Below are 63,636 nucleotides of genomic sequence, written 5' to 3'. Positions count from 1 at the left end.
ATGCTAGAGTTCACAGCATGTAAATTTTATTTTATTTTTTATTTTGAGAGAGAAGCGGGGGGGGGGGGGGACGTGAGTGGGGGGAGGGGCCAAGGGAAAGGGAGAAAGAGAATCCCAAGTATATTCCACGCCCAGCACAAAGCCAGAGGCCAGGCTTGATCCCACACCCCTGAGATCCTAACCTAAGCTGAAATCAAGAATCAAATGCTTACCTGACTGAGTCACCCAGCCTCCCCACAACATGCAGATTTTAGTCTTCGCTGTGTAGCAAGTCTCAGGACCAGGAGAATATTAATGGTTTCTTCTGACAAAACCATAGGAGAGTTCACTGGCACGATTGGGGGCATCTTGCAGAAACATGAAGGGCACCATCAGCTCTTCCCAGCTCCCTGGGTGGGTCTGACCCATCTTGGGCCATGCATGGGGGCCAGGCTCTGGGCCACACTCTTCACAAGCAGCCTGTCACTGAAGTGTCACATAACCCTGGGAGGACGGAGTGCCATGGGCCCCTAACAACAAACTTACACTTATTTTTGTGTCCTTAAGAGTGCAGGGGTCACGCCTGGGTGTTTGGCATTGTCATTATATTTATACTGAGTTTTTTTGTTCACCTTTGCTGTATGGGGCACACAGCCCACGCTGTACACTCACAGTGTTGTGCGACCATCCCCACTATCTAGATCTGAGACATTTACATCACCACAAAAGGAGACCCCCTCCCCATTAAGCATTTACTCCCCGTTCTCCACAACCCTGCACCTGGCAGGCACTGATCTGCTTTCTGTCTCTATGGATTTACCTATTCTGGAAGTTTTATATAAGTGGAATCACATGATAGGTGACATAATATAGTTGCTGCTAAACATCTGCTTTCCTTCTGGGAGTCTCTAATTTTGGTACATCCCAGGCCAAGGGCGTCTAGGGGATTAACCCCCAGTACAAACTCTGGGCGATGACTGGGTCTCTGCTGAGCATCCCTGGTAGAGAACATTCCACACGCATTGTCACACCTCACTGCTGGCTGAATTAATGTGGTTTGTGTGGCTCTGTGGGGAGAGGATTCTGGAAGCCGGCATGATCTCCCCCTGGACTTCACCCCATGGGCCTTATCCCTTTGCTGATTTTGCTCTGCATGATTTCGCTGTAATGAATCATGGCTGTGAGCATGGAGCATGACATGGGGCTTGATCTCAGGGCCCTGAGATCATGACCTGAGCCAAAATCAAGAGTCAGGCCCTTATCCACACCACCCAGGCACCCCTAAATCGATTTTTTTTAAGATTTTATTTATTTATTTGACCAGAGAGAAATCACAAGAGAGGCAAGCAGAGAGAGAGGAAGGGAAGCAGGCTCTCCGCCGAGCAGAGAGCCCAACGTGGGGCTCGATCCCAGGACCCTGAGATCATGACCTGAGCCGAAGGCAGCGGTTTAACCCACTGAGCCACCCAGGCGCCCCAAATCGATTTATTTTTGAGGAGGACTTTCTATATTGCCATGAGTGGGAAACTAGTATCTCTTATCAATAAAGGAAAAAGGGGGAGAAAGGAACTAAAATACTGAAGGGAAAATAATTGATTTGTAGCTGCAGTGATTGCCTGAGCCTGAGGCCTATGTCTTTGTAACTAGAGAGGAGTGAACGACATGTGGTCCATGTTTCCTCCTCAGTCAGGATTGCACTAGATGGAAGTGTGATCTGACGATGTATCGAGGACCAGTGGAAATTGAGTGTCCATGCCCCACCCACACTTGGGGAAACAGACATAACCATCCCCTCTCAAGAGGCAGTTTTCACCCTTAGAAGCCCTCCTCCTCCAGAACATAAGCACTTGGCCGGCATGGGGGCCCTTGCATTCCATGCACATCCCATGCACATCCCATGCCCCTTGCACATGGGATGTGCCCAGCACCCGGTAAGGTACATGGCACCAGGCTGAAAGAAGAAACCAACACTTTTTAGACAAAACTTTAATCAGAGAACCAACACGCACACATGAAGGGCACTTCCACACTGGCCCACAGCAATACAGGTCAGTAGTTACAGAGTCTGCCCCCCAGCATGGCTGCCAATTTTCCACAGGGCCTCTGGCCTCTCTCTTTGGTGTCAAAACTCTCGTTGAACACACTCATCAGTTCGAGTTTCTGCCTCTGCGCTGCCCCTTTGGTAGAAAACAGGCCCACTGCAGAGACTACACAGTGATCAGAGGGCGGGGACCACATGCAGCGAGCTCGCTGTTCTGGCCATTTGAAAATTAGTATGTTCCCCACTGTGGTGTGGGCCCAGTGGTCAGCCAGTCCGTTCCCAGTTTCAACAATAACAATCAACCAGCAGAACACAAGGTGCAAGGTTTAAAAAGCTCAAGAGCACAGAGCACATACTCCTAAGCTTTTTAGCACCAAAAACATGAAAGATGCCCAAGTGTCAGTGTCTTCATTAGATTCTATTTGTGCTTCAGGAAACCTGTCACTGGTCACTCAGTGGGTGGGACACAAAAACCCAGAGCTGAGAAGGTGTCATCAAGAGGGAGCCATGTGGTTTCACATGTTTCAACTGTAGAACAGGCCTGGCAAGCAGCTGACCTGAAGTTCCAACAGGAAGGATGGTGTCCTCTCTGGGGTCTCTAGCACTCCTCCATGGTCCCAGAACTTGCTGTGACATGAGGCAATGTGGCATTTTAAGATGTCACTTGTAAATGAATGGTACCTCTCTGTGGAAATGGAGCCATCCACTTCCCTTTGATTCCAGAAGTTTCAAGGTAAGAGCAAGGCTTACCACATTGGTATTCCCTATCCTGGAGCCTGACAAAGCACCTGGCTTGAACAAATGGTACATGAGGAACATTCTAGCAGTCATTTCCATATACCACAATTTCCACCATCAAGCACATCTTCTGTGAACCATGTGGCAATATACAATGCAGCTTTCCCAAATGAATCCTACTGCTTCCAGTACCACTAACGCCCACAGCAAACTGGGTCTCATACTATATAGCCAACTTTATTTTTTTTTAAGATTTTTTTATTTGACAGACAGAGATCACAAGTAGGCAGAGAGGCAGGCAGAGAGAAAGGAGGAAGCAGGCTCCCTGCGGAGCAGAGAGCCCAATGCGGGGCTCGATCCCAGGACCCTGGGATCATGACCTGAGCCGAAGGCAGAGGCTTTAACCCACTGAGCCACCCAGGCGCCCCTGTATAGCCAACTTTAAATGGAGGAAGGGAATTATGGGAAGAGGTGACATGTATATGTGGGAGGGTGTCCTTCTGAGGGGAGGTATGGGAGGTTAGAGGAGTGGAAAGTTCTAGCTATTTGGTGTTCGTTTACATGCTCTTCTTAGCTTCTGTGGTTTAGTTAAGAAAGTATGACAAAGCAAAAAGAAGGAAAAGCCTAGACTTTTTTAAAAGAAAAGAGCAAGGTGCTGGGTTTTGGGAACTAAATTTAGCCAGGGCCATTTTGGAGAAAACTTTAAAAAATGAAAGCCATATGGGGCACCTGGGTGGCTCACCTAGTTGACCATCCAACTCTTGGTTTTGGCTCAGGTTGTGATTTCAGGGTTGTGGGATCAAGCCCTGCGTCAGGCTCTGCAGTCAGTGTGGTGTCTGCTTCAGATTCTCTCTTCCTTGCCCTCCCACTCACTCTCTCTAAAATAAATAAAATCTTAAAAAAAAAACTATCTAAAAAAATGAGAGAGACACAAGGGCACCTAACTGGCTCAATCAGAAGAGCATATGGCTTTGTCTCAGGGTGGTGAGTTTGAGCCCCACATTGGGTATAGATACTACTTTAAAAAGTCTTTAAAAAAAAAAAATGAGGTGCACCTGTGTGGCTCAGTTATTTGGGCATCTACCTTTGGCTCAGGTCATGATCTCAGGGTCCTAGGATCGAGTTTCAGGTTGGGCTCCCTGCTCATGCTCTCTCACAAGTAAATAAATACCTTTTTTAAAAAATAAAAGCCACCACATAGTATTAGCAAGATCATTAACTGCACTAAGTAGAGGATTGCTAATTCTTCCCTTTTTAATATATTTGTTGTATCTCATAAGTATATGTAGCTCACATTTGGTGGGTACTTACTATGTGCTGGGCACTCAGTTCAAAGTGCTTATTTACATCTATTTATTTATCCTCACAACAGCCCTCTGAGGTAGGTCGTGTGCCCATTTTATAGATGAGGATGCTGAGGCCCTAGGAGGTCCCATGACTCTCCCAGGATCACTCAGGTAGCAGGTGTCAGAGCTGAAATTTCAATCAGCCAACTGGCTCTACCTCTGAATTCCCATGTTCTCAACTACTGTGTTTTCATGAAACTTGTGTACAAATTTTCTAATCACTCTTTATGGATAAAGAGATGTATTTATTTGGGAGCAGGGAGTTTACAATGTGATTTCAACTTTAGGACTCAGATGAACCATGTTCAGATGTCTGGGGGTTTGCTGCCACCCAATAGTAGGAAGTATTGCTACTTGTTACTTTCTACTTAACTCCTTGTTACCTGTAAGTGTGAACTTTCTGATGTCTGCTGAGACCTGCAGCAAAGGGCTGACAAGGTTGACACTGCTAGTTTCTCTTGGGTGTGAACTCTCTGGTGCTGCCTGAGATGGGCACTGAGGCCAAAGGCTTTCCCACATAACTTACAGGCATAAGGCTTCTCCCCAGTGTGAATTCTCTCATGCTGCATCAGATTTGCTTTCTGGGCAAAGGCTTTCCCACATGCAGCACACACATAAGGCTTCTCCCCAGTGTGAATTCTCTGGTGAGCAGAAAGGCATGAGCTCTGGCTGAAGGCTTTCCCGCATTCATGACAAACATAAGGCTTTTCTCCAGTGTGAATTCTATGGTGAACAGAAAGGCACGAGCGCTGGCTGAAGGCTTTCCCGCATTCCTGACAAACATAAGGCTTTTCTCCAGTGTGAACTCGCTGGTGAACAGAAAGGCATGAGCTCTGGCTGAAGGCTTTCCCGCATTCCTGACAAACATAAGGCTTTTCTCCGGTGTGAACTCTCTGGTGTTGAGTGAGGTGAGCACGCAGGTTGAAGGTTTTCCCACAGTCTGGGCATTTGTGGGGTTTCTCACCTGTGTGATCTCTCTGATGCTTAGAAAGGCATGAGCTCTGATGGAATGATTTTCCACATTCATTACACTCAAAGGACTTCTTTCTAGCATGACCTCTCTGATCCTCAGTAAGGTAGTTACCATGGGCAAAGGCTCTGTCACACTTGTTAAACTGAAAGAGTTTCTCTGAAGTGTGAATTAACCAATGTTCTGAAAGATGTGCACTCTCACTGAAGGTCTTTCCACATTCATTACATTTAAAAGGGTGCTCGCTCTTGTGGACAGACTGATGTTTGGTGAGGGAAGTGCTGTGGATGAAGGCCTTCCCACAGTTCCCACATTCATACCGCCTTGCCCCAGAGTGGATGCTCTGGTGGCGAATGAGCTGTGTACTTTGGCCAAAGGCTTTTCTACACTGGTTACATTCAAAGGGCTTCACCCTGGTGTGAACCCTCTCATGTTGAGTCAGGTATTTGCTGCAGCTAAAGGTTTTCTCGCATTTGTTACACTTAAAGTGCTTTGGTTGCTCTCTCTGCTCTGAGTCCTGATTCAAGATCCTCCTGCTCTCCCCAAGTCCTTGTTTTTCTCTGGTGTGAACAGTCTGGTGGCAAGTTAGGGTGGAGCTGCAGATGAAGTGCTCACCACACTCCTGACACTCATAAGGGGTCTCCATTCTGTGCATTTTCTGGTGTTGGACAAGGTGTTCATTGTGGTTGAAAGTTTCCTTGCATTTAGCACAGCTGTAGGGCTTTTCTGCGGCATGGATGGACTGATGTCGAATCAGGTGGGAGGGCCGGCTGAAACTCTTGATGCATTTGTGACATTTGTACGGCCGGTAACCAGTGTGAATCCTCTGATGTTCATTAAGGTGAGTGTTCCGGTAGAAGGCTTTCCCACACACACTGCATTTGTAAGGCTTCTCTCCACTGTGAACCCTCTGGTGGATCTTTAGGGTTGAAATATTCCTGAAGGGTTTCCCACACTGATCACACTTGTAAGGCTTTTCTCCGGTGTGAACAGACTGGTGTTTGGTGAGCAGCAAGCTCCGCCTGAAGACCTTCCCACACTCCTGACACTCAGAGGGAGTGTTTGTAGCATGGATTTTCTGGTGTCGGAGGAGGTATTTACGGAAGCTGAAGGTCGCCTTGCATTTGGCACATTCATAGCGTTTCCGGGTATGGGTCTTCTGATGCTGCGTAAGGTGAAAGGTTCGGCTGAAACTCTTGCCACACTCACTGCATCTGTAGGACTGACTCCCTGCGTAGGTTTTCTGATCCTCAGCAGGCTGTAAGCTGAGATCCAATGACTGGTCACCATCTTCATTCTTAGGTGGTTTTTCTCCAGTGTGACTTTTCTGATGCCACAGGTGGTGTGTATTCTGACCGGAAGTCTTCCCATACTTGGTACACACACGGGATCTGTAGCCTGTATGAGTCATCAGAGGCAAAAAGAGGCAAGAACTCTGGCTAAAACCTTCCTCATACTCTTGATGCACAGTGGGTTTCTCTCTAGTATGAATAATCCAGTGCTGGATAAGGTGGTAACTCTGGCTGAAGCTCTTCCCACATTCACTACATTTATACAGTTTCTCCCCTTCCTGGACAGTCTTCTGCCAGCTCTGGTCTAAGTCACAGCCAAAGTCATTCCCATGTTCCAGAGATGTAGCTGGTGCCGGGCTCTTTTCAGGAAGATCGTGTATCACAGAATCCTCTCCTGTGGAAAGGAGGGACTCAGGACCGAGGTCTCCCTTGAGATCATGACTCCTGCCTTCTATGGGACTTTCCTTGTTAGTAACAAAGTCAGACCTCAGAAAACTTTCCGGATCTCCTAGGAAACTATCTAACCAACTCTCACCTACACAGGCTTTCCCCCAACTGGAGTTCCAGAGGCCATCCTTGGAAAACGTCTCCACAATCTCCTGGGAGAGTCCTTCTTCCATGAAGTCTTGGCCCAGAAAATAGTTCTTGACCTCAGCTGGGACTGAAAGAGAGGTAAAATGCAAATGTCTCCCATTCCCTGGGGTAAAAAAATGTTAGGAGCTACAGGGTGAGAATACAGACAAGAGGGAGAATGGGTGATAGTTCCCCGGGTAAGCCTGTCCTCAAGGCAATGAAGGAGAAGGGGCCAAAGTGGTGACCTGGCTGGAACCGGCATCACAGGAAACAAAGAGCCCATTTGGCAGGGGAACTGGGCAGCCACGGGGTCTCCCGTGGGAAGGGGAGCCTCTCAGCAGATAGTCTCTGCCACCACCCCCATCAGCTATGGCCTGCTTCCTGGAGAAGGGCACTATTCAATGGGGCAGGAGATACAGATAATAACAACACAGTACAGTTATTATCACTGGAGGACAGATGTGGTTGGCAAAGGCACGGCTACACATGCTTGGAAACAGCGTATATTGTTAAGGTGGTGGGATTCTGTGCCTGCGCCAGTCACCTACGTACAAACACTGGATGCAGCCACCCACCGTGCCATGTGGGGCGGACCTGTACAAAGAGGGGTGAAACAGACTGGGGGTTCGCAGGGCTCAAGGGGTACACGGCAGGAAAGTGGACAGATTAACTTAGGGCCTAAAAGGACCAAAGAGGGAACGAAAGAAAGCCACCAGACCAGCCACATGCTGAACACTGATGGAGACGGAGACAAGACAGGTCCGCAGAGAGAGGGTCCCAACCCACCAGGACAAGCAGACAGAAGCCAGCACACAGCAGAGCGACACTCATCAGCCCTGGGTCAAGATGTCTGGATAAACGTCCTGGGTCTGCCGGAAGTTCCAAAGATGGGTGGCACACAAAGGGCCAGGTCCGACAGGCCCACCACCCTCCCATCCCTGCCCACTCACTGGGGCCCGCTGATTCTGGGCTTTCTCTCTCCAGCACCTTCTGCTCTTCGGCGCCATCTGGCTGGGAGGTCAGTTTGGGTTTGGAGGGGTCTGCAGGCAGAGAAGAGCACTGTCAGCGACCAGGACATGGAGGGCCAGCCAGTTGCATAGAGGGAACCTTCTGGCTGTCCTGCCCAGCCAGTGCTTTATTCAGCACACTGCTCCTGAGGGCCAGATGTGGCACTGAGTGACTCCAGGGACACCTGCCCTGCTGGGTTCCCAGGCCGGTGGAGGAGAGGGACCTAGTCACAATCCAGGGCGATCAGAGCTGTGACAGCCAGGGCTGGGGATACAGAGGACCTGCTGCAGCTCTTGAGGAATGAGCGATCTGCCAGGTGGAGAGAGGCTCGTACTTACGCCGCCGTCTGTGGCTCCCACATTCACCAGGGATTGCACCTCACCCGAGGCCTCCGTGGGCCGGGCCAGGATGGAGCATGCGGGGTTCCCACGGACCAGTCGGCCCCGTGCTCTGCCCTCTGCAGACTGTTCAAGGAAGGGAGCAGAGTCGTAATACCAGGGGGGACCGTGCTACAGTGGAGGGAAAGCCCCTCCTGGCTTGAAATGAAAGGGCCATGAGCCAAGTAATGCAGGCGCCTCTAGAAGCTGAAAAGGGGCAAAGAAACACTCTTCCCTAGAGCCTCCCAAAGGATCGAGCCCTGCCAACACCCTGGTCTTCGCCCCATCAGACCCGTTTTGTACTTCCAACCTCCAGAACTGTAAGAACTGTCTCACTGCGGTGTCCATGGCAGGAGGAAGAGCAGCCACAGGAAGCTAGTATGCCACTCAGACACGCACACAAGCACGCGGGGGAGTCAAGGGAAACATGCCTTTACTGGGGGCCCTAGTTTAAAAACAGAAAAGAGGGGCACCTGGGTGGCTCAGTGGGTTAAGCCTCTGCCTTCGGCTCAGGTCATGATCTCAGGGTCCTGGGATCAAGCCCCGCATCGGGCTCTCTGCTTAGTGGGGAGTCTGTTTCTCCCTCTCTCTCTGCCTGCCTCTCTGCCTACTTGTGACCTCTGTCAAATAAATAAATAAAATATAAAAAAAAAAAAACAGAAAAGACACGGAGGTCTGAGCCAAGCTGCTTGTGTCACACACATCGAGCAGAGCTGAGAGAAAATCTGCAAGCCTGGCCCGTGGCTGGTGTCTGGGAACCTGGACTGGAGGAGGGTGCCCAATCTCCTGAACCAAGATGAGCTGTGCCTCCATGGTTGTGCTGAACTCCTGCTCTCCTGCTGGGAGTCTAGAATCCTGTCATGTTCCAGGCAGAGGGAGCGTCTGTGACCAGCCCCCAAATAAAGACTATGGGCGCTGGGTCTCCTTAACACGCGTTTCCTGGTAGACACTTCACAGGTGCTGTTACCTTGGTAAGCATCCTGTGGGAGTCCACAGGGAGAGGGCTCTGGGAGCTGGCTCTGGTTTCCCCTGGGCCGCCTGTGCTGGGTCCTTTCTCTGTCCCATGTCGTGGCTAGGAGTACGACTACATGTTGAGTCCTCCCACCCTCGGGGAGCACCCGTCCCAGCTTCGGGAGACAGAGCATCAAGGGAGCAGTTAGCAAGTGCAGGGGAGGTGGGCGAGCAGAGCAGAAGACCGAGGAGGACTTGCTCACAGGCCGTCCTAGGGGCAGCGAGGGGATGAGTCTAGCAGAGGGGAAGGCGGATGCTAGGACCCTGCGTGTCAGCTCAACAAGGACAACGAGGCCAGAGGGGCAGGTGGAGGCCAATCAGGGTATCTCAACCTCCCGACATTTGGGGTTGGATAATCCTTGGCTGTCAGGGCTATCCTTGCATTCCAGAAAGTGTGGCAGTGAGCCTGGGCACACCCCCCACCAAGGGCTGACAATCAGCAAGGGTATTGCCAATGTCCCCAGAGTGGGGGTTGTGGCCAGAACCGCCCGGCTGAGCACTGCTGGGCCACGTCATGCTGGTTCCCTGGTGCTCAGGAGCCGGGAGTTTATCCTGGGGCACAGGAGCCACTGGACAGGGCAGTGACTGGGCCCCCAGAGCTAGAGGGGACACTCACTTAGAAGGAAAAGCTTCTGGTAGTTGTCCAGCGCTGTGTCCCAGAACAGGTCCCCCTGGTCCAGCTCTAGGTGCTCCCAGTCCAAGGTGAAGTCCATGGCTGTATCCCCAAGAGGTGCAAATTCCTGAAATGTGACATGCCGTCAGTGACACCAGGACTGGAGTCAGGGAGGGACCCAATGGCTCACTCCGTGCACCCCGCTCTCAACATACCAGGCCTTTAACAAAAATCATTCTTCTGAGAAGCCTGAGACTTCAGGGACTAAGGCATCCCCATATTTTATAGGCGAGATATGGAGTCTTGGAGAGGGGACGTGAGATCACCTCAAGGTCACACAGGCAGGACTTAAATCCACTTAAAGCTGCCTGTTGCCTAAATCTACTTACTGAGGCTCTTGCTTTTGAGTGTTCATTCAAGATTTTAAGTTCGCATGGAAATTTTCAAACAAATGCAGAAGTAGAGATTTGCAGGTAACAGACCTCCATGTGCCTATCACCCAACTTCAACCCCTGTTAAGATTGGTCTATTTTGTTCATTAAAGGTTTTGGGGGGAGGGGGAGCAAAATATTTCAAAATGAATCCCAGGCAGGATCTGATTTCCCCTGTGAATACTTAAATATTTACAATAGAACACCTTAATCACTGACTACCTAGACCATATTCAAAGTCTGAATGCAGATTTATCTAACATCTCAGTGGTGGTTTCTTCCTTTTTCAATTGGTAAAAAACAACAACAAGAACAACAACAAACAAACAAAAACAAAAAAACCCACAGCACCAAAGTGCCACTTCATCCAGGGGCATTAAACGCTCACATTATGCAGCCATCCCCAGAACTTTCTTAGTCTTGCAGAACTGGAAACTCTGTCCCCTTTATTTTTTTTAAGATTTAATCTTTTATTCATTTGTCAGAGAGCACAAGCAGGCAGAGAGAGAAGCAGGCTCCCCACTAAGCAAGGAGCCCGAAGCAGGACTGGATTCCAGGACCCAGGGATCATGACCTGAGCCAAAGGCAGCTGCTTAACCGACTGAGCCACCCAGGCATCCCAACTCTGTCCCCTTTAACCACCATCTCCCCAGCCCCACTCCACCCCCTGGCACCACCATTTGGCTTTTGGTCTCGATGATTTGACTGCTCTGGGTCCGACAGTATGTTTTTCTGGCTTGTTGGAATCAGAAGCCAAAGCGGCCCTTGCCCTGCACTGGGCTGCCATGGCCCTGAAGGTTTCTAGTCCACAGCCGTACCCCTCTGCCCTCTTCATTCCTCCACCATCCTGACTGAAGGTCCCACATTATAGACGTGTCAATTCCTCTTACTGTCATTTGGCTGATCCTCTCCCCACTGCATCTCTGGGAAACTGTGTGGCAAGCAGCCTGATTAGATTCAGATGACTTCTGAGGGGGAGCAAGAGCCCTCAGAGGTAGTGCTGGGTCCATTTTGAGGCACCCAAACGTCCAACTCTAAGTGACACCATCTTTCTTAATTTGAAAACTTCCTAGTGAATAGGGACTTAGAATAAACCCTCCAATATTCGAGAAGTATTGACAATAAAGTGCCAGCCTTGGGGCCCTGAGTGGCTCAGTGGATTAAGTGTCTGCCTTGAGCTCAGGTCATGATCTCAGGGTCCTGGGGTCGAGCCCTGCATCAGGCTCCCTGCTCAGCAGGAAATCTGCTTCTCCCCCTCTCAACCCTCTCTCACTGTCTCAAATAAATAAATAAAATCTTTAAAAAAAAAAAAAAAGTGCCAGCCTTCTCCCCAGCACCCCATCTCCAGGAAGACCCATGGCTCTGTGGTGTGCTCTCTCCGGACTGCTATCAATGCACACATAGGCATGTTTGTTTGGTTTTTTTTTTAAGATTTATTCATTTGAGAGAGAAAGCATGAGGGGGAGGAGCAAAAAGAAAGGAAGAGAGACTGTCAAGCAAACTCCACACTGAGACCAGAGCCCGACACAGAGCTCGGTCCCATGACCCTGAGATCATGAGCTGAGCCGAAACCAAGAGTTGGAAGCTTAACCGACTACACCACCCAGGTGCCCTTACAGGGATGTTTGACCTGAGAACGGAACCCGAATCTCTGGCTGGGCTTGGCACTTGGCCCCACTACCTTCCTCTGTGGATGACCACTGGCAAGTAAGTCACATGCCCCTTCTGAACCCTGATTCCTACCTCATTAGTAAAATGGGACTAATGAGCCCCACGGCATAGGGCTACTCCAAGAAGCAACCGAGTCTTCCTACCACATAGGAAGGACCCAACCAAAGGAACGAAAGGACAGTTCCACGCCTCTCCATCCCATCACATGTCTCATCCAGGAGTCCTCATTCACCACCTCCTTGAAAGCTGGATTATCCCGTTTACAAAAGACTGAGACCCAGAGAATCAGATTCACCTGCCCAAAGTCACACATTCTTTAAGTGGGGGCAAAGGAGCAAGATCCCCATTGGTGTGACCCTAGGATGCCAACCAGTTAGAGGCATGACTCTGTAGTCTGTCAGACTCCCGGATCCAATTCTGGTTCTGCTATTTATGAACCGTGGGATCTTGTTATTCCATATCTCTAAGGCCCTGTTTCCTCATGTCTAAAATACAGCTGCTGTGGGGATGAAGCGAGCCGAGGCCTGTCTGCACAGCACCACCCATCGGCCAGGCAGCACTGCACACCTGCTCCAAGCCTGCCTCATGCCAGGCTTCCAGCAGAGAAGGGTCTGGTCCTTACGGGATTTAGTCTGGGTGAGTCCTACTGATATTTGTGGAAAATACTTTGTAAAACTCTTAAGAACTAACAGTCAACACACACACGTGGGTATGTTAAAAAAAAAATGCTCATCTTCAGAGGATGACAGTAAGGAACTGATCTTATATTGAAAATTGGTAAATAAGAGGAATCAAGCATTTATCCCACCTCTGCTATATGAACTGTACCAGTGGGTAACCAAATAGAAGATGAAAGGAGGTATCTTTTTTTTTAAGAGAGAGTGTGTGCATGCAGCAGGGGAGGGGCCGAAGGAGAGGGAGAGAGAGAATCTCAAGCAGACTCCATGCTCAGGGCAGAGTCCAATGCAGGGCTCGATCTCACAACCCTGAGATCATGACCTGAGCTGGAACCCAGAGTCAGACGCCTAACCAACTCAGCCACCCAGGAGCCTCAGGGAGATATCTTTTTATGAGAGTATTCCAACTAATGAAAAGGAACGAGGGAATTAGAGCACCACCATCTCACAAGCCATGAGGAATGCAGAGATGAGAGCCGTAAGTGTCAGTGACTGCCAGGATCATAGAAAGAGAGAACCAGACATTGTAGGCCTCCCTGAGTGCTGCCAAAAGGATTAGCTGAGACTGATCAAGCCTCTGAATCCATCCACCAACTGAGAGCATGCTGAATGGCAGCAACAGTATGTAACCAGCAAAAAAAAAAACCAGACTAGGAGAAATTCTACAGGCCAAACAGCCCTGGTTCTTTTTTTTTTTTTTTTTTTTGACAGAGAGAAATCACAACTAGGCAGATAGGCAGGCAGAGAGAGAGGAGGAAGCAGGCTCCCTGCTAAGCAGAGAGCCCGATGCGGGGCTCGATCCCAGAACCCTGGGATCATGACCCGAGCTGAAGGCAGAGGCTTTAACCCACTGAGCCACCCAGGCGCCCCAGCCCTGGTTCTTCAATGGACAAACTACTAAGAACAGAACGGGACACAGGAGGAACCTGTATGTTAAGAAACACCCCCAAAAAAGCATTAAAAAAAGAGATGGGGCAACAGGGACATGCATTTGGGTGATGAAACTATTGTTCAAAAAACCAGAAGGAAGGAGCGCCTCGGTGGCTCAGTCGGTTGGGTGTCTGGCTCTTGATTTCCACTCAGGTCATGATCTCAGGGTGGTGGGATGGAGTCCAGCATTGGGCTTCGTGCTGGGCATGGGGTCTGCTTGAGATTCTCTTTCTCCCTCTGCCTCTCCCCACCTCCACCCCATCAACTTCTCTAAAGGAAATGATGACTACAAAAGTCAGGTTATTTAGGGGGACACAAGAGGGCTGCAATACAGCCCACTGAGGGCTTCCAGTATGGCCAAGATCTCACCCTTAACCTGGTTAGTGTTTGCCTTCACTAAGTCATTCATTTGATGTGCATGGGTTTCTGCATTTGTGCTTTATTTTACAACAAAAATTCTGGGATGCTTTGGTGGCTCAGTCAGTTGAGCATCTGACTCTTGATCTCAATTCAGGTCTTGATTTCAGGGTCATGAGTCCAGGCCCCATGTTGAGCTCCATGAAGGGCATAAAGCCTACTTAAAAAAATAAATAAAAATAAAATAAAATAAAAAATTAAATTAAATTTTAAAAATACAACAGAAAGATTTCTCAAAAATTAAGCATATTAATGAAGCATATTCTCAACAGGTTCCTCCTCCTGGAAAATGATCAAAGGTGGAAGGGCAGAGGCAGGGAGACGAGCAAAAGGACAAATTCCATGATCCAGGTGAGAAATGAGACAGGAATGGGGAGGGTGAGATGTAGACATTTTGATGACGGTGCTGACATTTCCCAAGAGACCAAATATAGCAAGTGAAAGAGAGGGACCCAGACGTCGCTAAGATTTTAGCCTGAGCAACTGGAAGGACAGAGCTGTAGCTTCTGGAGATGTGAAAGAAGCAGGTTTCAGGGCAGAGTCTGAGTTTGGTTTGGTACAAGTTAAGTTTGAGATACCCTTTTAGACCTTAGACATAATGATCCCCTAAAGACATCCATGTTCTAATCCCCAGAACTCACAGCTGTTACCTTGTATGGCAAAAAGGACTTTACAGGTGTGACAGGTTAAGGGTCCTAAGATGGGGAGGTTCTCCCAGATGATCAATGTGGGCCCTAAGTGTCAGGCCCAATATCCTTATGAGGGGCAGAAGGAGTCAAAGGAGGGAAAAGGCAAGGTGATGACGGAAGCAGAGGTCAGAGGGATGTGACTGCGAGTCAAGGAAACACAGGCCCCTCTAGAAGCTGCAAGAGGCATGGAGGGGATTCTCCCCCACAGCCTCCAAAACAAAGGAGCCCTGCTGACACCTTGACTTAGACTTCTAGCCTCACAGAACTAAGACAATAAATTTCTGTTGTTCAAAGCTGTTTATTACAGCAGCTCTCGCAAACAGACCTGCTCTCACCATCCCCCCCATAACATGTGAGCTACAGGACGGCAGGGACCACATCTGCCAGTTCCCTAGTGTGTAGATATAGCACCTGGAACAAAGCCCACCCATAGGAGGCACGTGGGAGCATGCAGTCCTGGCAGCTGTTTCAGGACAAGGACGGAGACGACAGATAGTGGGGTTCAGAGATGGCAACAATAAACTGGGTCCTGATCACACCGGGTGAGCTGGCGGATCAGGCCAGCACCTGCACTGGCCTTTTCAGTTATGTGCGCTAGAATCTGCTGGCTGTTTAAACTGGGTTGAGTCAAGTGTTCTCTTATTTGGAGCTGAAACTGTTGGTATCTCTACCCTGTTGGAAGGGATTAGCCAAAGAGATTTTCTCAGCAGGTGCCCAAGTAGAGAGTCCCAAGTGACTTCCTTTCCTGGACTCCTCGACCTCGAGGGACAGCAGCATCCCTGAAATGGTGATGGAGGATGTGGGAAGACCCTGGCCTTGATCCATGGGGCATAGGGAGCCACAAAGAGTTTTATACTGGACAGTGACAAGGTGAAAGCATGCATTCATTCCTTCAACAGTCATTTCTCTTGTGTGCCAGACCCCTCTGAGAAGGATGGAGGCACAAAGGTGTCAGACCCCGTCCCTGGCCTGGAGGGGACACTCAGGGATGCTGATAGTGAGCATAAGGAGATGACAGGGCTGTGACAGAGGGCAGTATCCAGGGCTGTGGCTGGGAAAGGGTATAAGAACACTGCCTTGCAGTCAGGGAAAGCTTCCTGATCGGGTGAGATATTCAAGTTGGGCCCTTAAGGATAAGCAGGTATTTACCAGGGAGAGGAAGGTTTTCATTCATCATTCAAGCAACACCTCAAGAACTCCCATGTACCAGGCCTGTGCTGGTCTCTGGGGGCCCAGAGGTGAGTCCCAAGGAGCACCATGTGTGGCGGGGCTGCCGGATGGGGCAGGGACAACCACATCCAGGTGGGCCTGTGTTGGGGGGAGGCATCAGGGGATGCTACGGGAGAGCAGAGCAGAGCTGGGGAGAGCTGACGCCCAGAGAAGGTTCAGGGATTGAGCTTTATCTTGAAGGCTGTGGAAGACTTACTAGCCAGAGACGGCGAGCAGGGTATTCTGGCAGAGGGTGGAGCCAGAGCAGAGGCTGGGAATCTGGAAAGTACAGTGGAACATTTTACCATCAGGCCGAGAAGGGAGTTTAGAAGGGAGTTTCGGTTACACAAGGAAGCAGAGAAGATGCTGTAAGGGGGTGGGACTCAGATCACGCAGGATCGTGCTGAGAAATGTGGATTTCATCCTATAAGCAGCAAGGATTCCTGGAAGGAATTCACAGGGGAGTGACAAGAGGATCCCTTGGGCGCCACCAGAGGAAAATGAGCCCAGAATAAAGACAGGCCAGCTGTGCAGGCTCTGGGGATGACCAGTTAGGATGGAGGGGCCCTCAACTCACCTCAGTCACAGCCAACTAGGGCCAGCAGCTGGAGGTCTCGTTCAAGCTCCCTCTCCTTTTCCTCCACGTTCCCCACTGGCAGGGCTGCAGGGGGGATAAGGGAGCTGGGGCAAAGTCTCCCTTCCTCTGAGGGCCGACTCCCTGGCCATGCTGGATGAGCCCCAAAATGTCCAGAAGTAGGAGGATCAGGCAGAACGTGAGTCTCCCTGCAGGAATCACAACAATAATTTTGTATTTATTGAAACTCCCCCAGCCCCCCATTTCCACTGTGCTTCAAAGCCCACAAAGTGACTTTGTGACCATTCTCCGTGCTTGTTAGAGTCCAGGTGCATGTTTGGGAGAGATGCCGATTATGGTGGTGGGACCTTTGATTAAGGTGATGGGACCAGCTGTCTCGCTCACTACAGTGTCTCAGGCCCAGCACAGTAAATACTTTTTACGTGTTTTTTGACAGAACACAAAGTCTAATTGAACCCCTGGGAAGACACTTCTGGGATTTCTAATAACGATCTCTATATAAGTCCAGATGAGTTGGCCTCCAAAACTACAATAGCAAGATTTCTCCAACTTTTTTTTTTTTAACCATGACCCACAGGAACAAAGGCAATACATACCGTTACTACTCATTCACACGCATAACTGAATAAAAGCTTCATAAAAATACTGAATCTTATAAAGTAAAATATACCAGGATCTTTTCTATTTTACTTCATTTAAAGTAAAATAGCATTTTACTATTGCCACTATTTACCACTGCCACTGCCCATTAAGCTATTTTCATGACCCATAATATACAAAATACTGTAGCACAGGGCTTTTTATACATCAGTAGCCACTGTGAATCCTAGTTGGCACATAACTGTGGAGTGATGAAAACACTCCCCAGTCACAAAACAGTAAGACTGACTTAATGACGGGCCCACAAGTCTTAAGCCTCTGGGGCCAGATGTGCTTCAAAGTTCAGAAATTTTCAGATTTTCTTAGAAGGTGATATACCATATATATAATATTTCATTAAATTTCACAGTGCAGTGTGGGATAGGCAGTATTTGGTAATTGAACACATTGATATTTCGTGTGAGAGGTATAAATATTCACTCTAGGTAGGATAGTTAAAGGTTGTAACTCTTAGCAGTTCCAATCAGCAGATACCAAATTTATGGAAAAAGTGATCTCCAGGGCTTTCCAGATTTTGATTGCAGATAAGGCAATGTAGCAGACGTGTAAGTGCTAACATTTTCTCATCAGTGCTTTTCCTCACATGACGGAGGTTAAGCCTCAACTTGTAAGTATAATTTGGTCCACAGATGTGGGTTTTTTGCCCACAGTGTTGGCAGATAGGTTTTGAAAGAAAATTAAGTAGTCTCAAACTTGAAAACTGGGAAATTTCGCTTAAAAATTCTATTTCCAGTTTCCGAAAATTCCTAGGATTTGGCCCACTGAGCTGTCTGTTTGTACCTATTTAAAGCTACCTCCCTTAGATGGGGCACATGCTCCCTGATGCCCCCCAGTCCTCCTCCAGTTGGATTCTCTCCTTTAACTTATCTGTCTGACTCTCAGAGACATCTGAGTTTGAGACCTGTCTACAGTTTTCACATCACGTTCTGTCCATATCTCATACACTCTGAGCCCTGGAACAGAAGAAACTGGAGCCCGACTGTGAAGCTCAAGGTCACCCAGCCTGTCAGAATAACTTGAGCCAAACAACTACAGGACTGAAAAATCTTGGGCCCTGGAGTTGGGAAGTCTTGCTTCTTCTTAATGTGGGGCCATGGCTAGATCTAGATCATTCATACTCTCTGCGTCTGACTACCACATGCACAAAATGGGACAAGTTACAAGAACCACAGTCCCCTATCTGTAATTCTAAAAACCAAAAAAAGTTCTGAAAACCAGAACTTTATTCATAAACTGACAGCAAAACGGAACCCGAGTCGCCACAGGCTGCCTACAGTGTGAAGATAACATGCCTTTCCCGGCAGAAATAATCAATTTCCAAGAATTGCCCCAGATCCCTCTGGGGTATTGTCTAACTATGAAATATGCACCCTATTAACTTTCTAAGCTCTGAAAAATTGTGATTCCCGAGACGCTGCCAAGGGAGCGAGGAGCTGCCCCTGGCGCTGCTCCAGAGGAAAATTTCCAATTTCCCAAGAGGAAATCCGAGAACAGCGCGGCGCCTGGCATACAGGAGGCGCGCTCAAGTGTGAAACAGTGCGACCTCCTGAAGAACTCCCATTCATTCGTCCCTCGAGATCTGCCCCGCTTCAACTTTGGGCAACTCAACGCCTCCTTCGTCCTCAGACTCCTCGCTCAAAAGTAAAATAAAAATTTAACCGCTCCTCTCAAGGGCTCCAGTGAGGGCTGGAAACCGTTTCAGCGAGAGCCCACCCAGAACAGGCTCTGAACCGACAGCCTTCAAGACCCTATCTAGACACCTTATCGTCCAAGACGGCGCACCCTTTGCCGAAATCGCCCCGTGAGCGTTCCGTCACCCCTCAGGAAGAACCGAACTCCCAAGCCTCAGGAGTACTCAGCGACACCAGCCTCGGCGTCTCCTCACCTCAAAAACTGCTCCGCCGGCTTAACAGACGCCACTCACGCCGGGAGGGCGACGCTGACCCAACTCCTCCCACTCGCGCCTCGTAACCACTTCCGGCGCCGCGTGAATTTCCTCAAACTACTCCGCTGAGAAGACTGCGCACCAGCTCGAAGACTCCGTTTCCCAGAAGACTGTGCGGGCTCCTTCCATGATCTTCCTATCCCCACCCGCTTCTTGGCCTTAGAGGTTCCGCTGAGCACTCTGGGAAATAGAATAGAAACAAAATCGGGGCTAGGTGGCCTGTGGGTATTGTAGTTCAGTTTTTACAGTGTTGAAGGACAACCTAATCAGCGCACTCGGGCCTGAAAGCGACCGAGGATTGCCATGGGAACGCGTTGAGAAGGCAGTTCCGGAAAAGGCGCTTGGACGTAAGGGGCGGAGTTGAGGCGGGGAAATGATAATATGGCCTTTCTCTGATAGGCGGAGAGATGCCTCAGACTTCATCCCTCCTTATGATTGGCTCCAGATTAGCACATGCGCAATAGAACAAGGAAACTTCCAAAAGAGGGTGGAATGGGGGTGAACGATGAGGAAATAATCTCTCACCGGCACAGCCCGAGGGCCATTTGGTTGTCAGCAGCGCCTGCGCGGGCGCTGTCCTCCCTCCGGGTGGAGGATGCGCGCGCAGAGCTTTCCGCCATCCGGAAGTTTGCGTAGGAGAGCTAAGGTGAGTCCTACTCTTTGGGAAGGGTAGGAGAATTTGGCCGCAGCCGTCTGGCTCCCTATCCCGGTCACGGAGTCCAGAGATGAGGGGAAGGTGAGGCGGAGCAGGAGGAGGTCTCCCGATCCACTGACCGCAGTCCAGTAGTGGTGCCTGTGACGTCTGCACGATCCTTTGTGGGAGACAGAGTCCCCGGGGGCAGGGGTCTGGATGAAAGAAACTGCTGGTGGCCGGAAGAACTGGCTGCCCTTGCGACCCCTGCAAGCCACTTGTTGGCTCTTGGTGGTCGTGACTACGACGGAGGTAGTGAGGAGCTAGTGAGGAGTTTGACAGGTGCCCCTCCTTGGCACTACGTCATCCCTGGTTTCTTTTGAGGGCGGGGCCTAGGCGAATCCGGGGTATCTAGACACCTGTCCCTCCTGCGGGGAGGTGGAATCCAGCCTTTAGCTCTTTTGCTGTGCTGTGGCTGAGAACATGCCAGGACGGAAGCAATTCTTTTTTTTTTTTTTTAAGATTTTATTTATTTGACACAGAGATGATTACAAGTAAGCAGAGAAGCAGGCAGAGAGAGGGGGAAGCAGGCTCCCTGCTGAGCAGAGAGCCTAATGCGGGGCTTGATCCCAGGACCCTGAGATCATGACCTGAGCGGAAGGCAGAGGCTTAACCCACTGAGCCACCCAGGTGCCCCGAGGGACGTAATTCTTAACACAGAGATGTTCAGTAAATATTTGTTGAATAAATAAAATAAATAGGTGAATGAATGATAAAGACCCCTGAGTGTTGGAGCCTTGGGTTTAAGTCGTAGCCATGTGATCTTCGACTGGTGACTTCACTTGGAGACTCCCTTCTTCCATTCATATTTCTTGAGCGTTTTCTGTAGCACTAAATTCATCTGACCTATTAAACTGTTGCTCATTTGTTTATTAATGTCCCTTTCTGCCACTAGAATGTGAGCTTTCTCCGGTCAGGAGCCTGTTTGTTGCCTTTGCTGCTGTATCACAGTGGTCAGCACATATCAGGAGTTCAGTGAATGATTACTGAACGAATGAATGAACTTAGCACATGGTGGCTATGTCGCCAATGATCAATAAACACTAACCGCTATCTTCCACTTATTTGTGAAGTGGGCCTGAGTCAACCTCTCCACTTTTATTCACTTACAGGATACTGTAAAGATGGAATTGCCAGCCCAGTGAATCTGAGGGCCAGACCGTGACCCCTTAAAGGTACCATCCCATCAGGGACATGCCCCTTAAGGCCTTTTCCCCATCAACACCTGCTCCTATTCCATCTCCTCCATGTTGCTGCTCTCAGACTTCACTCCCAGGAGGAAGGTTATCATGGGCATGGCAGGGTCACTGAGTTAGACTTTTGCCCCGCCCTAGAGGCCATCTTTAACCAAGGCACTTGGCACTGGGGAAAATTCCACATAAAGCAAAGCCACTTAAAAATGCCATGGATTTTTATATTTTTTTAAACTTTTACTTTTTAGAGAGAGCATGAGCAGGGGTGGGGGCAGAGGGGGCAGGAGAAGCAGACTCCATGCTGAGAGGGAGCCCATTCCGGGACTCAATCCCAGGACCCCGAGATCATGACCTGAGCCGAAGGCAGCCACTTCACCGACTGAGCCACCCAGGCATCCCTGGATTTTCATATTTCTGGTTTCATAAGTAACCTAGTAAAGTCCTAGTATGCTAGTCAGTTGAGGCTAGACTATGCTGCAGTAGCAGCAGCCCCCAAATCTCAGTGGCTTAACCCAAATCCAAGTTTCTCACTAAAAACAAAGTCTGGAACAGCTCTTCAGGGTAGCCACCCTCTGGGCAATCTTGATCTTGTGGCTCCGACGTCAGCACCAAGGCTTCAGGTTTGTTGTGACCTAGAGGGAGAAAGGGGAAGGGGAGGTGACTTCTCCAGCTTAACAAAAATACTCACCAGTATTTGTACCTTCGAGAAGGTAGAGATGTTCTTTTAAATGCCATGACAAGGACAAAAAATTATCAAGTGACACAACTGATCAGAATTACAGGTTTCGTTGAGGCTGAAGGATACTTGGCAACAGTCTTTGGTGTCTGGTGTCGTACACCACTTGTTTGTGTGAAATGAAGGAGGGGCAACTCTTTCCCACAGGAGAAAAATGGTTTCTGCTTTTTGCAGACCAACAGGAAGAGGAACCCTTGTCCCCTTTGGCTGAGATTTCTTTTGTTCACTGTCTGGATGGCATGGGGTTTTCAAGGGCAAGCACTAGAATTCCATAAGTCAGCACCAAGAGGAAATGGGGAGGCCTGCGAGGCCCAGGACTTATGGACAGAGAAGGGGAAAAATGGAAACATTAACAAATGAAATATAAGTTGGACACAGGGAGTGATACGGTAATAACATCCACTACCGTAAAAGGCTTTCCATAGGCCAGGCCTTGTTCTCAGGAGGGGTGTGGGACTCAATATTAAGACCTGAGATCATGACCTGAGTGGAAACCAAGAGTCAGACGTGTAACAGACCAAGCCTCCCAGGCACCCCATTCTCACACCTTGATCTTGGACTTCTAGCCTCAAAAATTCTGAGAAAATTAATTCCTGTGCTTAAAACCACACAGGCGGTGGTGTTTAGGGAGGGCAGTCCAAGCAAATGAATACTCCTGCCCTGTCCTCCTTTAAGTGAGCTCTATGTGTGATTTTGGGTTTGATTTTGACAAGTGTTAGGGAATATTCCAGAGACACACAAGGCCTAGAGGACAGTGCTGTGAACTCCTGTGTCTCACTAAGTACGGCAGGATGAGACCCACTGCATAGCCCTAACCAACTCTAAAGCCCTGATGGCTTCATCTGTCATAAATTTATTTGCTGATCCTGAGATTCCAGTGTGGACCAAGCCACCCTCCTCCATCTTGCAGCTATGCCCCCTGGAGCATGCCGCCCCCAGAGGTCTCCAAGCTGCAGGCTGGTGGACGGAGAAGGCACTCCAGCTTTTAACAGCCTCAGCTGGGAAGTGACTTCCACTCACACGCCATTGGCCAGAACTAGTCATGTGGCCCCAATCTGCGTGGGGCAGGGGTTTTGTGCCTGGGAAGTGTAGGGGAGCATGTGGCTGATTGGCCAGCTTTTACCATCTCTCCCATCCCTGTCATGGGTTCCAAGAATTGAACATCACAGATGATGGTGGAAAACCCTCCGTGCTCCCACGCCTGGAACAGAGCTCCTGCATGACGTCCGTGGACTCAGAGGCACGCCCATGTCTCCCATGAAACCTGCAGTTTCATGTTGCATTTTTCTGCTTTTCACCCCACCTGGGCCACAAGGGAGAGAGGCGTGGCTGGAGGCTGGAGGCTGGATCTAGGGGCCAGGAACTCATTTCCAAAGTGGCCACTTCCTAAGACAGTCTGCTCCAGTGGGATAACTTTCCTCCCTTTTCCAGTCTGGTAACCACAGGGAGCGCAGGTGACGGCTCACTGGCGGTGCATTTGGTTTTTGCCTTCAGCTTCCTGTTCCCTCCCTCCACTTCTTGTTTTCTAGCATGTTCACCTTCTGTCCAGACTGTGGCAAAAGTATCGAAGCCTCATTCAAATTCTGCCCCTACTGCGGAAAACCTTTGTCCTTAGCGGAGCATGAAGGGTCCCAGACCTCTGTCAGACCACGTATGTCATCCTTCCGAGGTAAGAACCAGGCCTCCAAGGGATGATGCGTGCATGCGTGCATTTAGGGAGGGAGGACAGTCACCTTCGCAGCCTGTCTGACGCTACATTGATCCTGGAGCTGCCTGGGGACTCAGGCTCAGTCTACACTTGGTTTCTTGGCATCTGATCAGCCCCGTTAAAGTTGACAACTCTCACATTCCTGTCTCCAGTCTGAACTCCTCCCCTGAAATCCAAATTCGTATGTGTATGTATTCGCCTGCTGCACCTGTTATATGTCCCATACGCATCTCCACACATGCCCAGGGCTGAGCTCCTGATGTGACTCTTGCCCACCCATCTGTCCCTTCCGTAGACTTTGCCTCACGGTATACGTGGCAACTGTGTAATCCAGTTTCCCAGACCAGACCCTGCAGTCATCATCCTTCAGTCCTCTTTCTCTCCCACCCCGCGACTTCAGGTCTCCGGCAAATCTTGGCCATTCTCCCTTCAAAATCGGTGCCCACTTCTGCCACCTCCTGGGCCACCACCCTGCCCCGTCCATCCCCCACCTCTCCTGCCATCTTGCTTGGCACCCAGGACCTAGCAGAGTTGGGTGCTGATAAATCTCACAGACTGATGGACTGAATGAATGAAATATCAGCAGTAGGTCCTGGCCAATGGCAAGCCCAAGCACAGATCCTGCCTTGAGAAATCAAAGCGAGCGAGCTTGTCTGAAGGCCACAGAAGGAAGTCGGCATACATGACATTCATTTTCTCATTTGAGATTGCATTTGGCTGCAAGTAACAGAAAAATGCTTCCTCAAGAGTTTCTTTTTTTTTAATGAATGGGTTTATTTTTCATACTAAAAAAGTCTGCAGGGGCCAGTCCAGTGGAGGAATGGGGCCCCCCGATGCCATAAGGGACCCAGGCTCCCCGTCTTTCTGTTCGGACATTCTGAACAGAAGGGTTTTTCCCCCCATGCTTACTGCCTTGAGTTTTCAAGATGGTTTTTCATCTCCAGTGTCGTGTCTGCATTCCAGACAGATGCCGACAGTATTTACCTTCACCTGAGTTCAGAGTCTGAGGGTTTGGTTTTGCTTTTGGTTTTTTGTTTTTTAAGATTTATTTATTTCAGAGAGTGTGAGAGAGAGAGGGAGAGGGAGTGCACAAGCATGAACAGGAGGGGCAGAGGGAGAGAGAATCTCAAGCAGACTCTGTTCTGAGCACAGAACCCGACTTGGGGCTCGATCTCACAGCTCTGAGATCATGACCTGAGCTGAAGCCAAGAGTCAGATGCTTAACCAGTGGCGCCCTCAGAGCCTGAGTTTTTTTTTTTTTCCTTCCATTTTATTTATTTTTTCAGCGTAACAGTATTCATTCTTTTTGCACAACACCCAGTGCTCCATGCAAAACGTGCCCTCCCCGTTACCCACCACCTGTTCCCCCAACCTCCCACCCCTGACCCTTCAAAACCCTCAGGTTGTTTTTCAGAGTCCATAGTCTCTTATGGTTCGCCTCCCCTTCCAAATTTTTTTTTTAATAAACATATAATGTATTTTTATCCCCAGGGGTACAGGTCTGTGAATCGCCAGGTTTACACACTTCACAGCACTCACGATAGCACTTACCCTCCCCAATGTCCATAGCCCCCTCCCCCTCTCCCAATCCCACCTCCCCCCAGCAACCCCCAGTTTGTTTTGTGAGATTAAGAGTCATTTATGGTTTGTCTCCCTCCCAATCCCATCTTGTTTCATTTATTCTTCTCCTATCCCCCTAGCCCCCCATGTTGCTTCTCCATGTCCTCATATCAGGGAGATCATATGATAGTTGTCTTTCTCCGATTGACTTATTTCACTAGCATGATACGCTCTAGTTCCATCCATGTCGTCGCAAATGGCATGATTTCATTTCTTTTGATGGCTGCGTAATATTCCATTGTGTATATATACCACATCTTCTTTATCCATTCATCTGTTGATGGACATCTAGGTTCTTTCCATAGTTTGGCTATTGTAGACATTGCTGCTATAAACATTCGGGTACACGTGCCCCTTCGGATCACTATGTTTGTATCTTTAGGGTAAATACCCAGTAGTGCAATTGCTGGGTCATAGGGTAGTTCTATTTTCAACATTTTGAGGAACCTCCATGCTGTTTTCCAGAGTGGTTGCACCAGCTTGCATTCCCACCAACAGTGGAGGAGGGTTCCCCTTTCTCCACATCCTCTCCAGCATCTCTCATTCCCTGACTTGTTAATTTTAGCCATTCTGACTGGTGTGAGGTGATATCTCATTGTGGTTTTGATTTGTATTTCCCTGATGCCGAGTGACGTGGAGCACTTTTTCATGTGTCTGTTGGCCATCTGGATGTCTTCTTTGCAGAAATGTCTGTTCATGTCCTCTGCCCATTTCTTGATTGGATTGTTTGTTCTTTGGGTGTTGAGTTTGCTAAGTTCCTTATAGATTTTGGATACTAGCCCTTTATCTGATATGTCGTTTGCAAATATCTTCTCCCATTCTGTCAGTTGTCTTTTGGTTTTGTTAACTGTTTCCTTTGCTGTGCAAAAGCTTTTGATCTTGATGAAATCCCAATAGTTCATTTTTGCCCTTGCTTCCCTTGCCTTTGCCGTTGTTCCTGGGAAGATGTTGCTACGGCTGAGGTCGAAGAGGTTGCTGCCTGCATTCTCCTCAAGGATTTTGATGGATTCCTTTCTCACATTGAGGTCCTTCATCCATTTGGAGTCTATTTTCGTGTGTGGTGTAAGGAAGTGGTCCAATTTCATTTTTCTGCATGTGGCTGTCCAATTTTCCCAGCACCATTTATTGAAGAGGCTGTCTTTTTTCCATTGGACATTCTTTCCTGCTTTGTCGAAGATTAGTTGACCATAGAGTTGAGGGTCGATTTCTGGGCTCTCTGTTCTGTTCCACTGATCTATGTGTCTGTTTTTGTGCCAGTACCATGCTGTCTTGATGATGACAGCTTTGTAATAGAGCTTGAAGTCCGGAATTGTGATGCCACCAACTTTGGCTTTGTTCTTCAATATTCCTTTGGCTATTCGAGGTCTTTTCTGGTTCCATATAAATTTGAGGATTATTTGTTCCATTTCTTTGAAAAAAATGGATGGTATTTTGATAGGGATTGCATTAAATGTGTAGATTGCTTTAGGTAGCATAGACATTTTCACAATATTTATTCTTCCAATCCAGGAGCATGGAACATTTTTCCATTTTTTTGTGTCTTCCTCAATTTCTTTCATGAGTACTTTATAATTTTCTGTGTATAGATTCTTAGTCTCTTTGGTTAGGTTTATTCCTAGGTATCTTATAGTTTTGGGTACAATTGTGAATGGGATTGACTCCTTAATTTCTCTTTCTTCAGTCTTGTTGTTGGTGTACAGAAATGCAACTGATTTCTGTGCATTGATTTTATATCCTGACACTTTACTGAATTCCTGTACAAGTTCTAGCAGTTTTGGAGTGGAGTCTTTTGGGTTTTCCACCAGAGCCTGAGTTTTAACCACAGCCTTCTCTAATGCCAACGTAGGACTTGGTTCGTTATTCATTCACCCAGTCACCAGGCATCAAATACACCTGGACCGCCTCCTGTGTACGTAGCTGCTATCTGTCCCAGAGAGGTAGTAACACACACAATACATACCAGGTGTCTGGTTTCTCAGAGCTTTTGAAAGTCAGTAAGGCAAACAGACATTGAATAAGCAACTAACAGGAGAGCATATGATAATGGAAGGGAAATGGATGGATCATGGAACCCACTGAAAGGAACTTTGTTTCTGGGGGGATCTGGGAAAGCCTCCCTTGTGGGTCACATTTGAGCCCAGACCGAGGGGTGATAAAAATTAGCTAAGTGAAGAGTGGGGTCAAGTTGAGGAAGTCACAAAAGTTCCACGCACTGGGGCACGGTAAAGGGAAAGCCATGTGATGGGGGGAGCCATGCATGTAGGAAAAATAAAGGCAGACATCTTGACTAGGGGTAGACAGGCAGGGCTGTGTAGACCCTGGGTAAAGAGGTTAGTAATCGCTGATGTAGTGGGGAGCTGTGGAGGGTTTCTACCAACTGGGAGATACAATATGATTTGCATTTTGAAAAGATCTCTCTGGAAAGTGGAAAATGGGGGCGCCTGGGTGGCTCAGTCTGTTAAGTATCTGACGCTTGATTTTGGCTCAGGTTACAATCTCAGGGTCTTGAGATGGAGCCCTGCGTCAGGCTCCATACTGCATATGGAGCCTGCTTAAGATTCTATTCTCTCTCCCTCTGCCCCTCCTCCCACTCGCACTCATGCTCTCTCTTTCTAAAAAAAAGAAGAAGAAAGAAAGAAAAGAGACCAGTTAGGAGGCCATTCCAGCAGTCCAGGAACCAGCCATGCTAGTTAAGTTAGTGGCAACCGAAAAACTTCTGTTTTTAGTAATATGGCAGACTAAATGATCGGCAAAAGCCCCTTATGGTTCAACACACCATATAATGTTGGATGAAATATAAAAGGTATCTGCTGAAAAGCAGGGCCAAGTGGGTCCTATCACTCAGTGAGAGAATTCTGAGGAAGTGAGAAACAGTAACACAACACGGGACTGAGCGCCTGCCATGGATCATGGTGGTCCTGGACTGTTTGCTGGTCTCTGGTGGTTTTGAGCCTGGGTTTTAAGGAGTGTAAGAGACAAAGCTTAGGGCCTGAGCAGTGCAAGAGGTAAGACTGGAAAACTTAAAATATGGGGCTCCTCAGTGGGTAAACTGGAACAACAACAACAAAATGTTTGGAAAAACACCAAACAGAGAAAGTTGGTAAAGACATTTGTCTGTCTCAGCTTTGGCTGCGGGTGAAAGGTGGAAGAATGTCCTCTCTGAGAACTCCTAGCCAAGAATTCACATCCTCACCAGTTTGGGGCCAGAATTTGTACTGATCTGTGTAGCCCCCAGAAAAACCCAAGTGGGAAAGTTAGTGTAAAGGAATGAGGGGTGGGTGCCCTCCAACAGAGGCAAAACTTCTCTTGGGGACACCCCCTTTAAAGACAGATCTTAGAGGAGCGCCTAGGTGGCTCACTCAGTTAAGCATCTGACTCTTGATTTCGGCTCAGGTCATGATCTTGGGATCATGAGATTGAGCCCGGATCAGGCTCTGTGCTGGGTGTGGAGTCTGCTTAAGACGCTCTCCCTCTGCCTCTGCCTTAGAAAATTCTCTTAGGACCAGGAGCTCCCAGTCAATCAAAAGATACCAGGAAGGACACCTGGGTGACTCATTTGACTGGACATCTGCCTTCAGTTCAGGTCATGATTCCAGGGTCCTGGGATCGAGCCCCACGTCAGGCTCTCAGTTCAGCAGGGAATCTTCTTCTCCCTGTCCCTCTGCCACTTGTGCTCTCTTGCTTGCTCTCTTGCTGTCTTTCAAATGAATAAATAAAATCTTTAAAATAAAAGACACCAGGAAAAGGCCAGTGTCAGACAAACAACAAACTACAGAATCACACCCACGATGACCAGAGACCTCAGTATTTACAGATGAGAATATGTCCAAAACACACTTAACATGGTTAAAGAAATAAAAGAAGAAATTCAAAATATGGAGAAGGAGAAGTTAGTTAGAATTGTAAAGGAACCAAAACAATTGGAAAAGGAACCAAACATCATCATGGTGACCAGAAACTTGCTGGATGGTTTAACTACCGACCAGACACAGCTGAAGGGAGAATTAACAAATTAGAAGATAGGTTCAAAGAAATTGCCTAGAAGAAAGGGGAATGACAAAGCAATAGAAGACACACAAGAGGCGCCAAGACCCAAGGAGGAAAAGCAAATAACTAGAATGGAGGGAAGTTTGCTTAGATATTTAGGTGACAAGAGAACCAATACTTGGCTCTGGGGGTCCAAGGGAAGAGAGTGGTCGAATGTGCCCTCAGAGTTCCTGGTTTAGGGATTCCTAGAAGAGGCCTTTGTAATCCCAGTTTGTGTCTGGTCTCCCTTTCTATAGGCTCAAGGAGACAGAGCAACTCCAGTCCTGAGGTCCCTTCCAAGAAAGTGAAATGGTCCAGCTCTGTCACCTCCCCCTCATCATCCCTCTGCTTAGATGGTGACAGTTCTGGGTCTGAAGATACCGTGAGATCCAAAGGTAAGAGTTGGGGTCAATCCTGCTTGACTCAATGGGCAAAAGGTGGGTCGTTGGACAGAGTTCCAGGCTTCACTCCCCTGCTCGGGTATCCCCTACCCTGCCTGGGCCCTCCTCCTTTCTGCCTCACTTGCTGGACTGAGAGTCCTGTGTGGGCAGGGACCAGGTAGACTCATCTGCACAAGCCTGGTGCCCACCAGCAAGTGTGGGAGTCTTGAGGACCGTGTGCCCATCTCCTTCCCCAGTGGCCCTTGGATCTAAAGTCTCAGCCCTCGGTGCCTTCCTTCCATCCCCTGTTATCCTCCAGGCCCCTCTGCCTCTTGCCATTCTATGCCCTGGGTGGATGGTGGGTGGAAGGAATGCCTTAGACAATATCCTTTCTTGTGTCCATGTCTCTCTCCTGACCATGCCATCCCATTCTCTTGCCAACCTGGGAGCCCCTTAAGGGCAGGGTCTCAGTCTAACAAATTTCTGAACCTTCTTTCTACTTAGCACAGGCCAGGGCCTGGTTTGGGATGTTTCTGGTTGAGTATCTGGAATGTCTTTTTTCCCCTTCATAAACTTCTGCTCATCCAACAAGACCCAACTCAAATGTCCCCTCCTCAAGAAAGCCTATCTTGACTTCTCAAGGCACCAAAAATCTCTTTCTCATATTCCTCTCTATGGCCCTGTTTCAGACTCAGTTCTGACCAGCTGTGTCCAGATCAGCCTCCCCCACCAAATTAGGGGCTCCCAAGGGTCAGGGCCCAGGTCTGAGTCCTGTCTGGATCTCCAGCTTTATCCCACGAGGCCCTGACTCATGAAAGGTCACAGAAAGCATCTGTTGAATGAGCAAGTGAATAAATGAGCAGAGTGGCAAGCATTGTCCGATTACCCATCCAACTGCGTTCTCCCAGATGCTGCTTTTTCTTTAATCTGAGCATCATCCTGCAGGGTCCTGGAGCAGACCCCCAACCCCCAAAAGCAGCCCACAGGCAACCAAGCGAAGCCCACAGACGACCAAGAGAAGCCCACAGACACTGAAGCGGAGCCGTGTGACAACCTCACTTGAGGCTCTGCCCACAGGGGCAGTGCTGACAGACAAGAGTGGGCGGCACTGGAAGCTGGGACCCCTCCAGACCAGGGATGACCAGGGCATTCTCTATGAAGGTACAGTGTCCACAGGCCGGCAGGCCCTGCGCTGGGCTGGACCAGGGTATATTTGAACCACGGCAAGGGGAGTGGAACCCCTTTCTGGGAATGGAAATGGAAGCCATCTCCCAGCTGCAGACCTGCCTCTGGACAGCTTTCTCTTAGACTTGGGCCTGCAGAACTCCCCACCCACGGGGGCTGGGCAGATCAAGCAAATGTGTGCAGGAGTCCAAGAGTGAGCAGTTGGTAAGGGTGGGGAACTGTGGCCAACTGGAAAGCACGTGCTCTGTGTAAAGAGCCACCTCCACCTCCATTGCAGGGGAGTACAGGCCCAGGGTGGCTGAATGATAAGGATCATGACAAATGTTCTGTCTATCCTGCAGTGGTGGCAGGGAGCCCCCCACAAAATGTAGTTTGAATGTTGAGTGCTGATGGAGGATGTGCATGACTACTTGCTTGCGTAATTGAGGTTTCTGGGGAGTGCGGGTCTGCACCTCCCTGAGAAGAGGAAGGAAAGGCACCTGGTCTGGGTTTCTGTTCGGTTAAGGGGTGCGGCCGGAGTGAGGGTTCCTGCCCTGGGGCCAGGGCCTCCGTGATTTGCATCTCCCATGGCAGCAAAGGAGGGAGCCCCCTGTCCTCAGGCTTGCTCATCAGCCTGCCCAGATGTGGGGCCGGAGAGGAAGAGGCAGGACCCGGCTTAGACACTGGCGTTGTCAAAGTTTAAAAAATGGAGTCAGACACCTTGTGACAATGAAGAGAAAAAGAACTGTGCTGGCAGGGTTAGTACTAACCAACCTGATGTTTATCAAGTGCTTATTCAAGGCCACACTGTGTTCTAAGCACTCCCTGGGAGGTTTGGTCATTTTTTCAATTGAGATAAAAGCCACGTCACAGGAAATTGACGATTTTAAAGTCTGCAGTTCAGCGGGGTGTAGTCCATTCACGGTGCTCTGCAGCCATCACCTGTATCCCGTTCCAGAATGTTTCTATTAGCCGTAAAGGAAGCCCCGTGCCAAAGCACTCGCTCCACCCCCCCCCCACCCCCCGCCCCACACTTTCCAGCCTCGGGCATCCGCTAATCTGCTCTCTGTCTCATCGGGTTTCTCTGTTGTGGACGTTGCAGATTTTGTATCTGTCTTCTTCCCCCCAGCGTGATGTTTTCAAGGTCGGGCCACACTATAGTGTGTGTCGGAACTTCATTCTGTCCAGTAGCTGAACAGTGCTCTCTTGGTGTGTGTATGTCATGTCAGTTTCTCCATTCACCGGTTGGTTGGTGGACAAATGGATTGTTTCCGCTTTGGGCTGTGATGACTCGCATTGCCCTGAGCGTCTGGGTACACATTTCCATGGGGACAAATGTTTGCTCGGTACTTCCTAACTCACCACGGGCACTAGCACTGTCACTGTCCCCATGTCCTAGAGGAGGGACGTGAATCCCAGAGATGTCAATAACCAGCCGGAGATCTGGCTCCCGAGATCTTCCAAGTTTTCAGGAAAAGCCAGAAATCTGGATTCTGATGGGAAATCTTTGATTTGGAAGTGCCAGCTGGGCGTGGGCCACTGTCGGGGCGGGGAGCAGGGCTGATGAGGGCTGTGGAGCGTGTTTGCACTGTTTGGGGCTGCATCACCCACCAGCCACATCGCCTTTCTCCTCTGTGAGCTTGCACCAGTCAAGAAATGGTGTATTTTTATGTCCTGTAGTTAAAGCCAATAACAATTAAACAATAGCCAGAACTGCAGTTTTTTTTTAATGACTGCTGACACTCTTGGCTCACTCTGTCCCCTGTCCTCGGTTCATCCCACCACTCAGCTCGTCTCACTCCCTTACTCAAGCAGCCCTGTGAGGGGGGCGCTCTCTTCCTCATCAGCTCCTGGGTTATGACGTCATCCTCCCTGTCTCCCTAGAACAATCTGGGAGAACCAGTAGACGCCAGTAGCACCCCGCCCCTCCCCCCACCATGATAACCAAAACTATCTCCAGACACTGCCGGCTGCCCACGGGGGCAATTGAGACCCACTGAGTCAGGCCATCCCAAACACATCAGTTTAACAGTCACTTGGAAGTGTTGTGATTTTATTTTATTTTTTAAGGTCTATTTATTTATTAGAGAGAGCACACACCTGAGTGGGGAAGAAACAGAGGGAGAGGGGGAGAGGGAATTTCAGGCTCACTCCCCCGCTGAGCATGGAGCCCAAAGTAGGGCTCGACTCCACGACCCTGAGATCATGACCTGAGCTGAAACCAAGAGTCAGACGCTCCACCGCCTGAGCCCCCCAGGCACCCCAGCACTGTGATTTTATTAAGCACCTTTCAAACGGCCCACAACAGAGAGGTTGGGGCAGAGATGGGCATGCCAGACTCAGGCGGGGCATAAGCAAAGACTCAGAGGCTAGAAACCCAGGAACAGGAGCAGGAAGCATCAGGACGGTGGTGTTCCTGGCAGTGAGAGTGGGGGTAGAGGGTGCCCAGAGTCTCCAGCAAGCTCTCCCCTCGCTGGGAGGTGGGACGGTGCAGCCAGACCTTGTGGGCTGTCCTCCTGTCTCTGCTGACAGCTAGTTGTTTGACCTTGTTCGGGTTCAAGTAATATCCTGACCTTGGGCCTCAGTTTCCTCACCTGCAGAATGGGATGAGAGTAGTCATTGTTGAGAAAGCTGCACAGGTGGACCAAGGCAGAGGAAAGCAGCAAGCACAGTGCAAGTGCTTCCTGTCGCTGTGCTGCTCATGATGGATCTCAGAGCAGCTTTCTTGCTCCAGGTTCAACATGGCCGGTCTTCTGGTAGTTGGGGCCTCTACCTGCTCACCTGCTATCCCCTTGTCAGCCTTGGGAGCACATAGGGACTTTCCATGTATCAGGTCTGCGTCAGCAGGGGTCTCCCTAGGTCCCAGAGTCCGGAGCCCTGGGTTGATAGCCAGGCTTTGCAGGAGCCATTGGCCAAGCGCACTGCCCCTCCTGGGCCTCTGTCAGGCCCCCTCTATAATGGGAATGGCCCAGCTGGCTCCCCGGGCTATTAGAGGAGTGGAAGAGAGAAGCCCTTCATAATCCGCAGAGAAGTGCAAGAGATCGTATGTAAGTCACCAGCTCTTCCTGCCTGCTTTTGAGCACCAGGTGTGTACCTGTCACCCGCCCACATGGGAACTCTGGGAGCCCGGTTAGTACACATGAGAGGTGCCATGGTCCGCCCCAGACACCCGCTGATGATCTCCCCCAAGCCCCGTTCCAGCAGCTGGGAAGGACCCCTCTGCACCCTGAGATCTCAGACCTTCACCCATTTCCCTCTTACAGGCCCAGCTCAGGTCACCTTTGGCCCTAAATTTATAAACCCTGGGCTCCCACCCTGCTCCAGCTGGAGCTTCTCGAGAGCGAGGGTGACCTCTGGGTAACTGTCACCTCCCTGTCCCTCAGCTCAGCATCTTAGACAACACAAACCTGGATGGTGAAGGGGTAGGAAAGATGGGAGAAAGGAAGGAGAGGAGGGAGGACTCGGAGGGCCACAGGGATGAACTATGCTGTTTTATGTTTTAGTTCATGGGCTCTGGATGACAAGGCAGGGCCAACCCTGCCACTTACTGGCTGTGGGTCCTTGTGTCAATTACAATATTTTGAAAACTGCCACACACCAAGCACCCGCTGTGAGCCCGACTTGGTGCTTGGCTCTGGGTCTGGGTGGGTTCACCAAGTCATGCATTTGAAGGCGGAAACTAGCTTTGATGCTCACCTATGGCCCATCTGAGCCCTGCTTCCGACCCCGGGGGCAGGCTTCGTCATTCCTATTTCACAGACATGGCAACAGAGGCCCAGAGAAGTCTAACACCCCGGGCAAAGTCATATAGAGAGTTGGTGGCCCAGTGGCCTCCTGTGTCTTTTGGCCTCTCTGACCCTCTGCTCTCATCTCCTCCACCAGGTGGCGCTAGTGATGACAGCAAGAGCAGTAATAGTAACATCGTAGTAGACCTTAAAGGGAAACCATGAGCGTAAAGCCCACTCTTAGCACGGGGTTTGTAACCCAACAGAATGGCACAAACATGCAAGATGTTTATGAGCAAGAGGGGAAGAAGGAGGTGGGTGGCGGGTGCAGCCCAGTCATAGCTTCAGCTGTCCCTGTGGGGACTCTGGAGCAGAAGCGGTCTTTCAGCATGGTTCTGTGTTGGCCCAACACGGCTGGGCCTTTACATCCCCCTTGAAAACCTGTTGGATATGGGCTGCCCCGGGATTGCAGCTGAGGGGACCCCTGAGGGGCTGAATGCTCCTTGGGACAGCACTCCCCCAGGGGATGGGACTGGGACAAGAAGTCCTTCCTCACAGGGGTTCTGCATCTGTACTTCCCCATACGTGTAGACAAATGCAAATAGCTGGTGTGTTGGGGGTCCCTAGGACCACCCCACCAGGCTCACTTATTCACAAAGAGGACCCATCCACAAGCCTCAGTCCATAGCTGTTCTCGTCCCACAATTCATTACAGCAAAAGGACACAGAGCACAGGCAATGGGGAGAAAGACACAGGAAGTCCGGGGGGGACCAGCATTGGCCTCCGAGAGTCCTCTCCCTGTGGAGTCACACAGGTCGCACGAGGAAGTGTGACAACATGTGTGAAATGCCGTCTACCAGGGATGCTCCTGAAAGACTCAGCACCCAGGGTTTTTACTGGAAACTCGTTACATAGGTGCACTCTGCCTGGAACGTACCAAATTCTAGACTCTTACAAGGAAAGCAACTGTTCAGCATGATGGTTTGGGCACAGAGCCCCCCCTCTTATTGTTAGAGAATGCTGGAACCCTCCTCAAACCCAGGTTCCCAGACACCAGTCAGGGGTCACCCTTGCAAGCAAGCTTTCCAAGGAGAGCAGTCGGGCCTTCTCATCAATAACCCTCTTGTGTAGCTGAATATTAGCAAAGAAAAAAAGAAAGAGCCTGTCTGAAAATAGGAAGGAAGGGGTCTTGAAAGCCAAGAATGCACTTGACCCCCAGGGAACCAGTGAAGCGGAAGTGCTGCTCATTCCTGGGAAGCTTGAGGACCGTGACTCACCTTCCCTCTAGATGATAACCTGGTTCATTTTGTCCACCCACAGCTGAGGCTCTCTCCACCCTCGCCTGCAAGTCAAGTCAGAAGCAGATGTTCTCGCTTAAACTTGTGAGTGGTCCAGGGGTGCAGAGCCAAGAGGGGAGGGCCTGCGGCTTGGGCGCCACCGATCTCCGGGCCTCTCGGAGGGCTGGCGCAGGCAGAAGAGCTCGGTCTTGGCCTGCAGGCGGCCGTGGGACCTCAGACCAGGAGCATCTCCCTCCAGCCTCATGTTCTTTATCACAGGGGACTCAGAAACTACCGTGAGGTCTGCCCCGCACCCCAGTTCTGGCGCGGGGTGGTCTGGGCAGGTGCCTTCTTCCCTCCTGGGGCTGAGTTTCCTCATCTGGGTGAAGGAGCCACTAATACCCACACTGTGTCCCGCCCGTCTCAGAGCGTGTATTTCTTGAGCACCACGATATATCCTTGTGCTGGGTGTTGGGGCCCATCAGACAAGCAATCAGATGGGGTCCCTTCACTGAGGAGTCCATGAAATCACCCACAACCTCAGCACATGGGAAACATGTACTTGAGGGGGGCCCAGAAGGAAAGCCAACCAAGGGCACGAGAGCAGCCAGGCGGGCAAGTGGCGTCCCTCGCAGAGAGAAAGAGCCTAATAACAGCATATCAACCCGGTTAGCAGCCTCATCATTACCCCTGAGAGCTGCACTTACAGGACACTTTTATTTTCTTACCTTCGTTTATGCAGATTTTCTCACCCCTAAAACACCGGAGCAGCCAGTCCTGGTGCTCCCCCCCAACCCCGTGGCCCTAGATGGAGGCTGTGTGAGTGGACTCCAGGGCCAGGCTAACAGATGAGTAATGGCACCTGCTTGTTGAGAGCCTGTTCCGAAAAATAATCATAATAATAATTTTTTTAAAAAGAGAGACAGAGAGAGCCTATTCTGTGCCCAGCCCTGGGCTAAGAGTCTCACAAGCAAGCCTGGTAGGTGGTTCCTTTGTTCCCCCATTTAACAGATGAGGAAATGGGGACTTGATCACTTGCCCAGGGGCACCCAGCATACAAGTTGCTTTGTCCACTGCTGTATCTCCAATGCCAGTGGAATAATCAGCACATAAGAGGTGCTTTGTACAAAGAAGGAATGAATGGCAGCGCTGAGATTTGAACCTAGCTCTCTTTAACCCCATGCTCTTAAGAGGCAAGCTGTACCAGTCGGATATAACCTCCATTTGGTGGGCTGAGATGGCTGCCCCTGCTCCTGCTATCTCAACTGCATTCCAGCCACCTGGAACAGAAGAGGAAAGGGAGAGCCTGCCCAGCCCTTTGAGGGCATAACCTGAAAGTCGCCCCCATCTCATCTGCTTACTTCTCTTTAGGCCAAAAGTTGGTCACAGGGTCATTCCTTATTGCAAGGGAGGCTGGGAAATGTAGTTTTTAGCTGAAGGCCACAGGCCTAGGGAAACCTATGGATCCTATCATAAAAGAAGAGGAATCTGGGCAGTGGGAAATCATGTGTTCACATGCAGCACCCTGGGGAATTTAGTTCTGATGTGGGGGTCATGGTGGTGGTTGCTGGCGTTAACCTGGGAAGATGCATGGCCAATGACAACCCTGTCTAAGACTTCTGCCGTGACAGCCTTCTCCCCTACCATTCCTGACTAGGATGCCAAGGATGGGCGCTTGTTCAACGAGCAGAACTTCTTCCAGCGGGCCGCCAAGCCTCTGCAAGGTATCTTGCAGGGAAATGGGAGAACGGGAGAGAGTTGGGGCTTCTAGCTTGGTCAGAACAGCAGCTTCCCCCTGAAGGGGTGGGAAAGGCAGGGATGACATTACAGGCCCAGATGTGCCCAGTCATCTGTCAGACCTCAGAGGACAGACAACATGGGCCGAGGCCGGCTATACCAGCTCTGAGCCAAGCGTTCAATTTTCAGGACCACAAGGCAGTTTACTAAGCATAGTCATTATTTAAAATTAATTATATCATCTTACGATCAAATACATTATGTTAACAACAGTAATGAATATTCAGATCCTCAAAACTCATCACTTCCTAATCGTTTTTCTAGGTACATAGCGGGCAGCGGGCCACCTGGAACACATTGCTCATGTCCATTGCACCTGCTTGGTGAAAATGCCATACGATGGCGTGTGGCATCTCTTCCAACTCCACATTCCATGATCTTAGACCCATGGCCTGAAATGGGCAGGGTGGGAAGCACTGACACCACAAAAAATCGGCATACACGACCTGTCAGGGCTATCTTTCCCTGGACGGCCAGTCATTAAACTTTTATCAGCACGCTACTGGCTCTATACCATCCAGCCGAGATCCTGGGAAATGGGCAGACCACTGGTTGATGCCATGACACTTGAGACATTTCCTGATCTTACCAATGACACCTGTGAATTCAGAGGTCACTCTTGTCCTTGTCCCTTCCACGCCAGATCTGTATATGCGTTCAGCTGGGCTCACCCTGTCCCCTGCAGATGTAGGTTACAGTCAGAGGTCAGCAATGAGCACCCTTTCACCACCCCACTGTCACCCGCCCAGAGAGGCGGCATCTCTGACCAGGAGCCTGGCAGTCTGGGCTGGGCTCAGGCACTCTTTGCTTCTGCCCTGAGAAGGGACCATGGGCCCCAGGACCACGGGGGCTCTGACCTCTCGCGCCCCCTCCCACAGTGAACAAGTGGAAGAAGCTGAACGCGACCCCCCTCCTGGCCATCCCCACCTGTGTCGGTTTTGGGATTCACCAGGACAGGTACAGGTGAGTCACCACCTGCTAGCCACCTTGCTGGTCCCTTTCTTTCTCTCCATGTCATGTGCCTGGGCCCCTGGAGCTGGTCCGTGGCTTCCTTCTCCCCATATTTGAGCCAGGCTGATCCCCTAACAATCAAGAACCCTTGCTCTCACCCGGGACCGGGACCTGATAGCCACCCAGCCAGAGTCCAGCCTCTGTTCTGAGTAACCCCCTGCCATGTCCTCTCTCCCTCTTCCTGGGATACTCCTCTATTTTCCAGGTTCCTGGTGTTTCCCATGCTGGGGAGGAGCCTTCAGTCGGTCCTGAATGACAACCCGAAGCACGTCTTGTCGGTGAAGTCTGTGTTCCAGATGGCTTGCCGGCTGGTAGGTACCTTGCAGCTGCTGGGTACCTTGCAGTTGCCATCCAGGGGATGGGGGCCTGGGTCCTAGATTATCAGCCGGCTTGTTCACTGACACATTCAGCCTGTGCATCCCTCTGCTGGCCACTGGGGGCTAGCACTTGACTGGAACAGTGAACACTGGGCCATTAGAACCAGAGAGTTAAGCATTCCCACGTGGGAGTTGGAGGAAGGGAGCCCGGCCTCAAAATGAGGGACTCCACTGGGCTTCCTGGTGGAGATTGTTTATAAGCCACGAGTGGGAAATGGCAAGGTGGTGGGTGGAGTGGGAGTGGAGGAGATACACGGAGAGAATATTCCAGGCCAAGGATACAGCTTAGGCAAAGGTGTGTATAGGAGAGGGAGCATAAGGCATTTGTTCACTGATTTAGTCCCTCGCCCATCCATCCTTTTGTTAAATAGTTATTCTGTCACTGCTGGGTGTCAGACACTGTCCCAAGGGCCGGGAGTAACAGGGGTATGGTTTTTTTGTCTAGTGGGGGAGGATGATATTAAAGTTTCACAAGCTGTGAAAGTTCTCTGAACGGAAATGTCCCTGTGCTGTGATGGAGGATATGAAGACCCAATTTAAATTCCTGGAGAGCTGGGAGTGGCCAGGGTGTGACCTGTTAGGTGTGTCCTGAAGGTCTCTGTGCTGATGTCTGGGGAGAGAGGGTAAGGTAGGGTTGGCATGGAGAAGTTAATGGTGACCAGTCACACAGAACACCAAGCTGAGGACTCTGTCCTAAGGGCACTGGGGAGCCATGGAGGATTGGGAGCAGAGGAAAGGCAGGGTCAGCTCTGGGTACAGAAAGACCATGGGGCACATGGCCGTGGACAGGAGGGTATGATAAGGAAGCCAGGTGAGGTTGGCATGAGAGGACAAGCCTGAGGAGATGGGCTGTGGGGACAGAGAGTTTGTAGAACAAGAACCTAGTGGACAGGTAAGCCTTGGGGTCAAGGTGGCCTTGGGGTATATTCAGGATGTAACTAAATACCCAGGTAGTTCAGTGTATGAGTCTAGATCTCAGTGAAGAGATCAGAGCTAAGGATAAGAAATACAGATTGCTTAACTAAGCATATTTCGCTCTTTGGGAGAAATGAGAAGTCTTTGGTGTAAGTGGCTATTGGGTTTTGCTTTTTTTGTTTTGGCAGGGCGGGGGGTGGCGTGGCAATAAGAAACCAACATCTTCCCCTCCTGAGCTCACAGTCAATGGAGGAATAGCCAGAAGAGGTAGATGGAAAACGGATACCTTTAATGCTGATTTTTCCAAAGCCTCGTTAGAAGACATGCTTAGGTATGTCGTCGGGAGCAGGTTTTCCTAATGCTTCACTCAAAATCAGGTTTAAACACCCTTCCCCCTGCCAGTCACGAGTAGCGCCTCCAGGCCCCAGGCCCAACTGTGGAGGTTCCTTCACTGGGCTTTGCCTCAGAGCCTCTTTCCATTAGTCATCATGGAGATGCTTGCTTTCTTCCCCCAGCTGGATGCCCTGGAGTTCCTCCATGAGAATGAGTACGTCCATGGAAATGTGACAGCTGAGAACATCTTTGTGAATCCGGAGGACCTGAGCCAGGTAATAGCCAGGTCCCCTCCACCCCAGGGGCTCTCTGGGCCCAGGATCCCATCTGCCACAAAACCTCCATGTATCTCACAATGCTTACCACAGACAAAGGATTGCTATCCATCATATGCAAAGGGCTCCTTTGAATAAATAAGAATTAAACAACTTAGTAGAAAATGGACAAAGGTTAGGAAAAGCAGTTCACAGAATAAGAAACCCACAGGTTAGCTAACCGTGTGAAAAGATGCTCAGCCTCCCTAAATAATGTCCATAATCATAGAAATGAAAAATTAAAACTTCCTGGTTTAGGGGGTGGATAAAAAAGAATGAAGAATTGCTGATAAAGATGTAAGGAAACAGAAATTCTTTATATGCTGTTGGAAGTATGAATTGGCCAACCTTTCTGGAAGGTCATTTGGATATAGCAGTCAAAATTTTAAATGCATATGGTGTTTTTTTTGATCCAACAGTTAATCTTTTAGGAATGTGTCCTATCCATATATTCACAGGAATATGCAAAGATATATGTACAAAATGTTTCTGATAGCATTGATTGTAATAGTCAAGTGAGAAAACTTTGAATATACACTCCTGGTGGAGTACTGATTAGGTAACATTTTTAAGTAAATTCTAATTATTTTTAGAGTTGCAAATGACAGAAACCCAATTTAACATGGCTTTAAAAAAACGTTTAAGGGGGTGTTGCAAATTATTTGCCCATTGAGTGGAAAAATCCAGAACTTCATTAAATTCAAGCATGGCTGAACTTGGTCAATCTGGCTCCATATTTTAATGCCTGGAACCACTATTAATGTGCAAGGGCAGGACACCTAGTGGCACAATGAGTTAAGTGTCGGACTCTTGGTTTTGGTTCAGGTCATGATCTCAGGGTCATGAACTAAACCAAGAGTTTTCTAAAGTTTCACTCTCCCTCTGCCCCTCCCTACTCTCCCTCTCTAAATCAATCTATCAATCAGTTTTTTAAAAAATAAAATAGGGGCACCTGGGTGGCTCAGTCGTTTAAGTGTCTGCCTTCAGCTCAAGTCATGATTCCAAGGTCCTGGAATCGAACCCCACTTTGGGCTCCCTGCTCAGTGTGGAGTCTGCTTCTCCCTCTCCCACTGCTGCTCCCCCTGCTTGTGCTCGCTCGCTCTCTCTCTCTCTCTGTCAAATAAATAAATAAAATCTTAAAAAAAAAAAAGCAATGACTATTAGTGGTTACTTCTGAGTGGTGGGTTGGGGGCTAGAGGTGGTTGGTTTGGGTTCCTTTCACTTCATTCTCTTCTGTACTATTTGGCATTTAGTTGTTTCAAATTGCACCCGTGATTGAACTCTCTGACTCTAGAATCCAAGCTCCTAACCTCCAAACTATATGGCTTCTCCCCATGTCCACACAGGTGACACTGGCAGGCTACGGCTTCACCTTCCGCTATGCCCCTGGTGGCAAACACGTGGCCTACGTGGAAGGCAGCAGGAGCCCACATGAGGGGAATCTCGAGTTCATTAGCCTTGACCTGCACAAGGGATGTGGTAAGAGTCCAGAGAAGGGATTCAGGACCATGGAGATATGCTTCTCATACAAGGGCAGCTGTAGGTTTTCTTTTTTTTTTTAAGATTGTATTTATTTTAGAGAGAGAGTATAAGAGCAGTGTGAGGGGCAGAGGGAGAAGCAGACGCCCCACTGAGCAGGAAGTCTGATGTGAGGCTTGAACAGGGACTCTGGGATCATGACCTGACCGGAAGGCAGACACTTAACCAACTGAGCTACCCAGGTGCCCCAGCTCTAGGTTTTCATAGCCACAGACAACAGGTGGCCAGACACAGGAATCATGCTAAGGGAGCTAGAATAAGGATTCAGAACCATGGACAGCCTGTGTTAGTGAGTTGTAGGGCAGCCATTCAGCACCAAGGACAGCAAGTGGCTGGACACAAGGCAGTTCCAGAGGTCAGATTCAAGATCTGGTTTAGACTTTGAATGTGAAAGTTGTCCAAGAGTCATTCAGGAGAGGCTGTCAAGGAGGCATGGATACTAGCTATCCGTGTCTGGAGCACAGGAGTAAGTTTGGATGGAGACCCACATATCAGCAGTATCTCAGGAGTTGTCAGCTGAAGCCCTGGGAGAGGAATGAGATTATCCAAAGAAAGTGTACAGAGTAAGAAGAGAGTACTTTGAGGAGAAAACTCCTTGAGGAGTTTTCAGCCTTTCCTTCCCAAATCCCTTGATGTTGTATACATCCACATGTCTACCTGTGTCCTCCCATCAGACTCCCCCAGGAAAGGGGTGGTGCCTGTGCCTCCAGCATTGAGTGGCAGAAGGTCTGGCACAGTCAACCCTCAGTGCTTGTTTAATGCTTACACACATTGTTCTCTAAATTATGTTATTTAGGAAGCATAAAAAAAATAAAATCCCACAGGCTCCATTACCTTCCTCCATTGAGGTTGAGTTCAGTGCCCATCCTCCTGGGCTCCTTCATGCCCTTTTCTGCCACCGCCCTAGCTCAGGTAATCCCACACCATACTGTGTCTCCATTAGACTGTCAAGGATTGGAAGCCAACCAAACTCTTGCCTGGGATTTAAGAATGTGGGATAGGGCCTGGTGCACAGAGCTCTGAGGACCTATTGAATGAATGAGTGCATGAATAAAAGACAAGTAGACAAGTGAGTAAGCTAGCAAAAGCAGGAATGTAGGGACAGCTGAGAGAGTGAATGAGAGTAATTGAGAGACTCATGAGGGCTCAAGAGCAGGTAAATGAGAAAGTGAGTGAACAGACAAGAGCCTGTGTGCTTGGGTGGTTGAGTGCATTGAGTCAGAGAATGAGAGTGGAGCTGTCAGTGTGTGGAGCATTCGGACTGAGCTGCCTCCTCTTGCCCTGCCTCCCCAGGTCCATCCCGCCGCAGTGACCTCCAGACCCTGGGCTACTGTTTGCTGAAATGGCTCTACGGGCTCCTGCCATGGACAGACTGCCTCCCTAACATCGAGGATATCATGAAGCTGAAACAGAAGTGAGTCTGGGGGTCAGCAGAATGCAGCACTGGCCCGGCACTCCGGAAGGTGGGGCAGAAGCTCAGAACCCAGCAGGGAACAAAAAGGAGGGGGAGGCAGCGTCCAACAGAGCCAAGGCCTCTACAGTACTCGGGCATATCCAATAGCATCCATTGCGGTGAACAAGAGCGTGGGCTCCAGAGTCACGCTGTCTGGGGTCAGACTCCGACCCCATCAGTGCCAGTGTGTTGGGTGGGCAGCTTAATAACTTCCACATGCCTTATGTTCTCCCTGGGATGAGATCTTGTTAGCACCTACCTCAGGACTTGTGGAAGGATTCAGGGAAGTCAGGTACACAGCCCTCAGCACAGAGCCTGACCTGTAGAAAATACTCACGGTGCCCAGGACACCATGACTCAACTGTTCCTTCACAGACAAGTGGGCAGCCTAAGCAGTTAGGCCTGGGCTCTGGACAATTCCGGCCACCCATGTCCACACTTCGTCTCCCGGCCGTCTGCTTGTAAAACCACCAGATCCTACTAGCTCTGGTTTAGACATTCAGTACCAAGGACAGCGGACGAGTAGTTGAATGCAGAGACGTTCAGCACCAAGGACAGCGGGAGAGTGCAGGTGTGGAGCAATAGTCAGTACCAAGGACAGTAGTCAGCAGGGCTGGTTGGGAAGGGCGCACAGGCACTTTGGTCTTCAGCACCAAGGACAGTGGACCGCTGGCTAAGGGGAAGCCCTGCCGGTCCAGAGATTCAGATTCAAGATCTGGTATAGCCTTGGCAGGGCTGCTGAGATTTGCCCAAGAGTCATCCAGGAGGGCCCATCTAGGAGATGTTTGGCCATCCATGTCTGACGTGCAGGAATGTCTAGAGACTCAGACGTCACTGCTAGCTCAGGAGTTGTCAGCAGATGACCGGGGAAAGAATGGGATTATCCAGGGAAAGTGTGCCTGGTGGGAGAAGGGAAAACTCCAGGGAAGGACAGCGAGTCCTTTGTGCTTCTCAGTTCTCTGTGTGCCGTGTCGCTGGTTCATGCCGAGCCTCTCTCTCTTTCTATTGTTTCCCTTTTATAACCCCCCACCATCTTCTCTCAACCATGGACACCCACTCAAACATACTTAATATATGTTCTACTGATACTTGTGTTTAAGTGTACCTGTATCCTTAACTTGCCTGGGGGGGGGCAGCACTATGTGTGTTTGACCTGCATAAATACTATTCTACTCCAAATCTCACTTGTTTCTGGCATTTTTCACTCAGCACCTTGTTCTTCAACTTTAACCGCGCTGTTACACGTGCATCGAGTTTACTGCTTCTGACTCCTGCTTTCCAATGACTACAGACATGTCTGTGACCTTGAACAATCTATGATCGGTGTGTTTAATTTGCATAAATGGTACTGAGCTCTAAATGTCATTCTGTTCCTTGCTTCCTTTCACTTAGTGCCATATTTTCTAACTTTAGCTACATTGCTAGTTCACTGCCTCCAAATACTGCTCCTGAACTTCTTTGTTTGAATGTGTCTGGATCCTTGAGAAAGCTGTGATGTTGCTGTTGGGTGGGTATGGGGTTGGCATGAACGACCACATGCCCTGAATCTCCTCGTCCTCCAGATTTCTGCTCAATCACTCCCAGTGCCTCAGTTTTCCTGCCTGTGGTGCTCAGTCAGAGGAAGGGATCTGCCCCCCGCCACACTGTCCTGCTTGTAATGACCATTCGAGGACAGCTTGTCTGTGCCAGGCACTGCGCTCTGTGTCATCCTCAGAACAACTCTGAGATAAATGCTCTTATGACTGAGGCACAGAATGCTTAGGGAATCAGCCCAGGTCACACAGCTACTAAGGAGAGGTGCTTAGACTCAGAGCCAGGCCATTCGACTCCGGAGAAGGCTCAACACGAAGCTGTGTGGGAGGCTTATTACAGATGGATCAGTGGTTCGGATGCAGCCTTCCTTCACTCAACAGATACTTATTGAGCATTTGTTATGCACCACACCATGGTCTAGTCCCTGGATATACATGAATAACTGAGACAAACATCCCTGCCCTTCGGGAACTCCTCTACTAGTGGAGGTGACAGACAGTAAAGAGAGGAAGAGTGAGACACAGAGCATGTCATAGGCCAGACTAGTTGGGACCAATGGGCCAGAGTCCTGGATACCCACCAGGCCGACTGTCAGGGTGCAGGCACACACCACTCCTTTCGGTTTAATGGCACAGGCAGGTCTCATGGCAATGGTGACAGGTGAGTCGCCTCCAGAAGGGCAGTGAGGCGAGGAGGATATCTCACTTTGGCGCTGATATGCCCTTGACCTCTCCAGAAAAAGGGAGCGACATAGAGAGAGAGGGAAGTCCTGGGCTCCCAGGCTTCCACAGGCAACCTCTACCCCAGAAGCCAGCCTCAGAACCCGCCAGAACATGAGCCCATTGCCCTATTTTTGTCAGAATTTATTTTTGCACTTCCTTTCTAGTTTTCCAGTAGCTCTCCATTTTTTAAACCAAGCCAGGTGAAAGCGAGTCACAGAATTGGTAACAGCAGCAGTAGGAGCGTTGGGCCCAACTGCTAAAGGTCTCAGTGTGCCAGAGCCTGTGAACCGCTCCTTCACACGCTTCTGTTACATTAAGGACAAAGCTGAGCTGCTCTTATGAGGAGATCCCAAAACACAGTGGCTCAGACGAGGTAGATGTTTACTCGCCTGTCAGGAGGAGAGCCTTGGCCTTTTCAACGTGCATCTGTCCTCCTGTGGGGCCAGCTCTGCGGGCACCATCTCTCATTGCTTTTGAGAGACAGGACTGACAATGACATGCGTCTCTTGGCCATATGGCCACCCCAAAGCCATACTTCCAGCCTGCGGCTGCTGACCCTGGAAGTTCTGTCCTTAAAGGGGAGAAGTGACGGTGGACAGCAGGTAGAGACCCCTCCACAGTGCCACCTTCAGCCAAATTTCTGTGTGGTTAGGGACCGCATCCACTGTCCCCCTCACTGTTGCTCACACCACAGCACTTGGCATGCAGCGGGTGCTCATGAAACAGTTGTGGAATGAATGAACAAGGAAAGCATGCATGAGCCTTCCTTCACAGGCCCAGGCTTCAGTGTGGACACACAGGTCAGGCAGACGCGGCCCTGGCCTTAGGGAGTCCCCAGGCTGGGAGGAGACGCCTGGGCAGGAAGCAGGTGCTGCCCATGAGGGCGGAGGCAGCCCCAGGAGCATCACAGGAGCAGAGGGGAAGCAGGTTAGCTGGCTTCAGGCCACTGGGTGCCTTGACCCAAGAGATGCCTGACCCGGTGTCAGAGCCGAGGGCTTTCCCAGACGGGCAAGAGAGGCAAGATTTCTACACAGATAAGACAGCACATGAATGAACTACTCATTCGTCCAGAACCTGTTTCCAGAGGGCATTTATGTGCCAGTCCCTGTGCTGGGAAATGCTGGAGACCCAGATGTGAATCAGTGGAGGGCGCAACTTGTCATGGGTGAAATCATCCATTGAGGCTCCACTGGGTTGAATCCCCCTTCCACTACTTCCTCTACCTCTTAAGAACAGCTCTCTCCCCCTTTGCACAACTCTGCCACCTTCTGCTTCACCAGGGATCAACAGTGAGTGCTTCCCTAAGAAGCTCCACACTCACCAAATTAGTGCAGGGTAAATAAGATAGGTCCTAGTAATAACTTAACATAGATGATTGGAGTGTGAGTAACAGTTCATTCCCTGAGCCCCAGATCCCAACCACAACCACAGAGGGAAGGTCCAAAACATCAAGGCACTCCACAAGGGGATGGGGGATGGTGGTGATGGGCGCATCATAGACTTGGGACCAAGCCTGGGTCCCAAGACCTGAAGCAATAACACAAAGGTCCACGAGGGGGCGATGTTGCCACATGCACATTTTCTGGAACTCTAATTGTCCTCTAGGGTGTCTTCCTGGTGTGCGTGGCCTTTTTCCATTTATTCAACATTAATTCATTTTTTGGTACAGTCTAGTTCATGGTGGAATGAATGAATAAAAGAATTAGGAGAGATATTTTGATTCTCCAAGGCTATCTAGTGTGTAAATCCCTTCTGGGAAAGCCCAGGTGCTGGTAGGAGTTGGTCCCTGCTCTTAAGGCTGCAGGCTGGGCAGGGAGGTCCCACAGACACCGACAGGCAGTGGTAGGGTTGCTATGTAATATATGGCATGCAAGGGGCACAGCTCTTTGATGCCATCCCTCAGCAGTTCGCCACACATATCCTGAGGCTGCCGGGAGAGATGAGGGTCAGACCTGCCTGGTCCTTCTTGTGTCTTTGACAGTTGCCTCAGGGCATCCATGGACTATGCACACAGTGCCTAGGCACTCGGGAAGGATCTGCCAAGGCCAAGAGACGTGGGTGGGTGCTTAGGGAACCAGAAGGGGCTTGGTGTGGCCTGAGCATGAGCTCAGAAGAGGAAGTCAGAGAGACAAGGCCAGAGGGGCTGGCAGCCCTGCGTGCTAGGGCTCTTCCCCCAGGGCACTGGAGAGGCCCCTGAGGGCTGTGAGCAGGAGGGGGGGAAGTCAGTTCTAGGCGTAGAAACATAGAAACTGGGCCAGAAATCAGGAGAGGAGGCTGAGGTCCCAGAAGAGATGAGGCCTGAACTGGAGAGAGAGGGGATGAGTCAGAGAGGGTTGGGGGGCAGGAGGGTGGAGCTTGGAGACTTCTGGGCTGGGGTTGGGGGAGACAAGGACAGCAGCCAGCACTGTGCAAATAGTGGGGAGCCAGGCCTGTGGTCCAGGCCAGAGAGGATACAGTGGGCTGGGACTGCGAGGGTGGAACAAAGGAAGTGGATGGATTTCTGGTCTTCTCAAGTGGTCCAAGAGTGCGTGCGTGTGTGTGTGTGTGTGTGTGTGTGTGTGCGCGCGCGCACAAATACGTGTGTGCGTTTATAAAGAGGAAGATAGTCCTCATGATTCAGAGGTTCCATATTTGTGAATTTGCCTGTTCACCAAAAGGTATTTGTGACCACAGAATCCATACTCACAGTACTTTCCAGATCATTCTCAGACACACGCAGAGGAGAGAAAATTTTGAGTTGTCTGATGCACACAATCCCTGGTGAGGTCAAAAAAGGCAATGTTCTGCCTTCTTGCTTTGAATCTCACACTATAAACAAGGCTCCTTTATGTGGTCCATTTAATGCCACATTTTCCAGATTTTTGTGCTTTTTCTTGGTGATCTTGCCATTTAAAATGGTTCCACGCTTGATGCTGAAGAGCCGTCGAGGTTCCCTAAGGTGTGAGAACTCTGGGATGAGCCTTACAGGGAAAATACGTGTGTTAGGTTATGGTGCTGCTGACTGTGAGTTTGGTGTGGATAGATCAACAATACAGTAAACAAGTATCTTTAAACACATAAGACAAAGTTGAGTAGAGCGTGGTGGAGGTCACGATGAAAACATTGTAACCAGAACCTCACAGTAGCCTGAGGCTGTGTTTCCCCTAAAAGCACTCACTGATGGGGTATTGGCAGGCCCCGCTACCTGGCATAACTCCCACAGATCACAGGGGTCTGCGTACCCCTGCTAGACATTCTGCTTTGAAAGTTTGTTCTCCCTTCCCTGAAAGACCTCTTGCATACACCTCTGTCCTGTCAGGTTTCTTGACAACCCGGAGACCCTCGTGGGACAGTGCAGTCGCTGGAGCTGTCCCTCAGGTATGTCCTGAGGTGGGAGTTGTGGGGACAGGTGACTTGTGTCCAACCCAGTGTTACCTCTCCCAATCACATATGTATCTATGCCCATTCTAGTAAAACCAGAATCTTCCCGGCAGAATACAGAGGCATCTCTGAATATGCTTCTGTGCACACAAGGCACATATCCAACCGCACACACAATGTTATATTTCCCTAGAAAATTTCTCTGAGATAGTGGTACGGACTGGGTCCTACCAGGTGATTCTTCTCCTGGCCCCACGGGACAGGGGAATGCGTGCCAATGCCGCCATCCGACGGCTTGACCGGGGCCGGCTTGTTCAGCGCTCCTGTCTCCTGTCTGGCAATTAGAGGTGGCTTGTCACTAGCAGGTCTGGGAGGCCTCAGCTCTGGGCTTCTTCTTGAAGCCCTGTCAGCTTTCCAAGAGGACAAGACGGGAAGCTGTAGACCATGGGAGTGCCAGAACATCAGTCTGCCACATTCAAGCAAGTCACAAGGCCAACCCAGACTCAACAGGTGGCCAAGTAGCTCTGCCTCATGCTGGGGGCGGCAGCAGACGTTGACAAAGGGACATGACGCGGAGATGGGAGGGCTGCACCCCTCCAAGCTGCTGCCAGGGCTTCCTCTACATACAAAGCAAACACAGTTTGGTTTTGTCTAACAGAACTCTCGTTTAAAAAAAACTATTTTTTAAAGATTTAATTTATTTATTGGAGAGTGAGGGAGAGAGAATGTGCAAGCAGGGAGCGCAGCAGGCAGAGGGAGAAGCAGGCTCCCCACTGAGCAAGGAGTCCAAGGAGGGACTTGATCCCAAGACCCTGCAGTCATGACCCAAGCTGAAATCAAGAGTCCGATGCTTAACCAACTAAGCCACCCAGGTGCCCCAATTTGTTTTACATTTTGAAATAGCTGAGGGAGGGGGCACCTGGGAGCTCAGTCGGTTAAGCATCTACCTTTTCTCAGGTCATGATCCCGGGGTCCTGGGATCGAGCCCTGGCGTGGGGGGTGGGGGCCTCCGCACTCAGCAGGGAGTCAGCTTCTCCCTCTCCTTCTGCCCCTCCCCCCACTCACCTCTACACCCCTGTCCCTGCTCATGCGTGCTCTCACTCTCCCTCAAATAATAAATAAAATCTTTACAAAATAAATAGCTGAGGGGAAAAAAAAATCAGAAGAACATTTCATGGTACATGAAACTCGTCTAAAATAAGCCTTCAGTGTCCATAAACAGACCTGTCTTGCCTCACTCACAGCCATGCCCACCAGCTGAGTTGTCTGTGGCTGTTTTGAGGTTGCACAGACCCCCCAAACACACACACACACACACACACACAGCCAAAACTGTCATCCTCTGGCACTTTCCAGTGCAATCTTGCTAGCCCCTGTTTTAGAGATGACACCCTAAATGAGTATAGAAAAATGATATAATTAGCTGGGATTTGCTTTACCCCAAGACCAGAGCAGGACGTGGCGGGGGTTTTGATGACCAAGACTGGCTGTGAGCTCGTAGTTGTTGAAACTGGGCGATGGGTAGACAGGGGCTCATGATACCGCTCTATCGTTACGGATGTTGGATGTTTTACCAAAAAAAGAAAAAACCAAAAAATTTAACCTAAGTGCCTGAGACAATTCCAGGCCCAGAGGAAGCACTGAGGAAATGGGCCCCATGGTGGATACGGGGCACAGCCCCCAAAGCTCTGGGTTGGGGGGAGGCCCCCTTCAGGCCTCTCTCATGGTGGGAGGTGTCTTGGCTGCAGAGACCCTGCAGGAGTACATGAAGGTGGTGATGACCCTCGAGTACGACGAGAAGCCACCCTACAGCATGCTGAGGAACAGTCTAGAAGACCTGCTGCAGGATCTGCGGGCCTCAGCCTACGACCCAGTGGACCTCCAGATGGTTCCATAGGTAGGTTCTGGTGGAAGGAGTTTGTGAGTCTGAACCCTGCCCCTCCTCATGCCCCCAACCCTGCTTCCTGGAAGCCGTTACTCCAGGGCCAACTTCCCAGGTAGATGCTGGATTTTCCTGTGGGGTTCTCAAAAACCTTCCAGTCCTCGGGAATGGCAAGTAGCTTAAGGCTGACTCAAATTGGTTTTAAGGAAAAGGGGGATTCATTGGCTCTTGTAACAAGAAACTTCTAAGGGGGAAGCTCTAGGGGTGACCAGATTCAGGGCCTGGAAGATAGAATCAAGATGCCATCGCTCTCTCCGTCTTTCTTCATCCCTCTGTCTCTCTGTCCAGCCAGCCAGCCCCCTGTAGCCTCTACTTTCCTTTGAGCTGGCTCTCAAACCCCCGTCTCCCACCTCCACAGCAAACCTCTCTGGCTCTGTGCCCCCACCACACCCCACACACAGAAGGTTCACAACCTTTTTGCACCGTATTCCCCTGTGGGCTAGAAGGCCACTCCTCATGACCAGGGGCTGGGCATTGGCTTGGTTTCCCAGGTGTTTATTCTACAAGCTTGAACACCTGAGTGCACGGGCCTCACTCGTGTGTCTGTGGAGGGGGTTCTTACTTGGAAAGCGAGCACTGGATTGCTCTCTGTCGGAGCCGTGTACCCATCTGCGCTCCCGTTAGCCCCTGGGAGGGTGTACAGAAATCGGGGGAGGTCAAAACGGCATAGCCGAGTTCACTCGCGAGTTAGTTCCAGCAAAGCTGCATGGACGTGTTCTGAAGCGAAGCTTCCCCGGCACCCTCCGCTGTCCATGGCGTTGTGATTTCTGTCTTGGTGGCTGGCCAGAATCAGAGCTCAGTGTCTGTCTCAGTCAGGGGTTCTCAGAGGGAGGCCATGTTGCCCCGGGGGGGTGTCTGGAGACCCTTGGGGTTGTCACGAGTGAGGAAAGGGTGCTGCTGGCATCGAGTGGGTGGACGCTGGGACACCACTCAATGCCCCGGCCACCACGGAGACTCTCTGAAAGTGAAGGTGTGACCCTGTCCACCCACACACCTCGGCTGCTACCTGTCTCTCTAGCTCAGCAGACAGCTGTAGGGGAGCCCCCCTGCCCCACACCCTGCCCCACACCTCTCCCCCACTCAGCCTGTCCCTCCAGGCAGTGGCCAGCCTCCCTAGTCCATCTCCTCCAGGTCTCTGCCTCCCCCCTCCTCCCGGGATCTGGGGCGCAGTCACTTGTCGTAGTCTCCTCTGGCTGGCTTGTGTCTGCAATCTCGCCTGCCGCTCGCTGACCAGACATGCAGAGACACCACCCATATATACCCATCCTCCTGTCGGCACTGGCTGGTCCCGTGGTGCCTTCCTGTCCACCCAGTGCAATGGAAATTTTATTTTATTTTAAAGATTTTATGTAGGGGCGCCTGGGTGGCTCAGTCAGTTAAGTGCTGCCTTGGGCTCAGGTTGTGATCCCTGGGTCCTGGGATGGAGCCTTGTATCCAGCTCCCTGCTCATCGAGGAGCCTGCTTCTCCCTTTGCCCCTCCCCCTACTTGGGTGCGAGCGAGTGCTGTCTCTCTCTCTCTCTCTCTCTGACAAATAGAATCTTAAAAAAACAAAAACAAAAACAAAACCTAACAGCCCCTTTCAGGATCATCGCGGTTTGGAGTCTGAAACTGAGTAAGTCGCCTGAGGAGCAGGTTTGTGCCACAGTTAGGAACTGAGTGAGGAGGTGCTGTTCAAAGAGCCTGGTGATTTTGGAGTACCTGAAGGATCATCCCATCTCAGCTTTATGGCAGCTCCTTGCCTTGGCCTGCGAGGCTGATCTCCCCCACTCCCTTTGCCCCCCTCCGTCCACTCTGGGCCGGCCACACTGTCCTCCCCTCAGATTCTAAACCAGGCCAAGCTTGATCCCACCTCAGGACCTTTGCACTTACCATTCCCATTTTTTCCCTTCATCTTTGAATGACTGGCTCCTTCTCATTATTGACTCTCAGACCTGAGCCTTCCCTGACTGCCCCAGGGAAGTACCTCCCCACCCCCTCTCATCACATCACCTGTTTTCCACACAGCCCCGACCCCTTCTGGAGGAAAGCATGTGTTCAATTTGTAGCATCTCTACCCCCGCTTCCAAATCATCACCCCAGCAAAGGTTCTTGTTCATGAGAGTATTGCCAGTCTCTATAAAGCGCCTGTCACACAGGAGGGACTTCATGGGTGCTCCTTGAATGAATAGGACACTAACAGCCATTTTTGTTGTCTTCCAGAACTTTTGACTCGAGGTTTGAAATAGAAAGAAAAAAACAAAACAAGAAATGTGACTCAAGGCCTGCTGTAGTATCAGATACGCTTCTAGAAGGATCCCTTGAATGTGCACACCTACTGCTACTTTAAGCAACACTGTGACTCAGTCTTGCCTAGCATCAGGGAACCCAGCAGTTAGGCTCCAGATAATGTGAATTCCTGCACTTGACTGTCCCATCCTTTCAGCCATCATCTCCCACCAGCCACTGGGGTTGTAGACAGAGAAGACCCCTAAACTCATGATAGGGGGTGAGCCAGCCCCCTCAGTGGACACCCTGCCTGCTACTCTTGGCACCTCTATGCTTTGGTAATAAATTGTTTCACCGGAGATGGAGAGTTGAGTGTCTGAAAAGGAGTTCTCTTTGGAAAAGTTTACCTTCTCTTTTTCTCCATCTATCTATCCCTTCAAACTTTCATCCCTCTATCCGAAGTTTCATGTAGATACCCATCCTTCCAGCCATCCACCCATTTTTCCAGCCATCCATTCTTACATTCATCCAACCAACTACCCATCCACGCATCCATTTATCCAGCCGTCTACCCATCCATCCATCCATCATCCATCTATCCATCTATTGATTCATCCATCCACCCACTCATCTTTCCATCCATCCATTATCCATCCATCCATCCATCCATCAGTGCATCATCCATCCATCCACCCATCCATCCTTCCAGCCATCCATTTTTCCAGCCATCCAATCTTTTTTTTTAAGACTTTATTTATTTATTTGACAGAGATCACAAGTAGACAGGTAGGCAGGGCGGATGGAAAGCAGGCTCCCCACCAAGCAGAAAGCCTGATGCAGGACTCAATCCCAGGACCCCAGGATCATGACCTGAGCTGAAGGCAGAGGCTTAACCCACTGAGCCACCCAGGCGCCCCCTAGCCATCCATTCTTACATTTATACAACCAACTACCCATCCACCCATCCATTTATCCAGTCATCTACCCATCCATCCATCCATCATCCATCCACCACCCACCCATCCTTCCATTCATCCATCCATCCATTTATCCACCCAGTCATTCTTCCATCTATCCATCCATCCTTCCTGTACTTTTCCATCATCCACTCTCCCATCCACCTTTCTCTCTTTTCACCCTTCTGCTCATTCTCCCATCCATGTACCTTCCTCCTCCATACGTTTATCCTTTTATGAAACATATTCAGCAGCCATATCTTGACACTCATCATGCTGCTCGGAGGATCCTGAGGAAAAGACACACTGAGGTCCTTGAGCTTATGGACCCTCCAATCAAGTGGAAGGAGAAGCCATCAAGTGAGACGACAACTCGGGGCTGTGCTCCTCATCCTGGAGAAAAGGCACGGTGCTGTGATGGAGACCAAGAGGAGGGGAGGATCCTTGGCAGAGAGCCTAGATAGAGCGACGGTGGAGGCGGGCACAGCCGCCCCCGGGGAGCATGAGGCCTGGGCAGTGGTCATGGCTGGAGGAAGGGAGGGCCTATGGGGAGATTTCGGTGCCAATTCTTTGTCCTCTACACCTCACCTCTACCTCCAAGTGAAACTCTGGCCCAGAGTTGATCAGATGTTTGTGGTGCAGGGGCTGGTGGTGGGTTTTTTGTTTTGCTTTGCTTTTGTTTTTGTTGTTGTTGTTTAGCAATTTTTACTACAGGGCACCTGGGTGGCTCAGTCAGTTGGGCATCTGCCTTCAGCTCAGGTCATGGTCCCGGAGTCTAGGGATCAAACCCCACATTGGGGTCCCTGCTGAGCAGGACCTCTGTTTCACCCTCTCCCTCTGCTCCTTCTCTCTCTCTCTCTCTCTCAAATAAATAAATAAATATTTAAAAAATAAAGGGGCGCCTGGGTGGCTCAATGGGTTAGAGCCTCTGTCTTCAGCTCAGGTCGTGATCCCATGATCCTGGGATTGAGCCGTGCCTCAGGCTCTCTGCTCACCAGGGAGCCTGCTTCCCCCTCTCCCTCTTCCTGCCTCTCTGCCTACTTGTGATCTCTGTCAAATAAACAAATAAAATCTTTTTAAAAAATTAACTAATTAAAAAAATAGTTTTTACTACAGGATACCTTCAGTAAATGCAGGAATGTAATGCGTCTCCAAGAGGGGTCCCAGGAGGCAGCTGGGAAGGACTAACCCATTTCCCTTGACTTACGAAGTATTTTTCTTGTGATCAAAGCTTGTTTCTAAGACTAGTACAAGTAGAATCCCTCCCAGATGAGACCCCAGAAACAATAGCAAACATTCACGGAGCCTCCCTTACTGAGATTAAAAAACAAAACTCCACCAAGCAAATTTTAAAGATCTTATTGGCTCTTGTCAGTGATTCATGAATCTGGCAACAACCAATGGAGCTAACGGAAGGGCGCTCCAGGGAGCCGGCCCGAGTGAAAGACTACTCTGGGCAGAAGAGTGCAGGAACAAGGAAGTTATAGGAGGCCAAAACCAGGTTGCCTGTTGCAAGGTTGCCTTCCCTCAGGGGTTTGTTGGGCAGAATATGTGACCACCCAGAGCCACCCAAGCACCCCAAGCATGTGACTTTTGATCTCAGGGTTGTGAGTTCAAGCCCCATGCTGGGTGTAGAGATTCCTTAAAATCTTTTTAAAAAATAAAAATAAACAGCTAATGTACTGTAAGTTAATTAATTGAATATAATAAAAAATAAAAATAGGAGTGCCTGGATGGCTTAGTCGTTAAGCGTCTGCCTTCAGCTCAGGTCGTGATCCCAGGGTCCTCAAATCAAGCCCCGCATTGGGTTCCCTGCTCGGCTGGAAGCCTGCTTCTCCCTCTCCCTCTGCTGCTCCCCTGCCTGTGTTCCCTCTCTTGCTGTGTCTCTCTCTGTCAAATAAATAAAATCTTTTTAAAAAATTAAAAAAAATAGGGGCACCTGGGTGGCTCAGTGGGTTAAAGCTTCTGCCTTCGGCTCAGGTCATGATCCCAGGGTCCTGGGATCGAGCCCCACGTCAGGCTCTCTGCTCAGCGGGGACCCTGCTTCCTCCTCTCTCTCTGCCTGGCTCTCTGCCTACTTGAGATCTCTGTCTATAAAATAAATAAATAAAATCTTTTTTAAAAAATTTTTTAAAAGTATTTAAAAAATAAATAATCCATGTTGGGAAGCCTATTTAGTTTTTATTTTTCCTTATGATTTCCAATATCTGTTTAGCAATAGAATTATGCAAGTTGGAAGAACAGAAAACAGTGTTAAGTGCTCTATATTTACACTAACTTCTTGGAATGCCTAAGTGGCGCAGCCAGCTAAGAGTCCAACTCTTGGGTTCAGTTCAGGTCGTGATCTCACAGTGGTGAGATTAGTCCCACCATGGGCTCTGCGCTCAGTGTGGAGTCTGCTGAGATTCTCTCTCTCCCTCTCTCTCTCTCAAATAAGTAAATAAATCTTAAAAAAAAAAAATTCTTGACTGTGTTAAAAAAAATCGATGAAAAATTTATGTCTTTGCATGTCAAGGCTATTCTTTTTTTAAAAGATTTTATTTACTTGAGAGAGAGCGAGAGAGGTCAAGTGAGCACAGAGGGAGAGGGAGAAGTCCACTCCCTGCTGAGCAGAGAGCTGGGAAGAGGGGCTCCAACCCAGGACCCTGGGATCATGACCTGAGCAGAAGGCAGACTCTTAATCGACTGAACCATCCAGGCGCCCCATCAAGGCTATTCTTTTTTTTTAAGATTTTATTTATTTATTTGACAGACAGAGATCAGGCAGAGAGAGAGAGGAAGAGAAGCAGGCTCCCTGCTGAGCAGAGAGCCTGATGTGGGGCTCCATCCCTGCACCCTGGGATCATGACCTGAGCCGAAGGCAGAGGCTTAACCCATTGAGCCACCCAGGCGCCCCAAGAATTTTATTCTTTTACATGAACTAAATACCATCACGGAACAAATGGAATCATCCTGTAGGGTGTTGAAAATGGGAATAAGAAATGAGAACAATGCTCCTATTTTGTGTGTGGACACTATTTTTAAAACTCGTTGAGCCGGAGATGCCGCATAATCCTGAAGAAGGGCAAAGTAAATTGCGCCATGAACGATGGAATTTGACACATCGAAATTTTGAAGACTTTTATTTTTCAGTAATCTCTGCACCCCGTGTGGGGCTCGAATCCACGAACCTGAGTTCAAAAGTCACTCCCTCCACTGACTGACCTAGCCAGGCGCCCCTTAACACTATATTGGATCATGATACTAAGGTTGAGCATCTTTTCTCATTAATGGACACAACAGGATAAAAAAAGGAAATGGACATTCGTGGGTGATTTCAGAAGGGAGAGCTCTGATGCCCTACACGCAGAGTCAACTGCAGACCCTACAAGAAGAGACAGACCTAACCTTGCATGCACTTGACCTTGCACGGGGATGTATTCCACTCTCCCAGAGGGCCGGAAGACTGGCTTTCCTTATTCCCACCCCGCCCCCCAACAGCTCAGCCAATGAGAAGTCAGTATACTTCCAACTCCCAGTTTACTCCAATGGACTTTTAGTTTAGAACAGCCCTCCCTGCTCCTTTTCTCCATAAATGCGTGCTCCTGCTTTGTTCTTCAGACTTGCCTACAGTTTCGGTAGAAGGTTTTTTGGTTTTTTGGTTTGTTTGTTCACAGCATTCTTTTATTCCCCCAGTAAATCCATTTTTGCTGGTAAAGGAGCTGGCAGTTTTATTTTAAGATCAACACAATATTGCAATGTTAATGGAACATAGACCGAAATGCAAGGAATTTTTTACAAGCCAATTCTACAAAAAGAAGACATTGGTGAGAACCAAAACATCCGGGACATATAAAGGAAGAGGTATATAATTTAGATAACCTGTCGTTTATTTCAGAAAATCCGCGAATTATATTCGTGTGGTGAAAATACACAAGTTGGGTTCCCAGGAGGCAAGCTCCCAGTGCTCCTGAGGAAGCGTCCCGGGGGGCGGGGGGGGGGGTGCTCTGGAGCTAGAATAGCCCTGCAGAGTGGTCCCCGTTCAGAGCGGACCCTTACACCAGGCGGGCTGCCCTGGGAAGAGGCGAGAGCTCCGGCAAGGTGCTCTCTGCCCCCTTGTTGGACCCGTCATATTCATTGCCACCTCGACCGCCCCCACAGCAACTCTATGAGTTCGGTTTCCTGCATCCACTTTACAGAGGGGGCAACTGGGAAGTAAAGTGACTTGCTCGAGCTCGGGCTGGTAATTGGCGCCCGGGCTGAATTTTGAGCCCGGTTCTGCCCATCACCACAGCAGTGGGCTTCCCACTCACTAGATGGCAACCCATTTCCATGGAAGACTCTTCTCTCAGGAATTGTCCCCCGATGTGTCACTTGCAGATTTTGATCTCTGAATACTGGGTGGTGCTTGAGCCCTCCGGGTCCTGAGGCTTCCAGGGCCTCAGCCCGTGGAAGGTGAGGGAGGCGTAATGGAGCTCGGACTCCTCCTCCAAGGTGGGCGGGGCCACGGCTGGGGGCGGGCAGGCTGGGGGGATGCTTCCCGGATACTCTGGCTGGTAAACGTGAATGGAGGGGAAAGAAGGGGGTCCAGTTAGGATAACGGGAGCTGGCAGACGGCAAGGAGGGTCCACAAGCAAACCTGGAAACTGAGCACTTAGTCTTTCATCCATTTGTTCCACAAACATTGGCTGCGCCCACATTCATTCATTCATTCATTCATTCATTCAATATTTGAGAATAATAATGCCTGGCCCTTGGTAATCAATTACCAGGCTCCCAGATTCCTCACAACAAGCCATTAAGAAGACACGGTTATCGCCATTTATCAGGTGGAGAAAGTGAGGCTAAGTAAATATCCCCCAAATCACACGCTGAGTTGTTGGCAAGGCCAAGACTAACACCCAGGTCTCTCTGGTCCCAGTGTCTGCCCCTGCCAGGCCCTGGCTCTTTGGTGAGGGGAACAGAGCAGACATCATCCATTACACCAGCTAGCTCACAGTGGAGATAGCTGACATTTTAGTAGTAGTCAATTAGACTACTATCTAATAGTAAATTGTGAGAGGATGTTCAGGATTAGGGTGGGTGGTGTGAGAAGACAGGGATTTGCTTGGAGCTGAACTGCCCTCAGGGACAACCCGGTATTTCAGAAGTTCAGACGGACACAATTACAAAATTGTACCATGAACCCTAAAAGCAAAGGACGTTGTGTGGTAAAAGGCCCAATGTGCCCGAAGAAAGGGTTGACCTTTTGCCCCAGCCCCTGCGATGGAAGCTCTAAGTCAGCTGAAGGTCCTGCCTGATGGGAACATCTCCGTTCACCTGGGCCTCAGGCCACACAGTATCAGCTTGGCCCCTAGAGCGGCTGGAGACCACGTAACCAATGTCAGTCATACAGGTGCTCCATACTCACGTGACCGACCCCCAGTAGAAACCCAGGACACAAGGCGAGGGCGAGCTTCCCTGGTGGCAGTACCACCCCCCCTTGCCCGCCCCCCTGCCTCTCATCACACACCAGTGCTGGGAAAAATCAGCACTGTCTATGGGACCCTGCGGGGAGAGACACCTGGAAGGTTCTTTTACAGAAGTCCCCGCGGCAGAGTCCAGGGGCCCTCCCCTCGGCTGCTGTGATCTGTCTCTCTTCCCTGGAATAAACTAGCCACGAGTATAACAGGTCCCCGTGAGTTCTGGGAGGACTTCTGGTGAACTGTTGAAGCTGAGAGCGGTTTGGGGACCCCTGAATTTTGTAGTTATTTTGGGGAGACCCCCTGGCATCCTGTGTCGGGGAGGAGAGAGAGGAAGGAGGGGAAGACAGGCCTGGGGTCCAGGGAGAGATGTGGAGGTGGGGATAGGGAGGGTCCAAGTGAACACAGTACTGGTGGTCTTTGGCTCTCTGCAGGGTGAGTCAGAGAGCAGAGGGGAGAGTGACTCCCAGGTCGCTGGCCTGGGAGATCGAGTCCACGGGGACCGGGGAACAACAGCCTGTTTGGGGCATGATGACCCTCTGAGTCGTCTAATGGGGTGTGGCCGTGACCATCCTGGGGTGGTGGCCAGGTGGCATACTGACGGACAGAGGGGTCATCACTCACCCAGGAGAGAGAACCCAACGTGCGGGTGGCATCCGTCCCACCAGCCACAGGCCAGGGAGCCTGCTTCCTGCAGATCTTCACCCTGAGTGGGAGGACAGGACCCATCAGCAGCCCCGCTGACTCACTGCCACGCCCACTGAAGAGGCTGACAGGAGGGGACATACAGAGCCTGTCCACCCGTGAGAATGGGCGTGGCCGGGATCCCCAGTTCTCACAGCCTCTGCATCATCCGGGCTCCTCCAGCTGGGGCTGCCTGGGACACCAGGACTCACACCCCTTCCGCCCCATGCCCTCACCCTTTCGTCCAGAGGCGACACTCACATGAAGAAGATGAGGCAGGAACAGAGACTGAGCAGGCCGGCAACACCGGCACCCACGATGGCCCCCAGAACGAATCCTCCCTCGAGCTCAGGCTTCCCGGCAGGTGAGTGGGGCTGCCGGTGAGTCCCCTCCAAGCCCCAGGACTCCGGCGACCCCTCCTCGGGCCCTCACCTTCTTCGGCCCCCAACTAGCGGGACACCAGGACTCTGCCCCCCACTCTTCCTCTCTCTCACCCCCTCCCCTTTGGCTTCCAGCCCCACCCCCAGACCTTCTTTTCTAGGATCCAGACTCCCCCCTCCTACACCTCTGCCCCCAACAGCTCCCGGACCTGGGAGCAGCAGGACCGCGGCGCTCTGTTTCCCGTGGTCATTCCGGGCCTCGCAGCTGAGTCTGAGGCCGGAGCCCAGTGGCCCGCTGAGGCTCAGGGAGCTGTTGGCCCAGGGCCCGGCAGAGCTGGAGGTGACGGTCCAGGAGGCATTGCTGTGGTTCCCCTCCAGCAGCTCCTCCCCCAGCCGCCAGCGCAGGGAGGGTGCCGGCTGGGCTTGGGAGGAGCAGCTAAAGCGCAGCCCCTCACCCTCCCAAGAGCAGGAGGGGCTGAGCAGCCGCGGGGGGTCTGCGGGAGAAAGGGGAAGGGTCCGCTGTGCCGCTGCTCCCCAGGCCCCGGGCAGCCTGCCCCCAGGGGTCCCCACACTCACAGACCACAGAGAGATGCAGAGAGACCTGCCGGGAGGGCTCCCGGGCTTGGCAGGTGAATTGGCTTTCGTCGCCCAGCTCCACTCCGGGCAGCTCCAGGAGCCCCTGCTCCCAGCGTCAGGAGGGGCCCAGAGTCCGGCTCCCCTGGACCCAGCTCAGGGTGGCGGGAGGTTTGCTGTCAGCAGCACAGACCAGGAGCAGAGTCTCGCCTTTCAGGACTGGAAGAGCTGAGCCGGGTACTGGTTCTGGGGGCAGAGAGAGAGAGCACATGCGCTCTCAGTCCAAGCCAGAGGCTTCAAAGCCCTGGTCCTTTTCTCCTTCCTCCATTTCTCCAAAGTTGGGAAGGGATCTCTACATGTAGTTTTGCAAGCAGCATTATGGTGATATGATTCACGTACCAGACAATTCCATTCACATGCCGCTTACAGAGAGTCGTGGGGTAACCCTCACCACAATCAATTTTAGAATGTTTTCACCCCCTAAAACTCCCCCCTGCACCCCCCAGCTGCCTCTCCCCTTACTAAGCTCCCCAACAGCCAGCCCCTGACAACCCCTAACCTAACTTTCTGTCCCTGTGGATCTGTCTCTTCTGAACATGGCCTAAGTAGAATCGCATGGGTTCTTGAGTCTGGCTTGTTTTGCAGGGCGTGACATTTCCAAGGTTCTCCCGCTTTGTGGCGCCTGCCCGGGCCTCGCTCCTGGTCATGCAGAATCAAGTTCATCGCATGGACAGACCGCCTTGTGCTTATCCATCCATTGATGGACACTGACCTCTTGGAGGCGAGTGCTCTTTTTTTTAAAGATTTTGTTTATTTATTGACAGGTGGGGGGAACAGGAGAGGGGGAAGCAGACTCTCTGCTGAGCAGGGAGCCCAATGCGGGGCTCGATCCCAGGACCCCCCCGATCATGACCCGAGCTGAAGGCAGATGCTTAACCGACTGAGCCAGTTGGGTACCAGGCGCCCGGAGGCGAGCGCTCTTAACTACACTTCCCCCTCTCTATTCCGAACTACTGAACACCCCTCGCTCACAAGTATCCAAAATTCAAGTACCAGACCCCTCAAGACTCTTCAGGACGTGACCTCTACCTCTTTGCCTCCTTCCCCCACCTTCCCCCCTTGTCTCAGGAGTAGGGCAACCACACTGTGCGTTCTCAAATTCACAAAGGAGGAAGGGGAGTTCAGAACGAAGTCTCCCTTCCATGCGGACTCCCCAGGCCACAAATCCTGCTCCTCAAAGGCAACGATGATTGATGATTGCCAGTTTCTCATGTGGCCTTCCAGAGCTATTCAAGGCAGCCTTATCTAGGAGCATTGAAAATATACTTCCCCGGGGACGCCTGGGTGGCTCAGTCGGTTAAGCGGCTGCCTTCGGCTCAGGTCATGATCCCAGCATCCTGGGATTGAGTCCCACATTGGGCTCCTTGCTCGGCAGGGAGCCTGCTTCTCCCTCTGCCTCTGCTGCCCCTCTGCCTGCCTGTGCTCTCTCTCTCTCTGACAAATAAATAAATAAAATCTTAAAAAAATATTAAAAAAAATATATATACTTCCCCGAAGCCCCACGGTTTGGCTCCTGGCCATAAAATGTATAGTCCTGCCCCTCAGAGCACTGGCACCCTCCAGGAGCTGGTTAGGAATGCAGAACCAGAGGTCCCTCGGCCCTCCTGAGTCACATCTGCATTGTCACAAGATCGCTGAGAAATCAGGTGCTCGACAGCTTGTGGGGTACAGCCGAGAGAAATGCTCCTCTGTTCACAAGGGAAATGTCCGAAGCAGCATTATCATGGAAACTAAAATCTGTGGACAGCTCCAGCGCCCATCAAGAGTGGAATGTGAGGGGCGCCTGGGTGGCTCAGTGGATTAAGCCGCTGCCTTCGACTCAGGTCATGATCTCAGGGTCCTGGGATCGAGCCCCGCGTCGGGCTCTCTGCTCCGCAGGGAGCCTGCTTCCTCCTCTCTCTCTGCCTGCCTCTCTGCCTACTTGTGATCTCTCTCTCTGTCAAATAAATAAATAAAATTAAAAAAAAAAAAAGAGTGGAATGTGAGGGGCGCCTGGGTGGCTCAGTGGGTTAAAGCCTCTGCCTTCAGCTCGGGTCATGATCCCGGGGTCCTGGGATCGAGTCCCGCATCGGGCTCCCTGCTCCGTGGGAGCCTGCTTCCCCCTCTCTCTCTCTGCCTGCCTACTTGTAACCTCTCTCCCTCTCTGTGTCAAATAAATAAAAATCTTAAAAGAAAAAAAAGAAAGAATGGAATGTGAAACTAACATGATACCTACAAACAGAGGCAAAAATTAGAGCCACAAGCAACACGGAGGAATGTCAAGAACACAGGGTGACGTCCCATCAGAATAGTCAAGGGGGGGACTCCTGGGTGGCTCAGTTGCTTAAGCGGCTGCCTTCAGCTCAGG

General features: G+C 50.4%; 3 protein-coding genes across 8 annotated transcripts in view; 1 reads left to right on the top strand and 2 right to left on the bottom strand.

The window, feature by feature from the left end:
* Window positions 1-3,093: 3,093 nt before the first annotated feature.
* ZNF473 (zinc finger protein 473) lies at window positions 3,094-19,552 on the bottom strand. Of its 4 annotated transcripts, none has more exons than XM_045988206.1 (5): window positions 19,113-19,552; window positions 16,550-16,755; window positions 9,952-10,075; window positions 7,890-7,979; window positions 3,094-7,027 (listed from the first exon to the last, which is right to left on the bottom strand). In XM_045988206.1, exons 3-5 carry the CDS (start codon window positions 10,046-10,048, stop codon window positions 4,473-4,475), a joined length of 2,742 nt encoding a protein of 913 aa, XP_045844162.1. In that variant the 5' UTR covers window positions 10,049-10,075; window positions 16,550-16,755; window positions 19,113-19,552; the 3' UTR covers window positions 3,094-4,472. The 4 variants fall into 4 exon arrangements, with proteins under 4 accessions (XP_045844162.1, XP_045844163.1, XP_045844164.1 ...); XM_045988207.1 differs by having other exon boundaries at window positions 19,010-19,123; XM_045988208.1 differs by lacking the exon at window positions 19,113-19,552 and adding an exon at window positions 18,988-19,063.
* Window positions 19,553-19,682: 130 nt separating this feature from the next.
* Window positions 19,683-53,804, top strand: VRK3 (VRK serine/threonine kinase 3). Of its 3 annotated transcripts, none has more exons than XM_045988282.1 (15): window positions 19,686-19,818; window positions 20,976-21,038; window positions 23,322-23,461; window positions 29,404-29,541; window positions 30,472-30,687; window positions 35,737-35,798; window positions 37,351-37,417; window positions 38,369-38,453; window positions 38,707-38,812; window positions 40,309-40,401; window positions 41,787-41,919; window positions 43,273-43,393; window positions 48,986-49,044; window positions 50,796-50,944; window positions 53,190-53,802. In XM_045988282.1, the coding sequence occupies exons 3-14, from the start codon at window positions 23,323-23,325 to the stop codon at window positions 50,942-50,944; spliced, it is 1,368 nt and encodes a 455-aa protein (XP_045844238.1). In that variant the 5' UTR covers window positions 19,686-19,818; window positions 20,976-21,038; window position 23,322; the 3' UTR covers window positions 53,190-53,802. The 3 variants fall into 3 exon arrangements, with proteins under 3 accessions (XP_045844241.1, XP_045844238.1, XP_045844240.1); XM_045988284.1 differs by lacking the exon at window positions 19,686-19,818 and adding an exon at window positions 19,851-19,908; XM_045988285.1 differs by lacking the exon at window positions 20,976-21,038 and having other exon boundaries at window positions 19,683-19,818; window positions 53,190-53,804.
* Window positions 53,805-58,500: 4,696 nt separating this feature from the next.
* The window catches only part of SIGLEC11 (sialic acid binding Ig like lectin 11), a 7,440-nt gene continuing 2,304 nt past the window's right edge, over window positions 58,501-63,636 (bottom strand). Inside the window, 5 exon segments of the mRNA XM_045988619.1 lie at window positions 58,501-58,692; window positions 60,217-60,298; window positions 60,538-60,629; window positions 60,855-61,150; window positions 61,233-61,475. Of these exon segments, the coding sequence (XP_045844575.1) occupies window positions 58,501-58,692; window positions 60,217-60,298; window positions 60,538-60,629; window positions 60,855-61,150; window positions 61,233-61,475 (905 nt within the window).

This window comes from Meles meles, chromosome 19, assembly GCF_922984935.1.
Source record: "Meles meles chromosome 19, mMelMel3.1 paternal haplotype, whole genome shotgun sequence".
Lineage (NCBI taxonomy): Eukaryota > Metazoa > Chordata > Mammalia > Carnivora > Mustelidae > Meles > Meles meles.
The sequence above is the reverse complement of the archived record's forward strand: the minus strand, read 5'-3'. Positions and strand labels throughout refer to the sequence as shown.

What these genes read in the sequence shown, in the direction of transcription:
- ZNF473 (XM_045988206.1), bottom strand. Translation starts at nt 10,048, where the DNA reads ATGGACTTCACCTTGGACTGGGAGCACCTAGAGCTGGACCAGGGGGAC. An exon ending in CCAGAAGCTTTTCCTTCTAA is followed by an intron (nt 7,980 to 9,951) that starts GTGAGTGTCCCC and finishes CTCTGCCTGCAG; the next exon opens with ACCCCTCCAAACCCAAACTG. An exon ending in CCCAGAATCAGCGGGCCCCA is followed by an intron (nt 7,028 to 7,889) that starts GTGAGTGGGCAG and finishes CCTCTCTTTCAG; the next exon opens with TCCCAGCTGAGGTCAAGAAC.
- VRK3 (XM_045988285.1), top strand. Translation starts at nt 23,323, where the DNA reads ATGTTCACCTTCTGTCCAGACTGTGGCAAAAGTATCGAAGCCTCATTC. An exon ending in AGATACCGTGAGATCCAAAG is followed by an intron (nt 29,542 to 30,471) that starts GTAAGAGTTGGG and finishes ATCATCCTGCAG; the next exon opens with GGTCCTGGAGCAGACCCCCA. An exon ending in GGCCGCCAAGCCTCTGCAAG is followed by an intron (nt 37,418 to 38,368) that starts GTATCTTGCAGG and finishes CCCCTCCCACAG; the next exon opens with TGAACAAGTGGAAGAAGCTG.